At 43.1% G+C, this 72089-nt stretch overlaps 5 protein-coding genes and 1 pseudogene across 5 annotated transcripts; all 6 read left to right on the top strand.

Moving 5' to 3' along the window:
- The first annotated feature begins 8657 nt into the window (after positions 1-8657).
- On the top strand, positions 8658-9593 carry LOC140128633 (olfactory receptor 10A7-like). The gene has a single exon (XM_072150330.1). It carries the CDS (start codon positions 8658-8660, stop codon positions 9591-9593), a length of 936 nt encoding a protein of 311 aa, XP_072006431.1.
- A 3088-nt stretch (positions 9594-12681) lies between these two features.
- Positions 12682-13626, top strand: LOC140128634 (olfactory receptor 5P81-like). Its single transcript, XM_072150331.1, has one exon. It carries the CDS (start codon positions 12682-12684, stop codon positions 13624-13626), a length of 945 nt encoding a protein of 314 aa, XP_072006432.1.
- Positions 13627-35888: 22262 nt separating this feature from the next.
- Positions 35889-36833, top strand: LOC140128635 (olfactory receptor 5P81-like). The gene has a single exon (XM_072150334.1). It carries the CDS (start codon positions 35889-35891, stop codon positions 36831-36833), a length of 945 nt encoding a protein of 314 aa, XP_072006435.1.
- A 9867-nt stretch (positions 36834-46700) lies between these two features.
- LOC140128636 (olfactory receptor 5P64-like) lies at positions 46701-47636 on the top strand. The gene has a single exon (XM_072150335.1). It carries the CDS (start codon positions 46701-46703, stop codon positions 47634-47636), a length of 936 nt encoding a protein of 311 aa, XP_072006436.1.
- Positions 47637-56428: 8792 nt separating this feature from the next.
- Positions 56429-57379, top strand: LOC140128637 (olfactory receptor 10A7-like). The gene has a single exon (XM_072150336.1). The coding sequence runs from the start codon at positions 56429-56431 to the stop codon at positions 57377-57379; it is 951 nt and encodes a 316-aa protein (XP_072006437.1).
- A 5741-nt stretch (positions 57380-63120) lies between these two features.
- LOC140128638 (olfactory receptor 10A7-like) lies at positions 63121-64071 on the top strand (annotated as a pseudogene).
- Positions 64072-72089: the final 8018 nt, after the last annotated feature.

The raw sequence follows: 72089 nt of genomic DNA on the forward strand, positions 1-72089 counted from the left end.
CTTGTCCAGCACTGGCAAGGGTACGCTTTACAAGGCTTTTGCCAGCTTTATGTCACCCCAGCAAGACACTGTCACCTGTCCCCAGTCTCGGCAGAGTAGGGCTGATCTTTACAGAAAGATGGTGAGGGAGTACGTAGCTGACCATACCATCGTCCTAAATGATCACACAGCTCCCTACAACTACTGGGTTTCAAAGCTGGACATGTGGCACGAACTGGCGCTGTACGCCTTGGAGGTTCTTGCCTGCCCTGCCGCTAGCGTCTTGTCCGAGCGGGTTTTCAGTGCAGCTGGTGGCATCATCACCGATAAGCGTACACGCCTGTCGACTGACAGCGCTGACAGGCTGACGCTTATTAAAATGAATAAAGGCTGGATTTCTCAGAATTTCCAATCTCCACCAGGTGAAGGAAGCTCAACCTGAATAATTGATCCACTCCTCCTCCTCCTCCTCATTTTCCTCCTTCTCCTCCTCTTTGTACAGTAAAGCAGAGGAAAATGGCTATTTTTTGACAGGGCCCACTGGCTCTTGCTATAGTACTTCATGCATTTAATTTTTCTGGAGGGCCACCTACCCGGTCCTCTGTTTGAAACAATTTTTGTGAGTGCCACATACAGGCACTCAATCTATTCCATTTTTCTGGAGGGCCACCTACCCGGTCCTCTGTTTTAAAAAATTTTTGGGACTGCCACATACAGGCACTCAATCTATTCCATTTTACTGGAGGGCCACCTACCTGCTCCTCTGGTTTGAAACATTTTTGGGACTGCCACATACAGGCACTCAATCTATTCCATTTTACTGCAGGGCCACCTACCTGCTCCTCTGGTTTGAACAATTTTTGGGACTGCCACATACAGGCACTCAATCTATTCCATTTTACTGGAGGGCCACCTACCTGCTCCTCTGGTTTGAAACATTTTTGGGACTGCCACATACAGGCACTCAATCTATTCCATTTTACTGCAGGGCCACCTACCTGCTCCTCTGGTTTGAACAATTTTTGGGACTGCCACATACAGGCACTCAATCTATTCCATTTTACTGGAGGGCCACCTACCTGCTCCTCTGGTTTGAAACATTTTTGGGACTGCCACATACAGGCACTCAATCTATTCCATTTTACTGCAGGGCCACCTACCTGCTCCTCTGGTTTGAACAATTTTTGGGACTGCCACATACAGGCACTCAATCTATTCCATTTTACTGCAGGGCCACCTACCTGCTCCTCTGGTTTGAACAATTTTTGGGACTGCCACATACAGGCACTCAATCTATTCCATTTTACTGGAGGGCCACCTACCTGCTCCTCTGGTTTGAAGAATTTTTGGGACTGCCACATACAGGCACTCAATCTATTCCATTTTACTGGAGGGCCACCTACCTGCTCCTCTGGTTTGAAACATTTTTGGGACTGCCACATACAGGCACTCAATCTATCCCATTTTACTGGAGGGCCACCTACCTGCTCCTCTGGTTTGAAAAATGTTTGGGACTGCCACATACAGGCACTATCCAAATTAAATTGTCTCCATAGCAGCCTCCACACGTTGTCTCCATTGCTACCTCCAAAAGTCGTCCATATAGCTGCCTCCATACATCGTCCCTTTATCAAACGAGGTGTGTCAGGCAGAAATTTGGGTTGTTTTCATGGATTCCACATCAAAGTTGTTAACTTTGTCGCCACCCTGCTGTGTTATCCACAAAATATACTGGCAAACTTTTACCATTTAGGGATATTATTTCAGCGCTTCTTGCGCATCTGTTTACATTCCCCTCACCCGGCATATCCTAAACTTATAAGAACGCTACTACACTTGATCTTATACAAAAGGTTCTTAGAAGTGCTGTTTGGGGAGTAGCCTAGAGACAGGGGCTTGGATTGGCGAAAGCTCGCCTGGCAGCGGAACGCCAGCTCCATGCGCATCATGCGCTTCTTGCGCATCTGTTTACATTCCCCTCACCCGCCATATCCCAAACTTATAAGAACGCTACTACACTTAACTTGGTGCAGGCTGGGACCGAGTCTGACCCTGGGGCTGGTCATATACTGCCGACGCAGAGAATTGCGGGGCCTACCTCGGTCCAGGTCTCAAAGGCCTACTATACCTCCTCCCACCCCTCCTCCACCTCCTCCTCCTCCGAATTACCATCCGTGGGCATGGCGCCATCAGTCGGTAGCTCTAGGCACAGCAGCAGTGCCGTCGCTAAGCGACAGCAGGCGGTGCTGAAACTGCTGAGCCTAGGCGATAAAAGGCACACCGCCCAAGAGCTATTACAGGGCATTCCACATCAAAGTTGTTAACTTTGTCGCCACCCTGCTGTGTAATCCACAAAATATACTTGCAAACTTTTACCATTTAGGGATATTATTTCAGCGCTTCTTGCGCATCTGTTTACATTCCCCTCACCCGCCATATCCTAAACTTATAAGAACGCTACTACACTTGATCTTATACAAAAGGTTCTTAGAAGTGCTGTTTGGGGAGTAGCCTATAGACAGGGGCTTGGATTGGCGAAAGCTCGCCTGGCAGCGGAGCGCCAGCTCCATGCCAAGATCCAACTAACATAGTTTTAACTGCAGCACCTTTAATCTACTACTAGTTCACTGCCTCCATACATGGTCCCCTTATCAAACGAGCTGTGTCAGGCAGAATTTTGGGTTGTTTTCATGGCTTCCATGTTAACTTTGTCGCCACCCTGCTGTGTAATCCACAAAATATACTGGCAAACTTTTATCATGTACCGATATTATTTGAGCGCTTCTTGCTCACCTCCTTTGGTTCCTCTCTGCCACCCATTGGTTTGAAGCCTGAGTCCATTTAGGGTATGTCGCCATGACACTCTCTAGCCTGCCGCTGCTGCCGCTGCCTCTGCATGCCGTCCCCTATAGTGTCAGGGTCAATTATTGGATGTTTTAGATGCTATCTAGCCTCATTCTGTCACTCTGTCATGGCCATGCTGTTGCCCATAATTTTGGCATAATGGTGCGATTAAGCAGCCTCAGAGGCATCCATGCATGCTGCCCCTGCTGTTTCCTGTCCATTTCCGTGGTGTTTCCATCCTTTTCTGAGGTTCCCAGGTGTTTGGCCAAGCTTCCCTGTGCAGAGCCTTGGTCCCCTTGAAAAATGCTCGAGTCTCCCATTGACTTCAATGGGGTTCGTTATTCGAGACGAGCACTCGAGCATCGGGAAAAGTTTGTCTCGAATAACGAGTACCCGAGCATTTTAGTGTTCGCTCATCTCTAGTCATTACTCATAGATAAACAAAGATGAGATCAATCCACAAGTATCACAAGTTCACTGACTCACTGATCTATCATTTACATTACAGACACCTATTACTATATTTTAAAGGAATATTCCAGGATTCGCCATAATTCATATACAAATGGTGCATTAAAATATAAGATAATATGTAAATAGTTGTTATTTAAAATTTTGTTCCCCATAGCTGGAAAATGCTGCTGACATACAATGTAATGAAGAAATGAAATGCTACCGGCCCTTTAATCAGTCCGTTGATTTCCTCTTCATGGAGAAGACACAGGACAGAAGATGCCGCCGGTCACATGTCCACATCACATGTCCTGCACCTGCCTGGGCAGGTCATGTGATCACCACTATGATTAGCTGTAGTTTGTTGGTTGCAGCAGCAAGTATGGCTGGTGTTGTTGGGAGACTTCATCTCAGTGACGATATACACATCATTACTATGGTAACAGAGCAGGACAGTCTTTTACATCATCACTGGGAGCAGAGCATAAGAGGGAGGAGGAGTTACTGAGAACTAAAGGATCATGGGACTTGTAGTTTCCATCTTTTTTGGTAAAAAAAAAAAAATCTAAAATCTTGGCTTCGGTCAGTACAATGAAAGTATTGACTGGGAGAGATTTCATTTTATATCATATTACTCTCCAGACGCCATCTTGTTCACTGTTATCCATCTCATGATTCAGACACCATCTTGTGTCATCTGTTTAGAGATATTATTTGTTGCTGTTTTCCTTCTTTTCTGCAGTGCCTAAAGGTCATGTTTTGACTAAGTTTATAGAAGAAACGATACATAGGGGCACATGTATCATAGTTTCAGCTAGGCAAATTGTCGAATTTTTGCGACTTTTTTGCACCATTTTTGCGACTTTTAACTCTGTTCTGTTTCAATTACGCCTTCTGTATCATTGTTTTGCAGATGTTCTGCGCAACAATTTGCCGTTTTTGCACCATTTTTGGCGCAATTCTGCACCTGGTCCAGGGCAGGTGCAAAGGAAATTCTTCTTTTTTATTTTTTTTTGCACAAGGTGCAAAAACTAGCAGCCAAAAGTCTCTAAAATACACCTCAGAGAGACAAAACTATGACACATGTGCCCTATAGAATTTATCAACATTATTTTGGGAAAATTAGCCTAAGGGGAGATGCTCAAAGCATATTCAAGATAACCTATAGTATTTTATTATTCTATAAATTTTCCACGCCCTTTGCAAAGCATGTTTTCTATATATACCTCTACACACCTGGAATAAAGTGTGATTTGAGTGCAGCTAATGACCGGTGTGTGTCTTTCTGTTATCATCCCTGTACTGGTGGCCATCTTATCCTCTTACTGTAATAATTAATTTGGAGATCACCTTACAACTGAGAAGGGTTGTTGGAGCCCTGGATAAAAAAATCTCTAACATGAACAAGCAAATTGTAGCACCCAGAAATTATATGAAATTCTCCTGAACTATCCAGCAGACAACTATTATTGCTGTAATGCTAAGAGCTGATAATAATCTGGTAATGGTGATACTCAACAAACCCAATTGACCATTTTTCTCTGCTCTTCCCATCATCACATTGCTCCACCTCATGGCCAGTTACAGTTCATGACTACTTCCCATTTTATCCATATTTACTGCCTTGTTCTTCAGTTTTTATTGTAAATAAACCTATTCTGTTGTGCCCTCTGCCAATTGTACAGTTATGGTAGAACCCCGTCTGCTCTGAGCTCAGCTTATCCCGACCTAAAAAATTCAGGTTTATAATGAACTTTGTGGGTTCAGGTCCCCCAGACCTCATTAGAAGTTTTGGGTTGAGGGGCAGGTTTTGGCTCAAAGTGCCACCCCATGTGTCTTTCATGCACGTGATTATTTTGTTTGGTCTTTAAATGCTGCTGGCAAAATTGACAGTGGTTTTTAAAAAGCAGTGGCTTCATTAACTGTACATTGCAGTGTAACATCCATGCTCTGGTCCAGCTAGTCCACATTGACTGACAAAGCTCATAAATATTCTGCCCACTGCTAGTATTCTAACCCACTTCATTTCTTTTTAGATTATCTCTGTTTGCTACTTTTCCGCTTTTCCCTTCTTATCCTTTGTTCTGACTTATCCAACTCTTTTGCATATTGCTACCTAGTATTTTTCTCTGTTTTGACCTGGCCTGTTGACCATTCTCACCTTTTTTTTGTTGTCTGTCTTGTTTCATAGGAAGGGACTGTCTTCATGGTTGTCCTGTATTGCTTAGGATACGGTGAGGAAAATAAGTATGGCTATTCAGGGGTGGGAGCATAGGGCTCGCTGTATTGTTTGTTCTTCTAGAACCCAGTCTCTTTATTACAAGAAGTTAATGGGGCAGATTTACTTACCCGGTCCAGTCACAATCCAGTGGCGGGTTCTCGGTCGCTGATTCGGGTCCGGCTGGGATTCATTAAGGTCCGTGTGCCGATACCCACTAGGTGTTGCTGCTGCGCAGAGGTCCGCTGGAGTTCACCGGAGTTCACCTTCTATTTCTTGGTGCAGGTAAGTGCGTGTCAAGCGACACTTTTTTTTTTTTAAATACTGCAATTCTTCCAAATCTGTCAGGGTTTTCCGATGGCCACGGCCTCCGATTTCCATCGCATGCATGTCAGCGCCGAAGCGCCAAAATCCGATCGCGTGCGCCAAAAATTGGCAATTTGCCGCAAATCGGAAAAAATCGGGAAACCCGGCAAAAAAAAAGTTATTCGGGCCCTTAGTAAATGACCCCAAATGTGTCCACATCTTTAGATTTGTAGTTTTGAGATCTGCTGTTTTGAGATCTTTATAATTTCACATTATAAAGCAGTAAATGTTTTGTTCAGGTGTTATATAGAGGGAACCTGTCATCAGGGGCCCTTTTTCTGGCTCCCCCATGTCCCCAAAAATAATAGTGTGGACATTGTCAAAGTGTTTTTATAATAAAGCTGGCTTTTTCTGATATAAGGTAAAGTTAGATGAAAGTTTTACCTTTCTCTCTGCAGTGCAGTGTTCCATGGGAGTGCCAGTGAGAAGTGGTTTTCCAACCACCCTTAGGAAACCACTCCATCATGCGTCTATTTTAAATAAGAGGGATAAGGATGTTTTAGATATTAAGATTTTATAGATCATTGCAGCCTGGGACTAAAGTTAAGCACCTAGAGAGCTTCTCCTAAGCTTATATTGTCTGTAACTAGGGGTCATCTGTAAGGCTGTTGTCCTTTAGTAGGGGACCACCTGTACATAATTCATAACTGAAGATTTTAGAGTCCCTGTGAAGTCACAGATGATCAAGACGTCTGATGACTTTTCTTACTAATTGCAATTAGCTCCAGCACTAATGACATACAATATAATGACATATCTGTCAAATCCACAAGGATCTCAACCCTCTATAAAAGGGCAACTTCATCCGATGACTTTCATCATCACAAGAGTGAAGAAAACTGTGCATCACTGGACCTTCACAAATCATGATGTAAGAGCAATGTAAGAATTCAATAATTATTAACTTATTTTATACAAATCTTACCTACTTACCTAAAAATTCTAGTGCTGCAGACCATGTGTTTACATGGAGACAAGGTAGGAGGGATTTTTTTTGTATACAGGAAAGTTACAATGGATTTCTGTTTTAGTTTTTTGCATTACACTGTACATTACTTTCGCACTGTTCCTATCTTTCTATGTTTCTTTCCTTACTTTTATATTGAAACAATAACACATTTTTCACAATCTAGACCTTAGTCTTTATAGGGTGAGGCTCAGGGTAGCATTTATGGAGACTTTTTATCCTGTGTTGGGGGGGGGGGGGGCACACAATCTTTTCAAAAGTTTCATCCTTTCATATTTCTGACTTCATATTTCTGACTTCATAGTCTCAGTTCTCATCATTTTCTTCCCCTTTGCATTCACAATTGTTACCTACATTTGCATTTCTGTTGTCATTTTAAACATTTCATCCTCCAGTGGAAGGAGTAAGGCCTTCTCGACATGCAGTTCCCACCTGGCCACCGTATGTGCCTATTATGGGACCTTGATGACCGTTTCTTTGAACCCATTTAACAAGGGATCATCTAATCTAAATAAGTTCCTCTCTCTTTTGTACATTGTGGTAACTCCACTACTTAACCCTATTATTTATAGTCTGAGGAACGAAGAAATCAAGAAGGCATTGGAGAAAATGCTCAGTAATTTAAGAGAAAATATGTGAATGAGATGTTTCCTAATTGTACAATTTTTTATCAAAATAGATCCTGGGTATAAATTTTCCTAGTAGGTAAGAAAGGGGAGGCAGTGTAACAGTCTGAGAAGCTACAGTATGGTGGTGCTCTAGTAACATCTCCAGTGCCTTTTCGGCTCCATAGCATAATTGTAATTGTTGTTTTTAGAAGGGAGGAGACCATGGATAACAAATATAATAAGACTACCATGGTCCCGGTACCTGGATTGATGAGTAAGTGTCCCTGAATTATCATGATGGATTTGGATGGTAGATTTTCTTTAAGGAAATGGAAACTTTTTCTACTTTTCTTTTTTTTGTATACAGGAAAGTTACAATGGATTTCTGTTTTAGTTTTTTGCATTACACTGTACATTACTTTCGCACTGTTCCTATCTTTCTATGTTTCTTTCCTTACTTTTATATTGAAACAATAACACATTTTTCACAATCTAGACCTTAGTCTTTATAAGCGAGGCTCAGGGTAGCATTTATGGAGACTTTTTATCCCGTGTTGGGGGGGGGCACACAATCTTTTCAAAAGTTTCATCCTTTCATATTTCTGGTAAAAAGAAAGACTTGGTGGTAGAGCAATGGCCTGGTGGTAGAGCTGTCTACAATCCTTGCTTCCTACATGGGTATTTGATTTTAATATCTTCAGTCTGTTCTACATCTCCAATCAAAGACCAATTTGTAGCCTCCTTCCATGGTGTAGATGGTCTCCTAATATCACTTTTTAGGAAAACTTGACACTTCGGTCTGTTCTACATCTCCGAACAAAGACCAACTTGTAGCCTCCTTTCATGGTGTAGATGGTCTCCTAATATCACTTTTTAGGAAAACTTGACACTTCGGTCTGTTCTACGTCTCCAAACAAAAAACAACTTGCAGCCTCCTAACATGTTGTGGGTTGTTTCCTAATATCACCTTCTAGGAAAACTTGACACATAAATTTAGTAAAGACTTTTATAACCCATGAAAAAATGGTGGTAGTTATGCACGTGCTTGGAGAGGCTGCTCCACCGATTGACATCATCATTATCATCTGTTCCAAGTTTGCAATATCAGTATTTTAGTAGTATTTTAAAAAAAATAATTAGTGAACTGCTGTACAATACAGGCTGGTGCGTTATTGATTTATGTTCTCTTCTAGAGAAATTCTCGTGTTCTATGATTCTGAAAATGTGTGAAGTTAACCAGACTGCAGTCACAGAGTTCTTACTTCTTGGATTTCAAGGTCTTCAAAAAATAAAAATTCTCCTTTTTACAGTTTTTCTTCTCGTCTACATCGTCATTGTGATTGGGAACCTCCTCATTGTTATTCTGGTGTCCTCTATGGATCATCTCAAGATCCCCATGTTCCTCTTCCTCAAACACTTGGCCACGGCTGATGTTCTTCTCACCACCACAATTGTGCCTTTCATGTTAGACATCCTAATTGTCAATGAGAAGAAGATATTAGTTGGAATCTGCATTGCCCAGATGAACTTCACCTTTATATTTGGATTTGTGCAATGTTTCTTCATTGCTATCATGTCTTTTGATCGATGTCTGGCCATTTGCAATCCGATGCATTATACATCGATTATGAGCTCCAGAGTTTGTATAATGATGATTCGAGGATGTTGGTGTCTGATGTTGGTTATTTCAAATGAAATCATCCTAGTTTTCCAACTAGAGTTCTGCAATCTAAGCCAAGTTGACAGTTTCTTCTGTGACTTTGGTCCAGTGGTAGATCTTGCCACCTCAGACCCTTCTCTCCTTATATTAGTTGACTTCATAGTCTCAGTTCTCATCATTTTCTTCCCCTTTGCATTCACAATTGTAACCTACATATGCATTTCTGTTGTCATTTTAAACATTTCGTCCTCCAGTGGAAGGAGTAAGGCCTTCTCGACATGCAGTTCCCACCTGGCCACCGTATGTGCCTACTATGGGACCTTGATGACCGTTTCTTTGAACCCATTTAACAAGGGATCATCTAATCTAAATAAGTTCCTCTCTCTTTTGTACATTGTGGTAACTCCACTACTAAACCCTATTATTTATAGTCTGAGGAACGAAGAAATCAAGAAGGCATTGGAGAAAATGCTCAGTAATTTAAGAGAAAATATGTGAATGAGATGTTTCCTAATTGTACCATTTTTTATCAAAATAGATCCTGGGTATAAATTTTCCTAGTAGGTAAGAAAGGGGAGGCAGTGTAACAGTCTGAGAAGCTACAGTATGGTGGTGCTCTAGTAACATCTCCAGTGCCTTTTCGGCTCTATAGCATAATTGTAATTGTTGTTTTTAGAAGGGAGGAGACCATGGATAACAAATATAATAAGACTACCATGGTCCCGGTACCTGGATTGATGAGTAAGTGTCCCTGAATTATCATGATGGATTTGGATGGTAGATTTTCTTTAAGGAAATGGAAACTTTTTCTACTTTTCTTTTCTTACATCGAGTTCTAAAAACCATAGTGTCAAAAATATCGGGGACCAGAGAGCCGTCACCTGAGCTGTGAAGGACCCACAGCACGTCCTGAGGTTCCTGTAATTGAGTAGGGAAATAGTCAGGCGAAGAACACAATTCAATAAAAAGATTGGGACTGCAGAAAACAGGCTGTAGGACTTTTTTGTAGGTAGTAGTAATGGTCCGAAAAAAAGTGAAAGCAAACAATGTAGAGCCATACAAGGTAAGTTTGTGTGCGGCTCACCTTCTCCAAAGTCATCGGTTTCTGGAAGTTCTGGGAATACAATCTTCACGTGAATCTAGCAAGTTTGGAGTGCAATCGGGTTGCCTGCTAGGACCCCTTCATTTACAATTTTACCCCCTAGAGTATCTAAGCAGACATATTGGGGCACATTTACTTACCTGGTCCATTCGCGTTCCAGCGGCGGCTTCTCGGACGAGCATTCGGGTCTTCCCGCGATTCATGAAGGTCCTGCGCCCCATGTCCACCAGGTGTCGCTGCTGCGCCGAGGTCCACCGAGTTGCGTCGGAGTTCACTGATCTCTTCCTGGTGCATGTGAGTATGGCCCGTGCGACAGATTATTTGTTTTAAACGCGGCGTTTTTTCCGAATCCGTCAGGTTTTCGTTCGGCCACGTCCCCTGATTTCTGTCCTGTGCATGCCAGCGCCAATGCGTCACAATCCGATCGCGTGCGCCAAAAACCCGGGGCAATTCAGGGAAAATCGGCGCAAATCGGAAGTATTCGGGTAACACGTCGGGAAAATGCGAATCGGGCCCTTAGTAAATGACCCCCATTATGATACCTCTAGTGCTGTGAGATAGTGTGCTGACAATGTGGTTAGATTATCAGGGTACAGGTTTATATACACTTTCATTAAGCTTCTGAACACACTTCTAGTATCTGACACATAGAAAAGATGTCCATAGATGTGGTCATTGAGGGGAGAGCGTGGATGCCCCACTCATTTCACCGGCGATAGGCTCCCTCCAAGACCACATCTATGGTAATGTAATTGCACTTTTTCATCTGCATTTGCTACTTTGTTGCACTGTAATAGACTGGGCTGAACTATACAGTACTACCTCATTTTTTTTTGCTTGTTTGCACCAAATATTTATTTTATTGCTTCAGTCTTTATACTGGCGAGATAAGACTATCCTATATCATTTATTAAAGTGTATATAGTGGTGTATCTGGTGCTACCTGGAGGTCTGGTTTTGGGGATGTTTTTGAGTTGTACCCAGTATGGGTTTTAAATTGTTTTAAATATTTGTTTTTATACCAAATAAAGGATCTTATTTTCCCATTCTGCTTTTTCTTATATATTATGGATTAAAACTTATCTTAGATCTGATAATACTTATTATTTATCACAAGTTACCCCATTAATTGTGGTATGATTTTATTGTACATATGTAAATATGTTTATATAACTATTATTATACTTAGGCCTCTCTGTTACTCTGTTATTTCTAGATTCAGATCCACTTGGTTGTTCTAACCAAAACGTCGTTTTGATCTGTAAAGTACTGATCACGCGCTGTTAATGTTATTTTGGTGAAGGCCTAATGTCATATCATGTTTGAATAAATGAAAAAAAAAAAGATTGAAGCAAAAGTGAGTTGTGTTTTCCATACCACCAATCATCAATGAGTGTGCGGTACCTCCGTTATGATCAGATATCCCCAATTATTCCTATTGTGTCTAAGTAGGAGAATAGAAATACAATACACACCGGGCATGTAGAGTGCACATTCCCAAGGTATATATGACACCTATATAAAAATAACAAAGAATGATAAATAACACCAACGCGCAATATACCCTAAAGGTGATCCTTATGTGTGTAAAGCTTCAGTTGCACCACGTTTGTTCATTAGCATTTGGAACCTTGTCCCCTCCTGCTACACAATATAAGATCAGGTAGAAAACTCGAGGGCCACCAGGTGCCTATACAGAGGAGTCGGGATCACTGCTATCCATGCAATTTTTAATCAAATCAATAAATATTATTTTTAAAATAAAGAAATAAATTTTATATTTGACCTTGCCCACTTTTCCCTCTTCTAAACTCCCCCCTCATCTGAGTTCATTGCGAACAGTTGGTTAGAAAGACAATGGGACCACCAGTCAAAGGCCAGACATGGACGGTAAAATCAGGACACCAGTAGATCGTAAAATTCTGCTCCTTTTTTATGTTTTCAAATAAAAATTTTTGCCAGTGATTAATTTTATAACTTCTCATTTCCAACACAGAGATTTCCAGGGACATAGGAAGTGGAATAAGGTGAGGTCTCTGGATACATTTTATTATGCTACTCTGTAATCGGAATAACATGTAATTATATCTTCTCAAACTTCTATGTTATTCATTGTTCAGAAAACAAATACCTTATTTTTTCCAATATTGTGTCACAACAATCCTCCCGGGAGGCAACTTTCACATTAATTATAGTAAATCACCTGTCTCATTTATTTACATCATTAATGTGAGTTTCATTATCATGTCAGGATCCTGGGGGAATATTCTGTGTTTTTCTGATACTATTAAAGATGCCAACATCTGGGACAGTTTATCGCACACCGAGGAAAACCCAACAAGACTTATATGTCACACTTCATCTCACACAGAAGGGAACCGTTGGTAAGTGTAACATTATAGGTAATCATATTTTACATGATACAGTTCAGTTCTTTCTGCATACTTTTTTGCTTACTTCATTTAGTCTATAGAGGAATTAAAAATGACGTGTGAGGCGAATGAGACACAAGTCACTCAGATTCATCTTCTTGGATTCCGAGATATGTACAAATACAAGATTCTTCTATTCATTGTGTTTCTTCTGACTTATACATTAATAATTGGCGGAAATCTTCTAATTATCCTTCTCGAGTCATCTATGGAGCATCTCAAGACCCCAATGTTCTTCTTTCTGAAACACCTATCCAGCGCTGATGTCCTGCTAACCACCACCGCCATCCCCATGATGTTGGACACTGTACTAAAAGAGGAGAGTGTTATTTCCTTTTGGGGCTGTATAGTGCAGATGCATTGTTTTGGTATTTTTGGGTTTGTCCAATGTTTTATCATTGCCGTTATGTCATTTGATCGATATTTGGCCATTTGCCATCCATTACGTTACTCTTCACTGATGGTTCCCAATCTTTGCCTCCAGCTTGTCGTTGGGTCCTGGTCCTTAGTCACTGTTCTAGTATCAAGTGAGATGTTTGTTGTTATTCAGTTTGACTTTTGTGGCTTGAATTCCATTGACCACTTCTTCTGTGACTTTGGTCCCGTAGTGGTATTGGCCACTTCAGACATTTCTGAGTTGATCGTGCAAGACTTTATTATTGCTATGTTTATAATATTTTTTCCATTTACTTTTATAATTTTGACCTATTTTTGTATTTTCTTTACCATCATTAATATCCCCTCAACATTCGGAAAAAGAAAAGCCTTCTCCACCTGTAGCTCCCACCTGACCTCAGTGTGTGTGTATTACGGGACCCTGATCACAGTTTACATGACTCCGACTGATGAGAGCTCATTTGATATCAACAAATACCGATCTCTGCTGTACATTATAGTCACCCCATTGATGAATCCCATTATCTGCAGTCTGAGGAACAACGAGTTCAAGAAAGCAATGAGCAAAGTAAAGAACCATTTCTTTCCAAACCAATGGTAAAGTTTAAACATTTAATGCAAAAGTTCACCCTTATGTTAAAGATTAAAATTTATTGTGATTTGCTAAAAAAAAACCTAGAAAGGCTTCAATTTTCTACACCATAAATAGGTGTCCATACAGAGACAGATCTTTAATAGGTAACATAGCACATTGTGTTGTCAGAGGACTTTGTACTATTGGGTAAGGAAGGACAAGTCTACATTTTGTACTTGGTTGACTACTGGGGAGGATTGACTTACAATGTTGCTGGTTTGCAAGGACTGAGTGTTTACTGATGGGAATAATTATTTCAAGGCAGATCCACTTGTATAAAATTAGGATCTGACTCAACAAATGTGGTTGAAATGGTTTGAAGAACAATAGATTCAGTTTAACTGAAATAGTTAACTTTAAGTATATTCTGTTAGAAAGTAGTTAAGTCTTACATAAAATATTTATTCTATTAAAACTAAAAATTTTAAGTTAAAATAATTCAGGTATTTGAAGAACACCTGAGAGCATGTGGTAATAGGTTATCATAATTTGGTTGGTTATTTAGGGAAGAAACTGTTAGAAATATTTTTAATATAAGAATGAAAGATCCTTAGAACTTGGTCCATCGAAGACCAAAGGTAGATTCTTCCATTTACAAGCTATTGTACGTGTCTATTTCCTTGTTTCCAGTCTCTTACATGACCAAGTACTGTACTATAGAAAAAAATCATGAATGTAATGGCATAATATAAAATACTACTAGTAGGGGTTGGTATACTTTTGGCATGAATCATCGATTTAAACAGCTGACAATCAGTTCGTTTTGGAGTAGATACATTGGTTTGGTTATTGTACTACATAATGTCATGGGGCTTCCCAATATTTCAGTTTGATGTAAAGGGGGATTTCTCTCAAGGAAGCACAAAGTATTCTTTATTCCACCCTGAATTTGTTTTTGTACCAGAAAATTCTCAACCTAAAGCTTAGATGACAAATATTTATGCAAATTTAGATTCTAGTTTTAACAGGAAGTGACTAGAGATGAGCGAACATGCTCGTCCGAGCTTGATGCTCGGTCGAGCATTAGGGTACTCGAAACTGCTCGTTACTCGGACGAATACTTCGCCCGCTCGAGAAAATGGCAGCTCCCGCCGTTTTGCTTTTTGGCGGCCAGAAACAGAGCCAATCACAAGCCAGGAGACTCTGCACTCCACCCAGCATGACGTGGTACCCTTACACGTCGATAGCAGTGGTTGGCTGGCCAGATCAGGTGACCCTGGGATAGACTAGCCGCTGGCCGCGCTGCTCGGATCATTCTGTCTCTGGATGCCGCTAGGGAGAGAGCTGCTGCTGGTCAGGGAAAGCGTTAGGGTGTTCTATTAGCTTACTGTTAGGCAGGAGTGATTCTCAAAGAACCCAACAGCCCTTCTTAGGGCTACAATAACGTTCTACTTTTTTTATTTTAATTTGCATCTTTTACCATTTTGTGAGGAATTAGCAGGGGGACTTGCTACCGTTGTGTTTAGCTCTTAGTGGCACACATATCCATAGCAAAGACCGAAGTGGCAAAATTCAGTAGGGGTTGGATTTCTATTAGGCAATAACTCAGTGTCATCTCATCTGGCATAGTAGTGTGCTTCCTTTGATACTTGGCTAGAAAATAGCCATAGGAGAATACAAACAGCTTCTTGAAGCCTACAGTAGCGTTCTATATATTTGATTTCTGGTTGATCTGCTGGTGGCTGTAGTTTCTGCAGTGCATGTACTTGCCAATTCTGAGCAATTTGTAGTGAGACTTGCGACCGCTGTGTTCTGCGCTTAGTGGCGCACATATCCATAGCAAAGGCCGAAGTGGCAAAATTCAGTAGGGGTTGGATTTCTATTAGGCAATAACTCGGTGTCATCTCATCTGGCATAGTAGTGTGCTTCCTTCGATACTTGGCTAGAAAATAGCCATAGGAGAATACAAACAGCTTCTTGAAGCCTACAGTAGCGTTCTATATATTTGATTTCTGGTTGATCTGCTGGTGGCTGTAGTTTCTGCAGTGCATGTACTTGCCAATTCTGAGCAATTTGTAGTGAGACTTGCGACCGCTGTGTTCTGCGCTTAGTGGCGCACATATCCATAGCAAAGGCCGAAGTGGCAAAATTCAGTAGGGGTTGGATTTCTATTAGGCAATAACTCGGTGTCATCTCATCTGGCATAGTAGTGTGCTTCCTTTGATACTTGGCTAGAAAATAGCCATAGGAGAATACAAACAGCTTCTTGAAGCCTACAGTAGCGTTCTATATATTTGATTTCTGGTTGATCTGCTGGTGGCTGTAGTTTCTGCAGTGCATGTACTTGCCAATTCTGAGCAATTTGTAGTGAGACTTGCGACCGCTGTGTTCTGCGCTTAGTGGCGCACATATCCATAGCAAAGGCCGAAGTGGCAAAATTCAGTAGGGGTTGGATTTCTATTAGGCAATAACTCAGTGTCATCTCATCTGGCATAGTAGTGTGCTTCCTTTGATACTTGGCTAGAAAATAGCCATAGGAGAATACAAACAGCTTCTTGAAGCCTACAGTAGCGTTCTATATATTTGATTTCTGGTTGATCTGCTGGTGGCTGTAGTTTCTGCAGTGCATGTACTTGCCAATTCTGAGCAATTTGTAGTGAGACTTGCGACCGCTGTGTTCTGCGCTTAGTGGCGCACATATCCATAGCAAAGGCCGAAGTGGCAAAATTCAGTAGGGGTTGGATTTCTATTAGGCAATAACTCAGTGTCATCTCATCTGGCATAGTAGTGTGCTTCCTTTGATACTTGGCTAGAAAATAGCCATAGGAGAATACAAACAGCTTCTTGAAGCCTACAGTAGCGTTCTATATATTTGATTTCTGGTTGATCTGCTGGTGGCTGTAGTTTCTGCAGTGCATGTACTTGCCAATTCTGAGCAATTTGTAGTGAGACTTGCGACCGCTGTGTTCTGCGCTTAGTGGCGCACATATCCATAGCAAAGGCCGAAGTGGCAAAATTCAGTAGGGGTTGGATTTCTATTAGGCAATAACTCGGTGTCATCTCATCTGGCATAGTAGTGTGCTTCCTTTGATACTTGGCTAGAAAATAGCCATAGGAGAATACAAACAGCTTCTTGAAGCCTACAGTAGCGTTCTATATATTTGATTTCTGGTTGATCTGCTGGTGGCTGTAGTTTCTGCAGTGCATGTACTTGCCAATTCTGAGCAATTTGTAGTGAGACTTGCGACCGCTGTGTTCTGCGCTTAGTGGCGCACATATCCATAGCAAAGGCCGAAGTGGCAAAATTCAGTAGGGGTTGGATTTCTATTAGGCAATAACTCGGTGTCATCTCATCTGGCATAGTAGTGTGCTTCCTTTGATACTTGGCTAGAAAATAGCCATAGGAGAATACAAACAGCTTCTTGAAGCCTACAGTAGCGTTCTATATATTTGATTTCTGGTTGATCTGCTGGTGGCTGTAGTTTCTGCAGTGCATGTACTTGCCAATTCTGAGCAATTTGTAGTGAGACTTGCGACCGCTGTGTTCTGCGCTTAGTGGCGCACATATCCATAGCAAAGGCCGAAGTGGCAAAATTCAGTAGGGGTTGGATTTCTATTAGGCAATAACTCAGTGTCATCTCATCTGGCATAGTAGTGTGCTTCCTTTGATACTTGGCTAGAAAATAGCCATAGCAATAGGATAGGATTGTTTGGTTTTAAAAACTCAAAAAAAAACAAAAAACACAAAAAAACACAAAAAAAAACAAAAAGAAGTAAAAAAAAAAAAAAAGTTATAACTCTCATTTTAAAAATGTTTAACCCGAGGGCTAGGGGTAGAGGACGAGGGCGGGGACGTGGGCGTCCAACTACTGCAGGGGTCAGAGGCCGTGGTCCTGGGCGGGGTGAGACACCACCTGCTGATGAGGGAGCAGGGGAACGCCGCAGAGCTACACTCCCTAGGTTCATGTCTGAAGTTACTGGGACTCGTGGTAGAGCACTGTTGAGGCCAGAACAGTGCGAACAGGTGATGTCGTGGATTGCTGACAATGCTTCGAGCAATTTGTCCACCACCAGTCAGTCTTCCACGCAGTCCACCCATGTCACCGAAATCCCCACTCCTCCAGCTCCTGCACCTCAGCCTCCTCCCCCCCAGTCTGCCCCCTCCCAGGAAAATTTGGCATTTGAACCGGCATACTCTGAGGAACTGTTTTCTGGACCCTTCCCACAGTCACAAACCACTTGTCCGGTTGCTGCTGAGCAATTTTCCGATGCCCAGGTTTTCCACCAGTCACAGTCTGTGGGTGATGATGACCTTCTTGACGTAGTGGAAGTGTGTAAAGAGGTGTCCGACGATGAGGAGACACGGTTGTCAGACAGTGGGGAAGTTGTTGTCAGGGCAGGAAGTCCGAGGGGGGAGCAGACTGAGGGATCGGAGGATGATGAGGTGACAGACCCAAGCTGGGTTGAGAGGCCGGGTGAACACAGTGCTTCTGAGACGGAGGAGAGTCCTCGACCTGAACAGGTTGGAAGAGGCAGTGGTGGGGCCAGACGGAGAGGCAGGGCCAGAGCTGGTGCATCAGCGCCACTGTCAACTAGTGAAGCTCCCGTGGTGAGGGCTCTTGCGGCGAGGGCTAGATCTTCAGAAGTGTGGAGGTTCTTTAAGGAAACACCGGATGACCGACGGACTGTGGTGTGCAACATTTGCCAAACCAGGCTCAGCAGGGGTTCCACCACTACTAGCTTAACTACCACCAGTATGCGCAGGCATATGAATGCTAAGCACCCCACTCAGTGGCAACAAGCCCGTTCACCTCCGGCCGTGCACACCACTGCTCCTTCCCCTGTGTCAGCTGCTAGTCAGCCCCCTGCCCAGGACCCTGGCACAAAAACCCCATCGTCGCCTCCACGATCCTCCACAGCATCCACCAGCGTTCAGCTCTCCATACCCCAGACGCTGGAGCGGAAACGCAAATATAGTGCAACCCACCCGCACGCCCAAGCCCTTAATGTGCACATCTCCAGATTGCTTAGCCTGGAGATGCTGCCCTATAGGCTAGTAGAGACCGAGGCCTATCGCAACCTCATGGCGGCGGCCGCCCCTCGGTATTCGGTCCCCAGCCGCCACTACTTTTCCCGATGTGCCGTCCCAGCCCTGCACCAGCACGTGTCAGACAACATCATCCGTGCCCTGACCAACGCCGTTTCTGACAAGGTCCACCTGACCACGGACACGTGGACGAGTGCTGCCGGGCAGGGCCACTATATATCGCTGACGGCACATTGGGTTAACTTGGTGGAGGCTGGGACCGAGTCTGACCCTGGGGCTGCTCATATACTGCCGACGCCGAGGATTGCGGGGCCTACCTCGGTCCAGGTGTTTCAGGCCTACTATGCCTCCTCCTCCTCCCACCCCTCCTCCACCTCCTCCTCCGAACTACCATCCGTGGGCACGGCGCCATCAGTCGGTAGCTCTAGGCACAGCAGCAGTGCCGTCGCTAAGCGACAGCAGGCGGTGCTCAAACTGCTGAGCCTAGGCGACAAAAGGCACACCGCCCAAGAGCTATTACAGGGCATCACGGCGCAGACTGATCTGTGGCTGGCACCGCTGAACCTCAAGCCGGGAATGGTTGTGTGTGACAACGGCCGTAACCTGGTGGCGGCTCTGCAACTCGGCAGACTGACACATGTGCCATGCCTGGCCCATGTGTTAAATCTGATAGTGCAGCGTTTCCTCAAGACATACCCCAATCTGTCTGATTTGCTCACGAAGGTGCGCCGCATCTGTGCGCATTTCAGGAAGTCCAGCCCAGATGCTGCCACTCTCAGGGCAGCGCAGCGCCGCCTCCAACTGCCCGCTCACCGACTGTTGTGCGACGTGCCCACGAGGTGGAATTCAACACTGACCATGTTATCCAGAGTTTACCAGCAGCGCAGAGCGATTGTAGACTGCCAGATGTCAACTTCCACCAGAACTGGTAGTCAGGTCAGTCAGCTTCCTCAAGTCTACAATGAGGAGTGGACGTGGATGTCTGATATCTGTCAGGTGCTGAGTAACTTTGAGGAGTCAACACAGATGGTCAGTGGCGATGCCGCCATCATCAGCCTCACCATCCCGCTGCTTGGCCTGTTGAAAAACTCTCTGGTCAGCATGAAGTCGGAAGCTTTGCGCTCGTCACAAGAGACGGGGGAAGAATATTCCCTTGTTGATAGCCAAAGCACCCTGAGGTCTGTTTCTCAGCGCATATCGGAGGAGGTGGAGGTGGAGGAGGATGAGGAGGAAGAGGAGGAGAATGTTGGCGAGACACAAGAGGGGACCATTGTTGAGTCCTTCACTGTTCAGCGTGTATGGGCAGAAGAAGAGGAGTTGGAGGAGTTGGAGGAGGAGGAAATGGACAGTCAGGCCAGTGAGGGGAGTGAATTCTTACGCGTTGGTACTCTGGCGCATATGGCAGATTTCATGCTAGGCTGCCTATCCCGTGACCCTCGCGTTCAAAGAATTTATTCCAGCACCGATTACTGGGTGTTCACTCTCCTGGACCCACGGTACAAGCAAAATCTTTCCACTCTCATCCCTGCAGAGGAAAGGAGTGTGAGAATGCATGAATACCAGCAGGCCCTGGTGCACAAGCTGAAACAGTATTTCCCTTCTGACAGCGCTAGCGGCAGAGTGCGTAGTTCTGCGGGACAAGTAGCGAGGGAGAGTAGGCGAGCAGGCAGCTTGTCCAGCACTGGCAAGGGTACGCTTTACAAGGCTTTTGCCAGCTTTATGTCACCCCAGCAAGACACTGTCACCTGTCCCCAGTCTCGGCAGAGTAGGGCTGATCTTTACAGAAAGATGGTGAGGGAGTACGTAGCTGACCATACCATCGTCCTAAATGATCACACAGCTCCCTACAACTACTGGGTTTCAAAGCTGGACATGTGGCACGAACTGGCGCTGTACGCCTTGGAGGTTCTTGCCTGCCCTGCCGCTAGCGTCTTGTCCGAGCGGGTTTTCAGTGCAGCTGGTGGCATCATCACCGATAAGCGTACACGCCTGTCGACTGACAGCGCTGACAGGCTGACGCTTATTAAAATGAATAAAGGCTGGATTTCTCAGAATTTCCAATCTCCACCAGGTGAAGGAAGCTCAACCTGAATAATTGATCCACTCCTCCTCCTCCTCCTCATTTTCCTCCTTCTCCTCCTCTTTGTACAGTAAAGCAGAGGAAAATGGCTATTTTTTGACAGGGCCCACTGGCTCTTGCTATAGTACTTCATGCATTTAATTTTTCTGGAGGGCCACCTACCCGGTCCTCTGTTTGAAACAATTTTTGTGAGTGCCACATACAGGCACTCAATCTATTCCATTTTTCTGGAGGGCCACCTACCCGGTCCTCTGTTTTAAAAAATTTTTGGGACTGCCACATACAGGCACTCAATCTATTCCATTTTACTGCAGGGCCACCTACCTGCTCCTCTGGTTTGAACAATTTTTGGGACTGCCACATACAGGCACTCAATCTATTCCATTTTACTGGAGGGCCACCTACCTGCTCCTCTGGTTTGAAGAATTTTTGGGACTGCCACATACAGGCACTATCCAAATTAAATTGTCTCCATAGCAGCCTCCACACGTTGTCTCCATTGCTACCTCCAAAAGTCGTCCATATAGCTGCCTCCATACATCGTCCCTTTATCAAACGAGGTGTGTCAGGCAGAAATTTGGGTTGTTTTCATGGATTCCACATCAAAGTTGTTAACTTTGTCGCCACCCTGCTGTGTTATCCACAAAATATACTGGCAAACTTTTACCATTTAGGGATATTATTTCAGCGCTTCTTGCGCATCTGTTTACATTCCCCTCACCCGGCATATCCTAAACTTATAAGAACGCTACTACACTTGATCTTATACAAAAGGTTCTTAGAAGTGCTGTTTGGGGAGTAGCCTAGAGACAGGGGCTTGGATTGGCGAAAGCTCGCCTGGCAGCGGAACGCCAGCTCCATGCGCATCATGCGCTTCTTGCGCATCTGTTTACATTCCCCTCACCCGCCATATCCCAAACTTATAAGAACGCTACTACACTTAACTTGGTGCAGGCTGGGACCGAGTCTGACCCTGGGGCTGGTCATATACTGCCGACGCAGAGAATTGCGGGGCCTACCTCGGTCCAGGTCTCAAAGGCCTACTATACCTCCTCCCACCCCTCCTCCACCTCCTCCTCCTCCGAATTACCATCCGTGGGCATGGCGCCATCAGTCGGTAGCTCTAGGCACAGCAGCAGTGCCGTCGCTAAGCGACAGCAGGCGGTGCTGAAACTGCTGAGCCTAGGCGATAAAAGGCACACCGCCCAAGAGCTATTACAGGGCATTCCACATCAAAGTTGTTAACTTTGTCGCCACCCTGCTGTGTAATCCACAAAATATACTTGCAAACTTTTACCATTTAGGGATATTATTTCAGCGCTTCTTGCGCATCTGTTTACATTCCCCTCACCCGCCATATCCTAAACTTATAAGAACGCTACTACACTTGATCTTATACAAAAGGTTCTTAGAAGTGCTGTTTGGGGAGTAGCCTATAGACAGGGGCTTGGATTGGCGAAAGCTCGCCTGGCAGCGGAGCGCCAGCTCCATGCCAAGATCCAACTAACATAGTTTTAACTGCAGCACCTTTAATCTACTACTAGTTCACTGCCTCCATACATGGTCCCCTTATCAAACGAGCTGTGTCAGGCAGAATTTTGGGTTGTTTTCATGGCTTCCATGTTAACTTTGTCGCCACCCTGCTGTGTAATCCACAAAATATACTGGCAAACTTTTATCATGTACCGATATTATTTGAGCGCTTCTTGCTCACCTCCTTTGGTTCCTCTCTGCCACCCATTGGTTTGAAGCCTGAGTCCATTTAGGGTATGTCGCCATGCCACTCTCTAGCCTTCCGCTGCTGCCGCTGCCTCTGCATGCCGTCCCCTATAGTGTCAGGGTCAATTATTGGATGTTTTAGATGGTATCTAGCTTCATTCTGTCACTCTGTCATGGCCATGCTGTTGCCCATAATTTTGGCATAATGGTGCGATTAGGCAGCCTCAGAGGCATCCATGCATGCTGCCCCTGCTGTTTCCTGTCCATTTCCGTGGTGTTTCCATCCTTTTCTGAGGTTCCCAGGTGTTTGGCCAAGCTTCCCTGTGCAGAGCCTTGGTCCCCTTGAAAAATGCTCGAGTCTCCCATTGACTTCAATGGGGTTCGTTATTCGAGACGAGCACTCGAGCATCGGGAAAAGTTCGTCTCGAATAACGAGTACCCGAGCATTTTAGTGTTCGCTCATCTCTAGAAGTGACATGATTGAAATTGTTTTATGGTTAAAAATGAAAAAGTTTGCATAATATATACGCAAAAATGCTAATATCTAGGGACAATGATCACCCTTTTCAAATTTTAGAAAAAAAAAATCACAGTGAGACTGTTGTACATTTGCAAATATCACATTGTTTAAAGGTCTGAGTTTTATTGTGTTGTCCACGTTCTATCCACGTCTTATTTTTTCCACATAATGGTGAGTTATTTGTCATCTACATTTTGTAGCATTTTACTGTGTGTAGCTTATTCTCTGTAGTGTAAACATAGATTTACCTTCTCTGCTGCTTTGATTGTTTCCTCACTGCACCTGTTTCTGCCCGGCAGCCCAGCTTGCTCTAGTAGTAGTTGTCCCTTGGACAGCTGCATACTTCTCTGTGCTCTCGGATCTTTGAGCTGTGGCCGAAATACCTTAGAGTCTGAGGTTTCGAGATCACATTAGGACCACCCACATTTGTCTCTGGTTAAAAAGGTTTTCTTATCGGCTCTTCATTTTGGTTGCTATTTGTATCTTGCTATTTGATATCTTGACTTTAGCTTTTTCCACTTGTCTAATTGATTCTGTACTGCACTTCCTTTATTGCTTGTCCTTTTCTAACTTTGTTGTAGGGAGGGTCTTTCTTCAGGTCACTCTGTATCACCTAGGATACAAAAAGTAAAAAAAGCAGGTAGGGCTATTGTAGGTTAGTGTCAGGGTACGATCTCTCAGTGTTCCTGTTTCTGCTACATGCTTTATAGCCATATGCTGTTTTTCACATTGGCAAAAAAAGCTTCTGTAAAATGTAAAAAGATGAAAATCTGTGAAATAATGAAAATTAGAATTACAAAAAACTGCATGGCGTGAACAAGGAAAGTTCTCAAAGGAGGCAAACACACAGGTATATACAGGTAGTTCCCTACTTAAGGAAATCTAACTTAATGAAGACACCTAGTTAAAGACGGTCCCCTCTGCCCCCTGTGACCTCTGGTGACCATTCTGGATGTTACTCTAGTCCCAGACTGCAATGATCGGCTGTAAAGTGTCTGTAATTAATCTTTACAGATAATTCTTGGTCCAATTACAGCAAAAAAATTGTTACTGGGGCAATTTTTTTTTTCTGTATCTACAATTATAAAGTATAGAGTTTTGACTTACATACAAATTCAACTTAAGAACAAACCTATGGAACCTATCTTGTACGTTACTTGGGGCAAAACGCCGGCTTCTCGGACGAGGGCACGCAGCTACGAGGAGCTGCGCGCCCCAAATGTCAGGGTAGGAGGAGAAAAGAGGCTACTGTAGTGTGGAGTAGCCGCAACGTGTAGCCTCAGCTCTGGCTACTCCACGCCCCAGTAGCCTCTTTAGAAAATTTACAAAATAGGGTATTAAAGATTTTAAAAAGATAGCGGGATGTGAGGATTAGCTCTAAAAAGGGCTATCCTCACGTCCAATACATCCACCTACCACCACCTTTAAAGGGAACCTACCACTGCTATTTGCAAAAATGTTGTCTGAGGCAGGTTCCCATAGAGCACTTATAGCATAAGGGCACCCTTTGTTCACCCAAAATAATCTATGCTCACAAAAGGATAAAATTAACTTTGATTCTCTGCCTGGTATCCAGGCAGAAAATCCAGCCAGTCGCAGTGGGTGTATTCCATAGGCTGGAGTCTGGCGGCTTGTTCTCACATCCGTATGAATTCCCCACCTTTCCCAAGGTCATCACGCCTAGGCATTAGCCGCCTGCAGCTGCTATGCACAGTGAGCGTCAGAGCATGCACGGCTTCCTGCTTAGTGTTAAGCAAGAAGCCATGCATGTGCAGTGAGCTTATTCTTTTAGGTGAACAATGGTTGCCCTTATGCTATAAGCACTCTATGAGAACCTGCCTAAGACAAAATTATTGCAAACAGCAGTGACAGGTTCCCTTTAATTAGGATGGACAGGATAAAGAACTTGGCTGAGGCTTTCCAGATGTTGGCTACATGATATTCACTTGAAAATCACTAGCTGGCCATGCACTGTCCATGCACTATTGTATCCTATGGGGTAAAGTTTAAGGTTAACCAATCCATTTAGGATTGGACATGTATGTATAGCCCTGATTATACATGTATGTAAGGTATGTGGGGCCCTCCATCTTTGAACATTCTCTTTAAGGGGTTTTGTGCAAATGCTCCCGGTCGACATTGAATAAACCTTACTCTTCCTAAAGACTATGTCTCTGTGAGTGGTATTCTACAACACTTGGATCTATGAATAAGTGCCTCTGAGAACCTGTCACTACAATTTTGATAGATACAGCTAGTGGCAGGTTCTTACAGAGCCTTTATAATTTTATGATGTATACAAGGATATCTATAGATATCTTCATGCAGCAGTAATGTCATGTGACCAGGGTGACATCATCACAGATTTAACCTTATAACATTATAAAACTGTACACCAAGCATATATCTCATGAAATCACAGAAGTCTGCATGGAGTGTAGTAGAAGTGCATGCAGGCTGCTGTGATTTTTTATTTGATCAGATATGTGCAGCTTGCTAATGTTAAGAGTCCAAATAACCTGTTATGATGACACCCTGGTCACATGACATTAGGCCACGCCTCTTGATCTGCTCTATAGATCCCTAGATACCAGGCAAGTATATAATTCTGTTTTTATGTGGATGGGATGTGAGGGAAACAATTTTTAGCTAAAAGAAGGGGGGGGGGAAGTTAAACAGGAAGGGTGAACAGAAGGCACTAAAAAACTTAACTTTTAATAAATAATAGCTATAAAATTGTTTACAAAGAAGGACCACACTCCATCTCAAAAGAGCACATAGATGGAGAAAATAACCTCATAACAATGCACAGTATACAATATGGAGGATCACATCAATAGTAATACAAATGAAAAAGGAATGATCTCACCCATATAGAAGAGCAGTAGCCCGTATGGTAGACTGGTAGACAGGGTGTAACTGCCACAGGAGGTCCCAGACCAGGAGTAGATGGAAGCACTGCATCTAAGATCTCCCTGTAGCTATTCTTTCCCTGTTCCCCAGAAAAAACTCCCGTCCTGACAAGGACAGTACCGTGAAGTCCCTATAAACTGAGACAACCCTATGACTGCCTACAAAAGTCTTCCCAATAGTTTGGCTGGTGAATTGTGTTCATCTTCTCTTGATGTTGTGAACTGGTTTTGGTCGTTTGTTTGGCCTTCCAGATCGACGTCTCAGGTCAGATAGTTACTAACCACTATGGATAGTTACTGTAGGGACCTGCCACTAGTTGTATTTGTGAAAAATGTGGTAACACAGTCACTTTAAGGACATGGCACCTTTTTTACATTGGATTCTATAAACCATAGGTATTTCTTCATTTCTCTGTGTATGTCTCTGGTTGAGGGCTTGTTTTGTGAAAGATTAGTTACATATTTTGCTGGTGCCTACTTTCGTTTTATTAATGGACTGAACTTTATTAACTCTTTTTTGAGAGGATAACATAAAACACTAGTTGAAGCATTTTACTTTGAATTTTGTGCTATGTCAGAAGATATCCAGAGTTCTGAGCACGGAGAGAAAGGAAGCTGTTCTTTATCTGTAAAATAACCTGTAGGAAAAAGAGAGCAGATCTAACCCTCCAGAGGTCAATCTTCAGCAGCTTGTGCCTCCATTCTCTTGCCATGCACATGGTGTATGGGTAGGCTAGGCCACAACCTAGCCTATGCATTTATGTGCCATATACCTGAATGCCGAATACAGGGATTGGCTCAAACATCAGGTGCAGACTGTATGTGACACCCTACAGGACCAGAAATATCGGAGACTGGAGAGCTGCCAGTGGAGCTGTGAAGGACCCACAGGGAGATGAATAAAATAAGTGAAACTATGGAAGCAGTTTAGGCTTGAGAGATCATAACAAAGTTTCAAAGTAAATAATGAAAGTATAGAAAACCTCACTGCATGTCCTGGGATTTTGGTCATTGAGTAGGAATTAGGCAGGTGAGGAACACAATTTAATAAAAAGATTGGGATAACAAAAAACTGTAGAGCTTTTATGTAGCTATTAGTAATGGTCCTAAAAAAAGGATATGGCGAAGAGCCCCTCATTAACTGCACATAGTAATGTAATTATCATTGCATTATTGCGAATTAAGGTTGATCCGACACAAACTGCTTAGGTTGGGAATTTTATTCATATGGTTAATGGACTACACATTTCGAGGGTGGTCCACCCCATTCACCACGTCCGTAAAAGGTACTAAACAAAACAATAAAATATACATATATATACACTTATATCTGTGAGGATATACAGATACAAATATACACATACATTAGAGTAGAACTGTATAGATTAATAAATAGCATATGAGTCACATTATTGTCTATGTCAGTGATTTTCAACCTTTTTTGAGCCGCGGCACACTTTTTATACTTAGAAAATCCTGGGGCACGCCACCAACCAAAATAGCACAAAATGACACTAAAACAGTCATATTATACATATAGTTAGTAATATAGATTCTAAATTTATTTTACTTACTCAGTGTGAAACCTGGGCCTGTTTCGATAAACACAAAAGGGATATCCTGGCAGGAATGGTGGAAAGACACACACAAAGCTCTTCCTCAACAGTTCTCAGTTTCTCCCTGTTTTTAGTATATGGTGCTGATTATTATGTGGCTCATATACTGCAAAATAAAGGGGTACAATGAGAAGTACTATGGCCATGAGGCCAGGGTACAAGTGCCAGCTCGTATACTCAGCATATGAGCTGGTACTTGTAGTACTTGTAGCCTCATGACTATAGTATTTCTCATGTTACATTTCTCATTGTTATATGCAGTATACTGCTGGAGTACTATAAGTACCAGCTCATATGCTGAGTATTCTGCCAACAGTTCATATACTCAGGCAAAAGCTCATATAGTCAGCATTATTGGTGGGCATTACCTTGGCGGTGGGCAAATGAGAGAGTCTCTCCGCTCTCAGGATGATGCGCCTCGTTGACGTCATTTTGTTGCGAGAGGTTCAAAGTTTGTGTTATTGTACATGTCTCCTACATTGTAAGAGGCCGTGACTGCGCATCGCTGTGCATTGCCGGGAAACAAAACACAGGGGGCACAATAGTTTGGGGAACTTTCCCTGCGGCACACCCGACCATGTGCCACAGCACACTGGTTGAAAATCACTGGTCTATGTCATATCAAAATATAGTTGTATAGAAAAAATTCATTTGGTATAGTGATAAGCAAGTACATATGGATAGAATAAATTATATGTATATATACATATAAATATATATAACATAACTAGATGGGCATATAGATACAAAGGTGGATGTACGTACATACATGAAGATATAAATGGTAGATATATATATATATATACATGTGGATATGATATAAATGGAAAGACATACATAAGAATATGGATGATGTATATAGTAGGGTGAATGGGTGTGTGTATGAGGATGAGTGGATTGATAATTGGGCATACAGTAGGGTGAATGGGTGTGTGTATGAGGATGAGTGGATTGATAATTGGGCATATAGTAGGGTGAATAGGTGTGTGTATGAGGATGAGTGGATTGATAATTGGGCATATAGTAGGGTGAATGGGTGTATGTATGAGGATGAGTGGATCGATAATTGGGCATATAGTAGAGTGAATGGGTGTATGTATGAGGATGAGTGGATCGATAATTGGGCATATAGTAGGGTGAATAGGTGTATGTATGAGGATGAGTGGATCGATAATTGGGCATATAGTAGGGTGAATAGGTGTATGTATGAGGATGAGTGGATTGATAATTGGGCATATAGTAGGGTGAATGGGTGTATGTATGAGGATGAGTGGATTGATAATTGGGCATATAGTAGGGTGAATGGGTGTATGTATGAGGATGAGTAGATTGATAATTGGGCATATAGTAGGGTGAATGGGCGTGTGTATGAGGATGAGTGGATTGATAATTGGGCATATAGTAGGGTGAATGGGTGTATGTATGAGGATGAGTGGATCGATAATTGGGCATATAGTAGGGTGAATAGGTGTGTGTATGAGGATGAGTGGATTGATAATTGGGCATATAGTAGGGTGAATGGGTGTATGTATGAGGATGAGTGGATTGATAATCGGGCATATAGTAGGGTGAATAGGTGTGTGTATGAGGATGAGTGGATTGATAATTGGGCATATAGTAGGGTGAATGGGTGTATGTATGAGGATGAGTGGATTGATAATTGGGCATATAGTAGGGTGAATAGGTGTATGTATGAGGATGAGTGGATTGATAATTGGGCATATAGTAGGGTGAATGGGTGTATGTATGAGGATGAGTGGATTGATAATTTGGCAAACAGTAGGGTGAATGAGTGTCTGTATGAGGATGAGTGAATTGATAATTGGGCATACAGTAGGGTGAATGGGTGTATGTATGAGGATGAGTGGATCGATAATTGGGCATATAGTAAGGTTAATGGGTGTGTGTATGGAAGTGGATTGTTAGCAGGTGAAGAATGTTGTTATTAATTGTATATGGATAGGTGGATGAATAGATAATTATGTAACCTCTGGAGAAGAGATGTTAGGGATCAGCAGGATGCCGTATCTAGATCAACAGGAGAATAGCTAATGGAGAATAGACAAAGGTCCAAATGAGTGAAATTGAGGTCTGGAATGTGATAAAATATGGGAGAGGTAGATAGGAACTTACTTGATCCGAATTTAGATGGCTGCCTGGCGTGCTGTGCGTGGTATGAGCCTCCTATGTGATCGGGAATGCTATTAATTGCGTGGGGAGGATAGTGAAACTAGGCGCATGCTGAGTAGGTGTATAGATCGCTCGTAGGAGGATGCATTGGGACTAGAGATGAGCGAGTATACTCGTCCAAGCTTGATGCTTGTTCGAGTATTAGCGTACTCGAAACGGCTTGTTGCTTGGACGAGTATCTCGCCGGTTTGAGATCGAGCATCGAACACAGTGAAGAACACATTGCAGATGTTCCGTACATCTGCTAACTTATCCGAAGACACGTGCGCCGAATGGTGTTCTTCACAATAGTATATGAAGAACAATATGTGTGAAGAACACATTGCAGATGTATGGAAACATCTGCAATGTGTTCTTCTTCACTGTGTTCTATCAATGTGTTCTTTCAGTGAAAAATGCTCGAGTCTCCCATTGACTTCAATGGGCTTTGTTATTCGATACGAGCACTCGAGCATCGGCAAAAATTTTAACCGCAGTAACGAGGACTCGAGCATTTTAGTGCTCGCTCATCTCTATTTGGGACGCAGGCGCAGTGATGGCACTAATAGCTGGAAACGATGACACTGGGGAGTTAAGTGATAATGTCGGGATGTGTGTGTATCAGGGGAAGATATAGGAAATGTATGGTGAGGAGAAATGAATGGAGAGTGTGATAGGAGTATAGATAATTAGATATAGATGGAGGGTATCTGATGGGCGATGTGGGGTTATGGGAATATATGTAAATATATATGGAAATATGAATATACAAGAAATATGAATGTATATGGGTATATGGATATATATGAATAGACACTTGATGTGTATATGAGTAGGTTATGATTAGGTATGAGTGGATGGGGAAGAGGGGGTATAACATGATAACAGAATGAACATACAGAGGTATGAATGAATATGCAGCGGTTAGGGAGATGACAGAAATGCAGGAGATGTTGGCGAGGTAAATGTATGGGTGCATGGCTGAATAGTAATACTATTGTGTATAAATAATTGGTCAAATGAAAACATAATGTAAAGGAATACTAAATGTATCTTGATATATAGACCTGAAAATCAAGGCCTTGTCGAGAAATTACAGACAAAACCAAATTCCAATACTGTGGGTGCATGGTGGAAAATGAAATATCTTGTGAGCATTACAGAGAGGATACACATACCCAGTATAATAGAATACAATATATTAGCCTTTGATTATTGAAGCGATATTAATTATTTTTCTTTATCAATCAACACCATGAATCAATACATTTTACAACTCACTCCCTACATGAAAACTTTGTGCACATATTACCAATACCAACAAGTATTTCTGCACTGACATTAACAATTTACACATCTTACACAGGTCTTCTTGATGGACTTATTTGGATACTTGAAAAATCTCTTGTTTCGCCTCACAGGTTTTTAGTCTGTTTATTCCCATCCTGTCGTAAATAAGATGTCCCCTTATTTATCAATCTTTTGTTTTAAAGTTTTTTTTTTAATATCCTTTGATGATCACTGCCGGGTGTGTATTAAATGCTGTGAATGTTCTATTTCATGCATTACATCATGTCTGACAAAGAGAACTAGTATTCTGGAAAGCTCCACCATCCAATATGCCCAGTTATCCTGTAAAAGGTATCGCCTGATTTCTTCACTCTTCGTTTGAAAAATTCAATGGCATTTACATACTGCACAGTCCCCTCAGATTGTGTTTCAAACATTTTATATAAACCCACGTAATATTGTAGGTTATTTTCTATTTTTCATTATAAAACTGCCACAATACAGGCAGTCCCTGGGTTACATACAAGATAGGTTCTTTAGGTTTGTTCTTAAGTTGAATATTTTACGTCTGATCTGGTATATTTTATAATTGTAACTCCAGACCAATTTTTTTTGTCCCAATGAGAATTGGATTTTTCCAAATTTTGTGTTGTCATTGGAACGAGGATCAATAAAGTTTCATTACAGACAACTTACAGCTGGTCATTGCAGCCTGGGACTAAAGTAACAACCAGAGAGCTTTATTTTACTGTTTTATTTTATAATATTGAAACATTATGTCATAATTCTATTATCAGATCTAATAATTCCCATGTGTATGGAAAGGTTACATTACATTACATTACATTATTACATTACATTACATTATTGGAATGGTTGCACTCAGGAAGGGGCACACTGTGTACTGAGTTTTTGCAGGAAATAGACACGGCTGCTTATTTACTAAGGGTTCCACGGCCGCATTTCTGTTTTCCGACTTTTTGTGGATCGCACGGCCAGGACAGGGATTTAAAAGGGTATTGTGCTTCACGCAATCAGATGTTGTCGTAATCGCGTCTGCTTTCGTGCAACACCAGTTGGGGGGGGGGCGGAGGTGGCGGGCCGTCGGACGATTGGACTGAGCGCAGTAATAAACTTTTAAATTTGTGTTGTAAGACAATGCACTTACACACACCGGGAGGAAAATGGCGAACTCCGGCGGACCTGATTGGGGAAGCGACACATGCAGGATATCGGGTGCACAATCTGCTTGAATCGCGGCAGATCTGCATTCCGGCGGACATTTTGGATTAGGGATCGCGCATGGACGGGTAAGTAAATGTGCCCCATGGTTCTTGTTCATGATCACAATCATTTCATCCTTGCTGCCTTTGAATTGTGTTTCACAAATGTAGTGTGGGAATGTGGCCGTAGGGAATATCCTAACGGAACATCTACACATAGCATCATGGGTGGCCCCCCTGACTTATATAGGTCTCCACTAAACCCTGCATTCAAAAAATGTTAATTTTTTACCAAACCATAAAAATGTAATAAAATGTTATCAGAAAGTCCTATTTTGCACAAATTGGGATATTTGAAAATGTCAGCTTGCCGTGTAATAAAATTTCCCCCAAAATTACAGGTGATAGAACACGGTAATAATCATAGAATGTTTAAATAAAAATACATATGACAAACTCTAAGTAGTTGTTTTTTTCTGTGATTGTAGTGATCCAAAATATAATGGGGATGTGTCATATGGTTCACACTGTGAATGCAGTAAAAATAAAAAAAAGTAGTTTAACTGCAATGTTTTGTAAAGCAAACACAACAAAAATTTAAAAAATATAAAATGTGTTTTGGAACCTGATGTGAGGGTTGATGAAATCCATTATAGGGCTGCACGTGGGAGTCAGAGGAGAAGGGGAGTTTGTGTGTCCACAGAGTACAAGGAGGAAAAAACACATAATTGATGATATTCACTGAGAAAAGCACTTTTATGATCCATATTCTACTGATGCTGAATCAGTTATTATACAGCAGGTGGCTTTATAGCTCCAGGAACCTCTGAAGTTTGTTGCTGTAGTTTATGCCCAGTTAGTGCACTCAGGATCTATTCAGTCCAGTCCATAGGATAGCAGTGCCTCAGATGTTTGGTCTGAATGGTAATCCAGTTGGCGTTACTCTGGACTTCCAGACCTACTGGTTTGTGGCTCGCCTTGGTGGTGTATATAGCAATTAGATTCAGATACAAATACATACAACGTACAATATACAAATGTGTATTTCTGTGTGTATAATTGTCAGTATCTAATATGCACTCTCTCCATAACCCAATAAATATCAGAGTCACCGGGTACTGGGGTGTACCAGGAGGATAGTCTCTTAGGGAAGAGTCTGTGGACCCTCTGGACCACCACGGAAGGTGATGGTACTAGCCGACACCCGGGACTGGAGTCTAAGTGGCATCTGGCCTTCACCAGAGCCCGCCGCATAGCTGGATGGTCTTGCAGCGATGGGGTGCCACCAGGTTGTTCCATGGGTGTGAAAAGGCCCGCAGTGGCAGCCAAGGTAGGGGTAGCAGGAGATTAAGGAGACAGTCCAAGCCTCGAGTGACAGCAGGAGAACAGCTTGGGATACCTGGAACTCACGGCAGCAGGAGCTGGCACACTGCACAGGCAGACAGGAACGGACTGGCACTTGGAGGAATGCTGGAGACACAGTAGCGTAGGAACGCTGGAGATAAAGGAGCGTAGGAACGCTGGAGACTGTCTTTCTCTTCTTCAGTAACAGCTTTGGATAGCTTGGTTAGGAAACCATGGAAGCTATGAAGAAGATAGGTAAGAAGATACGGCCCGGAATGGAAGGAACAGCCAGAATATATAGTCACCCGGAAATGACCAGCGCCAATCAGGAGGACGCTGGCCCTTTAAGTCCTGAAGAGCCAGGGCATGCGCCCTAGGAGCGGGGATGCGTGCAGCCTAGTCGGATGGGAAGCAGGTTCGTGGAAGAGTAAGTCTGGGCCTGACCACACAGGGAGGCACGGGTGTACCCATGATCCACGACAAGGATTGCGGGTGCAATCAAGTACAGATATGGACTGGAATGATTCTGAATCTAAGTTTTTACATCAATTGATGCCTCTATAGCAAAATGTCACAGTAGCGTTCAGATAACACATTTCATGAATATATAGGCAAAGTAAGAAACAAATATCAATAGGGGAATTGCTATTTGAAGGCTACTGTGACACTTTGCTATAGAGGCATCAATTAATGTAGAAACTTAGATTCGGAATCATTCCAGTCCATATCTGTACTTTAATGCACCAAGGTAGTTTATATTGGATATTTATTGGGTTATAGAGAGTGCAGATTAGGTATTGACAATTATGCACACAGCCATCTTTTTTCTGGATTTTTCTTTTCCATCTCCTTAACAACCAATCTCCACCTCCACATCACATCATTTACACCACTAAGCATGTCATCGCCACCTCCTCAACATATCATCATCATCTCTTCAACACGTCATCTCCACCTCTGAGCACATCATCTCCACCTCCTCAGCACTTCATCTCCACCTCCTCAGCATGTTAACTCCACCTCTTAGGACATCAACTCCAACTCCTCAGCACTTCCTCTCCACCTCCTCAGTACTTCATCTCCACCTTCTCAGCACAGAATCTCCACCTCCTCAGTACTTCATCTCCCCTTCCTCAGCACATCATCTCCACCTTCTCAGCACGGCATCTCCACCTCCTCAGCATGTCATCTTCACCTCCTCAGCACATCAGCTCTACCTCCTCAGCACTTCTTCTCCACCTCCTCAGCACATCATCTCCACCACCTCAGCACATCAGCTCTACCTCCTCAGCACATCAGCTCTACCTCCTCAGCACTTCTTCTCCACCTCCTCAGCACGGCATCTCCACCTCCTCAGCATGTCATCTTCACCTCCTCAGCACATCAGCTCTACCTCCTCAGCACTTCTTCTCCACCTCCTCAGCACGTCATCTCCACCCTCTCAGCACGTCATCTCAAAAGCTTTTGGAAGTTAAAAAATTTCAGAGACTGAATTATGAAACCTGTCATTCTTTGTGTGTAGATCTCCTAGGCCAAAACCACACTTCTGCATTTATGTGCAACCTATTTGAGTTCTGAAGCCAGGGATTGGCTCAGACATTAAGTACACACTGCATGTGACATTCCAAAGATGTCCAGAACCAGAACCCTCAGATACTGGAGAACTGCAAGTGGTTAGTGTGGGTGCACTTCGGCTATTGGCAAATTCCTGACCAGCAGACACAGCACTACGAGACCCTGATGATCGTCATTTGAAACTGGAGGGAATGAAGAAATAACTAGAGGGCCAATGGTAGCATCAGTGCGAGGCCAGGCATAGGTGGTAAAAGCAGGACGCCAACAGAAAACTACACATAAATATACATTTTTATGCATATAAGATACAAAATTTTCTTCTAATTAATTTCAATGAATCAAGTTTTTACTTTACAAGCCTTGTGCCACTTATCTTGTATTGGATATCCGAGGCTACCTAAATATCTGAGGAAGAAATCCTGTGTATTATTCATCAGGCAGTTAATTGCTTGTTTTTTTTTTTACAATATTGCACAATAACAATCGTCTCTGAGCGACAATTAACATCAGTTATTATAAAATCAATCGTCCCATTTATTTACTTCATTAACGAGAGTGCGATTGTCATGTCAGGATCCCGGGGGAATGTTTTATGTTTTTCTGACACCATAAAAGAGGCCAACATCTGGAACAGTTTATCGCTCACAAATGAAGATCCAACAACATTCATCTGTCACATTTTGGCTTTCTCTTTGGTGAGAATTTCTAAGGGGAACTTATTTTAAGGACAAAATTATACCTATTATTATTATTTTACATGAAATATTTCACACATATCTGTATATCCCATAAAAATGGGGTGTGAGGAAAATCAAACGCAAATCGCACAGATCCGTCTTCTTGGATTCCGAGGTCTGTACAAATACAAAACTCTGTTATTTGTTGTGTTTCTCCTGACTTACACATTAATACTGGGAGGAAATCTTATTATAATCCTTCTGGTGTCCACTATGGACCATCTCAAGACCCCAATGTTCTTCTTTCTTAGACATTTATCCACCGCTGATGTCCTACTAACCACCAGTGTTGTCCCCATGATGTTGGACGTGATATTAGTAGATGAGGGTGTGTTATCCTTTTGGGGCTGTATAGTACAACTACACTGTTTTGGTATTTTTGGGTTTGTTCAATGTTTTATCATTGCTGTCATGTCATATGATCGATATTTGGCCATTTGCCATCCATTACGCTATTCCTCACTGATGGGTCCTAACCTTTGTCTCCAGCTTGTTATTGGGTCCTGGTCTTTAGTCATTGTTCTAATATCAAGTGAGGTGATTGTTGTTATTCAGTTTGACTTTTGCGGCTTGAATTACATTGACCATTTCTTCTGTGACTTTGGTCCCATAGTGGAATTGGCCACTTCAGACATTTCTGTTTTGATGTTGCAAGACTTTGTCATTTCTATCTTTATGATATTTTCTCCATTTGCTTTTATAATTTTGACCTATTTTTGCATTTTCTTCACCATCTTTAAAATTTCTTCGACATTTGGAAAAAGAAAAGCCTTCTCCACTTGTAGCTCCCACCTGACCACAGTCTGTGTGTATTATGGGACCCTCATCACAGTTTACATGGCTCCGACTGATGAGAGCTCATCACATATCAACAAATACCGATCTCTCCTGTACATAGTAGTCACACCATTGATGAATCCTATTATCTACAGTCTGAGGAACAGTGAGATCAAGAGAGCGATGAGGAAAGTGATGTCCCAAGACTTTAAAAACAAATGGTAAAGATAAACATTGAATTCTCAGTACGTTTCATCCTTGACCCATTTGTAATATTGTTAAACACTTTACTTTATAGTGACCCTCTAATACAACAGTTCAAATTCTGAAAATTCCATCACCATGACCAGGTGGCCAGTCAGATATTGTATGTATATATCATAGCACTAGTGTTGTCAGAAGACATTATAATATCTGGAAGTATCTAAGAGAAAAAAATTAAGGAAGGACACCTCTTCATCTCAATCAATGTTGTTCACACCGGTGCCCACTAGGACTTGCAGTACATTGCTCACAAAGATTTTATATACATTTTTACTTGCAATTTGGTGACAACAATGTGGAGATTGTTACCTGTGCTGTTCCGGCTTACTGCACCCAGGACCCTGTGGGAGCTCCATAAAGACACACATAGTGATGAGTTTCATGTGGGGATATTTAAGTGTCTTCTCATAGCCCCGACCTCAAGCCACATCTTCTTGTTTAGAGATTAGAATCTGACTCCACAAATGTGGCAACAATGCATCGAAAAAGACTTGAATAATTCAATAGATTCAGCTCAGTCTATATTGAAGATTCTGGAAGAAAGAGTATGAGTCTGACAGAGTGATCAGATATTTGGTGATTGACTTACCTAAGATCTGTAGGATCAGGGTTTTGTGATGTTTGCACCTTAGATAAAGCATAAGTAGATTTTTCAATTTACTATTTAGTGTTTCTATCTCTTTTATTTTTTCTGATTCCATTCTTCTCTTTGTGAATAGTGGCACGATTTACTTTGTCATCTCTGGGAGTTTCTGGTGGAGAAGCACTTAAATCTCCTCTTCCCCATCAGTTCATAAAGCCAGTCCTAATAAATTTTTCCCTGAGTAGAGATGAGCGGACCCAATGGTTGGGTTCTGGTTTGGCCGGGTGACCCAGACATTTTGCCGGATTGGCAGCTGCCTCCTGGCCAATCATCGCCATGGCTATGATTGCTAAGGGCACATATTTGCTGCATAGGCTGTTCAGCTGCGAATCGAGCAATATTTCCGTGTCAGCCGACCAAACCTGATTTCCGGACCTGACCATAAAGTCCACTCATCTCTACCCCTGAGTGTAGTGGCATAAAATACTACTAATCACTAGCAGCACAAGAACATTCAGATACAGGCAACATGCCTTGTTCCAATTAAATTTTATTCATTATGTGTTGCATAAGGCAAACTGTTAAGTTTTAGAAACTGAGATCTATCACTAATTGTCTACAACAGGAACTAAATACAAGTTTAATCAACACCTAGTACCTGTTCTGAAGAGAGAGGCCTTTCTGTTCTACAACATTATTTTATTTTCAAATTTGGGGATCAGAATTTAATTTCAGTGGAAATGAACATTTTTGGAAAATATTAACCCCTAGATCCTTTAAAATCTAAGTACATAATAGTCCTAGACCTAGTAATCCCAAATCTGTAGACCTCTCCTCTGACATGCGAAAAGTATGAGGATCAAGTTATAATAATTGGCCACCACAAAGGTGCTGGGAGTATCATGGTCACAAATAGGGGGAATTCCACCTGACCACCTGATCATAGCCGGGGCTAGTTGCTAGAGGCATTCATTTGCCGGATTAGCTTTTACCGGCCACTAATATGTCCGGGTCAGGCGACCGAACCCGAACTTAGACATCAAGTCCGCTTATCTCTAGTCACAGATAGAAAAGTACCTCCTATAATAACACATTGAGCTAAAATGACATATTTAGAATTTAATGATCTTCTTCATTTTTAGAAAGAGAGAAAAATATCTGTAAAGCCACAAATAAATGTTTGGCTTTTCAGCAATGGTTTTATACTCTAGGCCTCATGTCAAGACCTACATTTTTCGGAAAGCTCTGATTATTGTCTCTGTAATTGAGCAAATAAAAGATAAAAAGGACCAAGACATTTTTATGCAACTCCCAAGAGCAACTACTAAGATAAATGTATACAGTTGCTGTCGACATTTAATAACTTTTTCACACTTCAGTGTACAGATCTGAGTAACAAGTCATTATTTGTGGGACAAGGTGATGTTTTCATTACTAAGATTTTCGGGAAAGTTCCATCTTTTGATCACTTTTAATTCAAATTTATGTGTTTTGCATAATGGTAAAAAAAGTGTTGATTATGACATTTGGGAGCTATTTCCCTTTTGAGGGTTCACTGTCGGAGTAACCATTTTTATATTTAACAGAGTGGGCATTTACTGTATTTTAACCCTAGGGGATCTGATCAATTAAACAATATTGCAGTATATTATCAATTCACTGGATCTGTAAAAGAGACTGCTGACAGCCATGGAATCCCCCATTATGGTCCTGGCTGTCACACCAACCATCTGATATCACCAATGACTTAAAAATAATCCTTTAAGTGCCTCTGTTGCATTTGATGGCAACACTTAAGGGGTTAACTCCTGCTTGTTCCATACATCCTTAACAGATATGTGATATACAAATATATCAAATGTTGTTATTGTGTTAAGATATACAATGTTTCACAGATATAATTCTAACCTGTTTCCATTAGACTTTCTGTTGTGCTTTGTGGTTTCCATGGATCCAACCATAAACTAGGTCCCATCTATGGTCCCATAGTTCCTCACATGAACGTGCATCTCTAGCAGTACTGGGGTGTTCTTGTCCCCTCTCTATCTTTTTGGCTGTGAGCTGCACCATGCATCTGATGAACCAACAAATCAGTGACAGTGCCCCACAGAAGCAGTGTACTCAGAAGCTAGAAAGTGGCACAGAGGTGAGGGACAAGGTGACTGGCATTGACTCGCTGGCCATCAGCTTTATGCCGCTTCACTACTGTGCCGGTCTCCTACTCTTGAACTGGTTTGGTTTATTTAAATAGTGTACTCAGGTTGAGGAGAGCATACATAAAAGGGGATATAAACTAATATTACTGAGATCTTGACATCAAAAAGTCTCCTACTCTTCCTGTGAAATTTGTTACTATGTTAAAGGATGTCAAAATTATGTCAAATTAAGGATTTAAGTGTTCATTGACGGATAAAATAAATACAAAAAGGTAACAATAAAATATAAATAGTACCAACCATGTAGAGTATATGGATATAGTAAATGCAAGGTTAAAAAGGGATCCAACTTTTGGAAGCAGATGCTGATCACCATGCTTCCAAAATGATGTAGTCCCATCCAGAGCTTCAATGGATGGGAAGGTAAGACCTTTTGAGCTTCTGTGGTAACTTCTTTGACAAGCCACTTTCTCCTTGCATCTCAGGCTTAGAAACATCAACAAAGTTCATGGCCTGCACAAACTACAGCACAGTGGGTACTAACTGCCTCCGTCATGGCAATGTATGTCTCCTCCTTTGGGTCTCAAGTACTTCATTCTTTATCCTCCTTATGGGGATCCTTGCTTTTTACAGACAACCTCCTGGTCCCCACTTCATAAAAATGATGCCTTACAGAAAAAAAAGCTTATATCGGTGTTGATCATAAACAGTTATCCAATCAGCTGTGGGAAGGTGCAACATGTCTATATTTGGTAAAACAATGTGTTCTCCATCCATTTTTCTCCATTAGGTGGATATGGGTGGAGGGTAGAGGCTTTGGCTGAGGAAGAGAAGCAGCAGGACTTGCTGGAACCTCTAAAGAGACTGCATAAGGAACAAGAGGGAATTGCCCATTGAATATGTAACAACCACTTGTCAGCCTACTATGGCCATTTGGCTAATCCCAAGGGCTTTACCCAATGTCCCCATTGGGCTTCACCCATTGACCCCTATAAAATGATCTGAACTTTGCTGTGATGAGGACAAAAGACTGGTACTGCTGGGAGTAGTCTCACTATTGGTGGCAGCTAGTAGCGGATCATAATACAGCCAAAGACCCAAACCTTCTAGGAGGCCCATGACCTCCAAAACCACCCACAAATTGCAATGCTAAGAAGGAACTTTAGCCATCCTCATACATCTACATTCCTACTCTCAATACACATGTAGAAAAGAGCCCTTTCAGTATGTTTGAAGTTCCAAAGGTCCAGAAACCGTAGATTGAGAACAGACAGAAGGAACACATCCTGCATTCCCCAAGAAGCTGATTCTAGTACCATACGTGGGGATGCAGCACTGTTTAACATGGCTGACTTAACATAACCGGTTAACCAGACATGATGACTCGTTTTCTGTGATATCAGTAAGAGATATCTCCTGTAATTCATGTTACCCAGTGCTGCATCTGTAGGAAATGAATTCCAGACTTGTAAGGAGTATAATATTCATACAGCCCAGGGCCCATGGCCATCTAACTCCGCCCCTGATGGCAAAAGTCCAAGTGTGTTTGCAGAGGAAGGCGGAAAATTGGTCAACCAGCTAAAGGTCCCAAAAAAGCTAATGTTCAGAGCAGGCAGCAAACACATGTAATCCAAGAAACTGAGCACAATATGATTACAGAATCATAAAGCAGAATCAAAGTCAAGGTCTAGGTTATTGCACAGGACACTCGAGAACCTTAACACTCAGACACTTCCCTTAGGGCAATTGTGTCTCTTATAACCAGTGGTATGCACTGATCGCTAGGGGACACATTAGGAGTGAGCACACCGGCCCTTTAAATAACAGAACTTAACTTTTTTAGACCTGAAAATGGCACCAATTTGTCATGGAAGTGGCAACATGACAGATCCCTGATCGATCCAACAGATTGTTATGTACAGACACAGTGATCCATTCCTGTGCACTTGTATAGAGAGGGTTGAGGGAAAATGGCTGCTGTATCTGACAGCAGACCATCTCACATTGTGGAACCTGGGGGGTACCGGCACTTTTCCCCCCACATGATTGGTGTATGGTGGCTGATGTTTAACATCATTCATCTTTCCTTTGTGGTCCAGAGGGTCTCCCTGGACATGATTGGTGCAATTGATTAGTCTACAGGTAATTACATGGGGGGAAACCTAGTGGTAGTTGAAGGGTTTAGGACAGCATCAATTACCACTAGATTTTTAGTGACCTCACACCATCATGCCACCCGCCACCCACGTCTGTAGTGTTCAATTTAATCCCTGGAAAAAGGGGAGTCTTCTACATTGATCTTATCGATCTTGTAGCTAGCTTGTAGCTGTCTGTTTTTTTTTTTTCTTTATTCAGCATTTGCAGTGTCTTCATCTCAAATCCCTGTCGTCATCCCAGTTCCGGATCCTTCCCTCACCTTCCCATGACCACTCAGCAGTTGTCTACAGATCTTCTAATTCTTTGGTGAAGAAGGATTATTTTCTATGATTTTGGTCATTTTTATACGCCTGTCCCCTGGCAGTGTGCACCCTGTCTGCGCCAGATGCTGATCAGCTACATACTGCACAGTTCAGCATCTGTGTCCTTCTTTGATGCAGGAGTTTTTTTTACACTTTTGTTCACTTGAACTAGAACATATCTACACCCCCTTCCCCCCAAAAAATGCCCCAATCATCCCCAAAAAATTATTCAACAGAGAAGTTATATCCCATCTTTGATGACACTGATTCAGAAGGTGGGTAAGGCCCTTCCTCTATTTCACCTCTTACACCTCTTTATGTGTAATGAGGGGCCCTCAAGAAGGTGACCCTAGACAATATTTGTCTGGCCAGTGTCTGTCAAACAAGATAGTGGGGCTCATTTACTAAGGGTCTGAACTATTGGGAAACCTGATCAAATCAAGTAATACCCCTGAATTTAAGGCAGCAACACCAAGTTTGGTGAGAGGTGAAAGGTAACGAGATACCTAAATGATTGGAGGCAATGTTACAATCAAAAGTTATCTAAATCATCTAGAATAGTGTACCCCACTGAAGGAAGGGGGTATTGTGAACCTCCCTGTCTCAGTGACATCACAGTCAGGGGGTGGGAGCAAAAACCTACTGGATATAAATTAATGAGTTTAGGGGTCCATCTTTTGGGGAATTCATTGCACATGGATAGATGGCCGGAACTTCTATTGAGCCCCAAGAGCGGCTATAACTTGAGCTATTCCATTAGTAAGGCTTTGCATTATTACACCCTTTTTTTATAACCGTTTGTATGCAATGTTTGTATATTGTTTTGTAATCTTTTTATAAGTTTTTATAAAGTTTTTTTTTAAAGTTTATATTTTGTGCGTGCATTGTGCTTCTTTGTATATTTATGTTTAACCTTAATAAGTCTCTGCTTGTAGCCTAAGAAAATCTTAGTTTCTGAAAAGATTTACGTTACCAGGTTCTTATAGCATGTTTGATGATTGCATGTTCTGCGTGACTTACCAGCATACGTTGTCTGTGTGAGTGAGGTGTCTTCTTAGTTTAAGTAAAATCGTGGGTGGTGGCAGTTAGAGTGCTGGGGATTAGTCTAAATTCGCCATTTTGGATAATTGGGTGGGATTTATGTAGTGAACTGGGAGGCTCCTTAGTGGAAGTGTATTCTGTGATTGAACTCGAGAGTGGGGGTTCATCGAAAGATACTTTGGATAAATCTACCCCAATATCTTCTGTTTTTTTCTTGAATGTCAGAAATGGGACCTTCCTTTCTTAGGTGGATTCCCTGGAAACACAAACCGACAATTATTTAGGTCCTGAAAGAATCCAGTCGGCAGTACAATGACTCCAGGTAATGTTCTCTCCTTCAATGCATTGGATGACAAATCAGATTTGGCTCATTTCTTCCTACCTCCTCATCTGCTTTCCAGTCCTCTTCTGAGTTCTGTGGACTAGGGATGATTCAGTATGATTCCGGCAGAGTTCTTCCTACTCCATAGAGTACTGCTGGACTCAAACTGGATAAGTCTTACTCCACAGACCAGAATGCACTGCTGGGAAGTGACCCCCCCCCCTGACAAAAAGAAGTAATTCAGAAGAGGGTTTGGACTGGAAAGCAGATAAGGAGGGAGGATGAAGTGAGCCAAACCTGGAGTCATCACTAGGCATCTGACTAGCGGTCCCTTTCTGCTAGGCTTGTGTCTCCAAGGATGCACACAGGATACACCAAGAAAGCAATGTCCTGTATCTGGCATTCTGATGTTCAAGAAAACAACTTTAGATTACAAATATGCCTTATACTTTTGTAAATGTTTTATCATTTTGATTTTGGAACCAACATTTGTTACAGAAGTAACTTTTTATGTTCTGGAATATTTATAGACTTCCACTCTGGATAAATTCCATCATTCCAACCAATGGCTGACCTCAACACTGTAACATAGGGGCTCATTTACTTACCCGGCCCTGTCGCGATCCAGCATCGCGTTCTCCAGGCCCCCCAATTTCAATGCAGCCCAGCGCTGATGCGACACAATCTGATCGCGTGCACCAAAAACCTGGGGCATTTCGGCGCAAACCAATAATTTTTGAGAAACCCGACGGAAAAGAGCGATTCTGGCCCTTAGTAAATTGTAGACACTTTAAGTGGTAGGTTACACTTCAGATGCAATACATAAATAACCATTAGGCGGTAGCATAGGATAACGGATGGATGCGTTGGCAATATATTTATATATAGTTTACAGAGCTTTGCTTAAAAGAGGTGGCCAGACTCCTGTAGTTTGCCAGTAGGTCAATTGGAGCAAATTAATTAATTCCTTTATTTAGATGGCGCACACAGATTCCGCAGTACTACACAGAGCTTGTCATATCAGTGCCTGTCCCCGTGGGGCTCACAATCTAATCAACCTACCAGTAAGTTTTTTGGAGTGTGAAAGGAAACCAGAGGACCTGGAGCAAACCCATTCAAACATAGAGATAAATTATAAACTCTTTGCAAATGTTAACCTGAATGTGACTGGAACCAATGACCCCAGCGCTGCAAGGCTGTAGGCTGCTGCCCTCATAATACGCTGTCCATTACATGGCAATGGGAAAATTTTAAAATCTGCTGCCATCTGTACCTCCTGCTATTGTCATGGCCTCAATCATAGTAAAACTATCCCACATAACAAATGTTGCTGTTGACTCCACCACCACCATTGCAGTTACTGCTTTATGCTGCCGATTCCCTACTGTTCCCATTATTAACATTTTGAATCCGCTTCCAACTGCTAATACTTATACTTCTATCACCATTAGCCCATCTAATGCCATGACAGGTTTCTACTACTCCTACTAGAGCCAGCGTTGTTGTTGTAGCCATTCCTAGTGCACTCAACTTTTTTCTGCTTTAGTGGGAGAGTTATTTAGGTTTGGTGGATTCAATAGACGCCACCCTGTCTCTGTTCTGACACTTTTCACTGTGGGATTCTGGGGTTATGGCAAAATTTTTATATCCTTTCATGGAAAGACTCAGAGGGTCAGATGTATTATGGTATCTGCGCCATAAAAGTGTCGGGAACTCACATTTATTTTGCACATAATTGTAGCGGATCATTTATAATGAGTTGGCGCCAGAAAGAATAGTTTTTTTCGACTATCCCGACTTGTCCGTCTTGTCTGTCTTTATTTGGCACAAGCTGGCGTGGCCTATATTTTCCACATCATCCATTTCATTAATGTGGAGTTTGTCGGCATTTTTAGGCACAAATTTTGGCACACAACAGACCAGGAAAAAAATGGTGTGAAATAAAAATAATTTTAAAACAGGCGCAGCCCATGTAACATTTTGGCGCACATCTCATTTGTGTCGGCATTTTTATGGCACCCGACTAGAGATGAGCGAGTATACTGCTTGGTGGAGTATTAGCATACTCGGACCGGCTCGTTACTCGGACGAGTATTTCCCCTGCTCGCGATCGAGCATTAAATTAATAAAATAAATTGAATAAAAGTATTTTTATTGTAAAAAAAAAATATTACACATGTTTACTGATGTTTTACTTGTAAGAACACATTGAAATAACACTATTCTTCACTTTGCAGATGTGCGCGCGTTTCTCCGAACCTATCGGGAGACACGCGCGCACACCTGCAATGTGAAGAATAGAATTAAAACATTAAAAACAGTGAACACAGGAGCATTTAAGTGCAGAACACATTGAAAGAACAATATTCTTCACATTCCAGATGTTCCGAACATCTCCGAACCTAGCGGGAGACACGCGCGCACACCTGCAAAGTGAGGAATAGTGTTATTTCAATGTGTTCTTACAAGTAAAACATCTGCAAACATCTGGAAAAATTTTTTTTTGCAGTGTTCATTTACTATTCAGTTTTATTAAAAAAATGCTCGGGTCTCCCATTGACATCAATGGGGCTCGTTATTCGAGACGAGCACTCGAGCATCTGGAAAAGTTCGTCTCGAATAACGAGCACCCGAGCATTTTAGTGCTCGCTCATCTCTACACCCGACTGATTAGTCCCGTCTGCTCATTAATTACTACTAGCCATGTGCTACTTCAATACATCGGGCTGTGCTTTCCGTAGTCTGGTCTCAGATGCCGACTGTCGAGGTTGTGACAGAATGAATAAATCCCCCCCAGAGTCTGATCAGTACAATCCTACAATAATTTATATTTCTGACTGATAAATAACTGCATCAATCTGACTTTTCTATCTGTATATTTTTTATCAGTGAATGTTTTTTAGATATTGGCCTTAACAATCCAACTCTGCTATCAATTATTATAAATCACCTCCTCATCTGTTTCCTTCATTAGCGTTACTATGATCATTATGTCCGGATCTTGGGGGAATTTTCAGTGTTTGTCTAACACTCTAAAAGACGTCAACATCGGGAACGTTTTAGCATTTGTCTACGTAGACCTCGTAACACGTATATGTCTTCTCTAAGCTCTAAGGTCTGGTGACCTCCTCCAATGGGAGCCATAAGTGAGGAACTTATAAAAGCTAATAATATTTTTATATATGATAACATTCAAATCTCTGATGTTACAGATCTGACTTATTTTACAGAAGGAGAAAATTCTTGGGTTTTAACAATTTATAAATAATGTGTGAGGAGAACCAAACACAAATCACACAGATTCATCTTCTCGGATTCCGAGGTCTGTACAAATACAAAACTCCTCTATTCATTGTGTTTCTCCTGACTTACACATTAATACTGGGTGGAAATCTTATTATTATCCTTCTGGTGTCCACTATGGACCATCTCAAGACCCCAATGTTCTTCTTCCTGAAACATTTATCGACAGCAGATGTCCTACTAACCACCAGTGTTGTCCCCATGATGTTGCACGTAATACTCTATGAGGAAGGTATCTTACCCCTTTGGGGTTGTATCTTCCAGCTTTATTGTTTTGGTATTTTTGGGTTTGTTCAATGTTTTATCATTGCTATCATGTCATATGATCGATATTTGGCCATTTGCCATCCATTACGTTACTCCTCAGTGATGGTTCCAGATCTTTGCTTCCAGCTTGTTATTGGTTCATGGCTTGTACTCAGTGTATTAACATCAAGTGAGTTCCTTATTGTTATACAGTTTAACTTCTGTGGCTTGAATTACATCGACCACTTCTTCTGTGACCTTGGCCCGACTATGGAATTGGTTGCTTCAGACATTTCTATTTTGATGTTTGAAGACTTAATTATTTCCATTTTGGGGATGCTTTTTCCATTTGTTTTTATCATTATAACCTATTTCTGTATTTCCTTCACCATTGTTAAAATGTCTTCCACGGATGGTAGAAGAAAAGCCTTCTCCACTTGTAGCTCCCACCTGACCACAGTCTGTGTGTATTATGGGACCCTGATCACAGTTTACATGGCTCCAAGTGATGAGAGCTCATCCATTACCCACAAATACACATCTCTACTGTACATTATAGTCACACCGTTGATGAATCCCTTTATCTACAGCCTGAGAAACAATGAGTTCAAGAGAGCCATGTGGAAAATTCTGAACCGTGTCTTTCCAAATTGATGGAAAATATGAAACAATAAAACCAAAAGTTAGGATCCTGATCATCCATGGTTAGCTATTTCAATTTCAATTAAAATAGAAATTTCAACTCCAGACTGTTTTAGACAAATTAATCCAGAGCCCCTGGTATCTCCCAGTTCTTGGTAAATGCTCAGTTCTCTTAGCCTTATATATCCACATGAATACAGATAGTTCTGTTATAATACAACTTATTTCCTATTCTGCTCTTTAAATGTTGCCTGGGAGAGACCTTGCTGATGCAGTGATTGTTGCCTTTGTGGACAGTGCGACCTATAAAATGAAACTGTCTTCCACAACTTCCCTTTTAGCAGCAGAGTATGGTTTGCTCCTCGCTTTAGTTTATAGGAAATCAACCAGTTGAAAAAACAAATATAGAACACTACAGATACTCACCTTGGTTTGCTCGATCAGCCCCACATATCAGAAATTGCTTTGTGAACACAGTGTGGAACAAGGAGCAGCAGCTTGTGGGAGATGCCCCTGTGGAACCTGATTGAAATTGGATCAGGAATGATACCCCGTTTCCCCGAAAATAAGACAGTGGGGCAGATTTACTTACCGGCCCATTCGCGATTCAGCGCGCGTTCTCTGCAGTGGATTCGGGTCTTCCGGCAATTCACTAAGGTAATTCCCCGGAACGCACTGATCTTCACCAAGCCGGACCAAGTGAAGGTAAGCGCGAGTACCGCGACACTTTTTTTTTAAATGCAGCGGTTTTTCCGAATCCGTTGGGTTTTCGCTCGGCCACGCCCCCGATTTCCGTCGCGTGCATGCCGGTGCCGATGCGCCAAAATCTGATCGTGTGCGCCAAAATCCCGGGGCAATACAGGGAAAATCGGAAATATTTGGGTAACACGTCGGGAAAACGCGAATCGGGCCCTTAGTAAATGACCCCCAATGTCTTATATTCATTTTTGCTTTTAAAGAGGCACTAGGTCTTATTTTGAGGGGATGTCTTATTTGCCCAGGAACAAAAATTGACATTTATCGATGAACAAAAAATCTACTTCTCTAACATCCTTATGACTCTCCAAACTCTCCGAGGTCTGTACAGATACAAAACTCTTCTATTCATTGTGTTTCTCCTGACTTACACATTAATACTTATGACTCTCCAAACTCTGCATTTCATACCATCTTTCTTGTGACTCAATTTCTATTAGAATCATTGGCCCCAGTCTCTCATGTTTAGTAAAATCACTTTCCATAAATGACCCTTCTTATCCTGGAAGCTGCTGGGATCACATTTGCAGCACAACAGTCAGTGATTTACTTCCATAAATTCTTCCCCATGTCACAACATTTTGCAGCATCTAAAAGATTTACTAATACTAATGTTTGGCGCGGGGGGAGCTGCTGCAATGGCGGCTGCTAGGTCTTATTTTCAGGGGAGGCCTTATGTTTCTAAGCCTGAACAAAATTGTACTAGGTCTTACTTTCGGGTGATGTCTTATTTTAGGGGAAACAGGGTAGTAGTGATAACCTAGCACATAAATTATAACATCTTATAATACACCAGGATGAGCTGGGGTGGGGAGACGTAACCTGCGGGGATGAGATGATGAGCAAGTGCCATGAGTCTTTGGTTTTATGTTAATTATATTATGTGCTTTCCTTCCCCCACGCGATCCTTCCCAAACCCCCTCCTACCCTCTGTTCCTTTCCCCCATAATTGGGTAAAACTACTCTGCAAGGCCATCCTTTTACCAGCCAATACTTGATGGATTTCAAACTTTACGTTGGAAAAGGTTTTACATAAACGTTCTGCCATTCCAAAGTGGCTGAAACCCACCAGCAGAAGATTGTCAAGATAAAGACCAAAAGGGTGACCCTTTCAGCCATAGCAAGAGAAGTTGGTTGCTCCAATTTTATGATTTCTATTATATTGCATCTTTATAGCATCATAAACTCATTCAAGTCGTTCAAGACGGTTGGTCACCCCGAATGAAAAAGGCAAGAGAACAGAATTAATGCAGAGTAACAACTGGGCAACCATTTCAACACTGCAGCTGGAATTGCTTGCCAGTTCAGCACTGAACAAGTTTAGGATATTTCAGATTTACTTACCAGGTCCAGTAGCGATCCAGTGGCGCGTTCTCCGACGCTGATTCGGGATTTACTAAGGTTGTGCACCCGATGTCCACTAGGTGTCGCTGCTGTGCTGAAGTCCACTGGAATTCACCTTCTCCGTCTCTGTGTATGTGAGTGCTATTTTTACGACACAAACTTTTTTTGCGGTTTTTCCGAATCCGTTGGGTTTTCCACCGGCCACACCCCCCAATGTCGTGTGAAAACCGGTGCCGATGCGCCACAATCCGATCATGTGAACCAAAATCCCGGGGCAATTCGGCGCAAACCGGAAAAATTCGGGAAACCTGGCGGAAAAACGTTATTTGGACCCTTTGTAAATGTGCCCTAGTTAGAGATGAGCGAGTATACTCGTCCGAGCTTGATGCTCGTTCGAGTATTAAGGTACTCGAAACGGCTCGTTGCTCGGACGAGTATTTCCCCTGCACAGTGAAGAACAGTGAAGAATAGAATAAAAACAGTGAACACAGTGAACACAGGATTATTTAAGTGAAAAACACAGTGAAGAACACAGTGAAGAATAGATTGCAAATGTTCGGCACATCTGCTTACTTGTCGGGAGATACGCGCGGAACGGTGCAAACAAAATACTATGTGAAGAACAATATATATGTGTGAAGAACACATTGAAGAACACGGTGAGGACGGAGACACCGGGGAGCAGCACAGAGACACTGGGGAGCAGCAGCACGGAGACACTGGGGCAGCACGGAGACACTGGGGCAGCACGGAGACATCGTGCAGCATGGAGACATCGGGGCAGAACGGAGACACTGGGGCAGCACGGAGACACTGGGGCAGCACGGAGACATCGTGCAGCACGGAGACATCGGGGCAGGGGCAGAACGGAGACACTGGGGCAGCACGGAGACACTGGGGTAGCACGGACACATCGGGCAGCACGGACACATCGGGCAGCACGGAGACATCAGGGCAGCGGCAGAACGGAGACACCGGGGCAGCATGGAGACACTGGGGAGCAGCAGCACGGAGACACCGGGGAGCAGCAGCACGGATCCCGGAACAGCGTATATCCCGACAAGTAAGCAGATGTGCCGAACATCTGCAATCTATTCTTCACTGTTTTTTTCACTGCGTTTTTCACTTAAATGATCCTGTGTTTACTGTTTTTATTCTATTCTTCACTGTTCTTCACCTCTGCTAACTTGTCTGGAGATAATATACGCGCGGAACAGTGAAGAATAGATTGCAGATGTTTGCATACATCTGCTAACTTATCAGAAGACATTCTTTTTCAATTAAATAACACATTTTATTCCCGAACCATGGTCCCTTTGAAAAATGTTTGGGTCTCCCATTGACTTCAATGGGGCTCGTTATTCGAGACGAGCACTCGAGCATCAGGAAAAGTTCGTCTCGAATATTGAGCACTCGAGTATTTTAGTGCTCGCTCATCTCTAGCCCTAGTGTCTCAATGTTTGAAAGCATTTGGACTAAAAGCCCAGTCACCAAACCTCTTATTAGCAGAAAGAATCAATGGTGTAGACTCACCTGTGCAGTCATGCATGCTGCATTGACAGAGGAGAAGTGGTCCACAGTTCATTAAAGCAAGTTTAATTTATTTGAGACTCATTGGAGACATTGGGGAACATTTACTAAGATTTGTGCAAACTACAGTAAGTGTAGCTTGCCTGTGTGTAATGCAGGGGGCGCCAGACATCATGAAGCTGGCGCTGCCAGAACTGGCCCGGCAGAATGCACCATTTATTTTCTGGTCTATCTTTTACATGGGGCATGTGAAACACTTCTTTTGGACTTGCATGTTAAATCTGGCGCACGGTCCGACTTAGCACCGGAATTCCCCCTAATTTGTGGTGCAGACTTTTAAAGCAGTTTAAACTAAAAAGAACGAATAAATTCCGACAGAAAACCGGCGCAAAATGCTGAGTAAATCTTCCTCATTAAATTCATCCACAAACTGGGAACGACTAAATCTAAAGTGTGTAAAGAAGTGATTGAAAGGTGTGGAGGAAGTGTCATGATTTGGGAAACGTTTTATGCAGCAGGAGCTGGACCTCTACAGAGCTACATGGCAGAGTGAATGCAAGTATCAGAACCTTCTTCAAGAACACATGGTTCTTCTCTTTTTTTTTTTCATTCAAAGGGAGCAATTATCCTGCAGCACAACGCCCCCGACACACAACAAAATAGATAAAGTGTTTCCTTGATGCAGAAAATATTAAAACAATGAAATGAAATGAGTCCACCCACAGTCCTGATTTAATTTGGATATTGATTCCAATTTCAATTGAGACAGATTAAAAAAATAAATAAAATTTATGGTGAGAAGGGGTAATTGTTTATATTTATTAGCTAACATAATTCAAAGGGAATTTTTCAGCTTTAGGGAAGCAATTTAACCTGACCAACATCATTAGCTAAAATACAGCCACCAAACCACCTACCTGCTCCCTTTCCATACATTATTAAATAGCTCTAAACTGCAGACTGGTTAAGACAAATGATTTCAGAGCAGCCGGTGCCGCCCAGTCCTTGATAAAGATTTAAATCTCTTAGGCTAATATCCACATGAGTACAGATAGTTCTGAGCTGGTAGAAGAGCTTGTCAGAATCGGAGGTAGTGGATCCTCTGGACCACTGTGGATGATGAAATAACCCAACATCTGGGACCTGAGTCTACGTGGTACTGGGTTTTCACCAGAGCCCGCCGCAAAGCAGGTTGGACTTGTTACGGCATGGTACCACCAGGCCGTTCCACATGAGCGACTTTGTCAGCGGTGGCGGCCAAGGCTTAGTAAAGAAACGTAAGACAAACTAGTGGTCGGGGACAGGCAGGAGGTTAAGACAGGCAGCACAGGATCAGAGTCGGTAATGTAGTGGTAAGTCGGGACAGGCAGCACAGTTGGAGTCAGGAATGGAATCGATTATGGGGATTGCCACTGGAGCGAGGACAGGTGAGTTCCGAAGCTGGGTCACACGGAGGTACACGGGTGCACCTGCGACCTGGGATATGGGTCGCAGGGGCACCCGTGACAGAGCTTACATGTTATATCTTGATAACCAATTGAAAACTCAGTCTTCTCTCTAAGCATTGCCTGGGAGAGACCTTGCTGATGCAGTGATTGTTGCTATTGTGAACAGTGCGACCTGTGAAATGAAACAGTCTTCCACAGCTTCACCTTTGTAGCAGGGTACTGGTTGCTCCTGCCTAAGTGTAAGACATTTTCTGTTTTAGTTATCCCCTCAATGCACCATGATATACCTGCACCTTGTGAATCTATTAGGGTGTATGGTGATGGCTCTCAGGCAAAATATATGTGATCGCCAGCTTTATTATAAAACCTCCATGGATTGGTGACCTACATATAAACATACAATATATACGCAACATCCCCCACTGGGGCCTAGCCTTTTCTTGGTGCCTAGAGGAAGCCGGGGCCCAGAATACCGGAGTGGATAGCGGTTGCGGCTTAGGGCACGCTGTGGTCACTGTGCTGGGTATGGGAACCGGAGGGCTGTCCTACAGCCTGGCAGGTCTCCAGCAGGTGGTGTGTGCAAGAAATTAAATGAGGGAGAGGCTGAGGTACTGGTTCTCCCTGGGGCAACCCCTTAGTGTCTGTACTATATGTCCCTTGTTAGTGGATGGGGAAGCCCTTGATGGTATACAGCCGTATACAGGTACCAGACGGAGGCAACATTGTGCAAAAGTAACTCACAGTTCTTTATTGGAACAACTGCAGGCAATGGGCCAAACGATTTTAGAACAGATGCCGGTTTATTGGAGAATTCCATATTACTGGAGTGGTCATGGAGAGTGATCCTCAGGAGTATATTCACCAGCCTGGTTGTAGGTGCAGGCTGGGAGGCTGTGTCCAGATATGGAAGCTGCTAAAGTATTTAACCCTTGTCAGACCAGGCAGAACCTACCACTGCTAATGGACTCTGATACACTGTATTACCCTAAAATCAGACCCCTCTAGAGGGATACTACAGATGGAGGGCCTCATTTTCAAGCACTCTCTTGGCTACACATTGGCAGTGGTGGTATATATACGATTAGAAATATATATAACAACCTTTGAAACATTGGAGGACATGTATCTTTATTTCTGCTTATTTTTTCTCTCTGCTTATTTTTTGCAATTTTTCATTGTGATTTTTGCTGCCATTACTCAGGTGCACCATTGTCGCCACCTTGTGCCTGCTGTATCTTAATTTTCCATATATGCAGTGGGAATTTCCATTTATGTATCATGTTTTCCCTATTTTTGTGACTTTTGAAGCGCAAATCTTCACCTGGCAAAGGATGTGGATGGATTGTGTCCACTACTGAAGTCCAGCCGCACGGCTCCCTGCCACACAAGGCCATTATACTGTGTATTGCAGGATATGGAAGGGATTTTTTTCTTGAACCCTGTTTTTACTTGCAAATTGGAATTACTGTCACTTTAATGCTTTTAATGTTTAACATTTTGCACAGAAACCTGCTGGGCATTAAAATTTTGGTTACTTCTAAAAGTGCGTTCACACACGGAGTTTGAGACGCATTTTTAAACACATTGTAGAGACGCATGAATTTTACATTTTACCATGTTGTGGGCTGGTTCGAAAGTGGTAAAGCACTATAGATTATGATAAATTATTATTATTTTCCTCAACCATTTCCAGGACATCTCCCTTGCATATTCCATACTCTGGAACCCTCTACCAACATGTGTCAGACTCTCCCCCACTTTCCAAATCTTCAAATAAAACCTGAAACCCGACCTTATCAGGAACCTCTAGAAGACACAATGGGACTCATTTAAGGGTCCGAACACCGCACTTACCTCGTGTTTCTCGAATATTTTTGTTTTGCGCCAAATTGCCCCGGGATTTTGGCGCACGCAATCGGATTGTGGTGCAACGGCGCCGGCTTTCACGCCACAGAAATCGGTGGTCGTTGGAAAACCCGACGGATTAGGAAAAACGCAGAAAAAAAAAAAAATAGCACTCACATACACCGGAAAGAAGGAGGAGAATTCCAGCAAACTCCGGCGGACTACAGCGCAGCAGCGACACCTAGTGGACATCGGGCTCACGACCTTGGTGAATCCGAGCAGAACCCGAATCAGCGTCAGAGAACCCACCACTGGATCGTGAATGGACTGGGTAAGTAAATCTGCCCCACTAACTGCTCTGCTCCCTCACATCGTGTCTCCATCCACCCTCTGATATGCCCTCACCATGGGTTCTACTCCCAGTTGTTAATTATCAATGAATTGTTAAATGCCTGATCAAAATTTACACATGCACACCCACACCCATCCAGGACACATGCACACCCAAGCCCGTCCAGTACACATGCACACCCATGCCCATCCAGTACACATGTGCACCATGCCTGCCCAGTACACATGCACACCAACACCCATCCAGGACACATACACACCGACACCTGTACAGTACACATGCACACCCACACCCATCCAGTACACATGCAAACCCATGCACATCCGGTACACATGCACACCGACACCCATCCAGGACACATGCACACCCAAGCCAGTCCAGTACACATGCACACCAACACCCATCCAGTACACATGCACACCCATGCACATCCGGTACACATGCACACCGACACCCATCCAGGACACATGCACACCCAAGCCAGTCCAGTACACATGCACACCAACACCCATCCAGTACACATGCACACCCATGCCCGTCCAGTACACATTCACACTCCTGCCAATCCAGTACACATGCACACACAAGCCCATCCAGTACACATGCACACCCATGCACATTTGGTACACATGCACACCGACACCCATCCAGGACACATGCACACCCATGCCCATCCAGGACACATGCACACTGACACCTGTCCAGTACTCATGCCCACCCACACCCATCCAGTACACATGCAAACCCAAGCCTGTGCAGTACACATGCACACCCATGCCCATCCAGTACACATGCACACACAAGCCAGTCCAGTACACATGCACAACGATGCCCATCCAGGACACATGCACACCCACGCCCATCCAGTACACATGCACACACAAGCCAGTCCAGTACACATGCACACCGATGCCCATCCAGGACACATGCACACTGGCACCTGTCCAGTACTCATGCACACCCATGCCCATCCAGGACACATGCACACTGACACCTGTCCAGTACTCATGCACACCCATGCACACATGCACACCCATGCCCATCCAGTACACATGCACACCCACGCCCATCCAGTACACATGCACACCCATGCCCATCCAGTACACATGCACACCCACGCCCATCCAGTACACATGCACACCCATGCCCATCCAGTACACATGCACACCCATGCCCATCCACACCATAGCATTGTTGTTTTGGAGTGTACAAAGTTGTTAGGAATAGACTTACTGCAGGCTAAAAATCACTTATTATTTAGAATATTGTACCATAAAAATCCTCTGTGGACCATCATATTAATCACCAGTAACATCAATTACCATCATTAGCTTCAGTTTCATTAAACCCTGGATCCAGATCCTGGGGGAGATTTCCATGTTCATATACTCTATAAAAGATGTGAACATTTGCAAAATAATCACAACCATAATAAATGATCTTTAAGGGCTTTGTTCTTGTATATTTGTTAAGATGATTTCTTCTATAGATCAGTAAAGATTTCTTGGAATTTCAGCCAAATAAAAATAATGTGTGAGGAGAACCAGACACAAATCACTGAGATTCATCTTCTCGGATTCCGAGGTCTCTACAAATACAAAATTCCTCTATTCATTGTGTTTCTCCTGACTTACACATTAATACTGGGTGGAAATCTTATTATTATCCTTCTGGTGTCCACTACTGACCACCTCAAGACCCCGATGTTCATCTTTTTGAAACACCTATCCATAGCTGATGTCCTACTAACCACCAGCGTTGTCCCCATGATGTTGCACATAATACTCTTTGAGGGGGGCACTTTGTCCCTTTGGGTTTGTATTTTGCAGCTTTATTCTTTTGGTATTTTTGGGTTTGTTCAATGTTATATCATTGTTATCATGTCATATGATCGATATTTGGCCATTTGCCATCCATTACACTATTCTTCACTGATTGGTCCAGATCTTTGCCTCCAGCTTGTTATTGGGTCCTGGTCTTTAGTCACTGTGTTAACATCAGCAGAGTTCTTTGTTTCTATCCAGTTTAACTTCTGTGGCATGAATTACGTTGACCACTTCTTCTGTGACTTTGGCCCCACAACAGAATTGGTCACTTCCGACATTTCTAGTTTTTTGCTGCAAGACTTTGTCTATTCCATCCTCATGATGTTATTTCCTTTCGCTTTAATAATTTTATCATACTTTTGCATTTTCTTAGCTATTCTCAAAATGTCTTCAGCTACTAGTAAAAGAAAAGCCTTCTCCACTTGTAGCTCCCACCTGACCACAGTCTGTGTGTATTATGGGACCCTGATCGCAGTTTACATGACCTCAAGTGAAGAACGCACATCCGATATCAACAAGTACCGATCCCTGCTGTACATAGTCGTCACACCATTGATAAATCCCTTTATCTACAGTCTGAGGAATCATGAGATCAAGAGGGCATTGATGAAAGTGCAAATGTGCCGTGTATTTGAAAATGGATGGAAAACATGAAACATTTGACCTATAGAGATCAATGTGTTCTGCAATAAACAAAACTAGATGACCTCGCATAGACACATATAGAATAGTAAGTATTTTTTTTTTCAAATCAAAAAATTCAGCTCATTCATAAGACGCTTCTCTGGACTTGTCCAAACAAGAGCAAAAGGTAAGGAAGGAAGGTTTGTGCTAATTACATAATGATAAACTATTGAATTATGAATTTTGAACTAAATATCACATATTATAGTTGACAGCAAAACCTGATTCACACTATTTGTCTCAATTAATAAGGAATCCCATTATTATTATTGAGTGAAAATGTGCAGTACAGATAAAGTTATATGTTTGAGTGTAGAGATGGGCAAATGTTTAAAAAATTTGATTCGCCGAATTCAGCGACAAAATTTTATTCAACCTGAATCGAATCATAACGAATCACGTTAAAAAACAGGTATTTCCTGGCTGCAGAGAGCCTATGGGTTGTTGTAGAACGCTGTACCATGCTCAAATATGCATAGGGAGCGTGGTTTGGTCTTCGTGGTTTGGCGACTTGCCGCCGCTCTTAGAATCGCTTCACTCTTCCCTTCCATGGGCACAAGGACAAATTCTGAAGGTGGAAGCAGAATGGTAGGCCACAGAGTGGCACAATGACAAAGTGTGGAGGTGAGAGCAGCAGCAGGAGGTCAGAGAGTGTGTGTAGGTGAGCGGCAGCAGTAGCAGCAGCATGAGGCAACAGAGTGGCACAATGACAAATTCAGGTGGTGGCAGAAACATGGAAGGCCACAGTGTGGCACAATGACAGAGTGCGGAGGTGGTGGCAGCAGCAGTAGAAGGAGTTCAGAGAGTGGCACAATGACAAATTCTAGAGGTGGAAGCAACATGGTAGGCCACAGAGTGGCACAAAGACAGAGTGTGGAGGTGGGTGACAATTGCAGTCCGTGGTAAAGATGGTGGGAGGCAGAGGGAGCAACTGGTGGTGCATCAGGCGGCTGGCAGCATCTGAAGAGTGGCTGAGACAGGTAGTTAAAATCCAGGCTCATTTCTCAATGTCTGCGGGAGGCGTCATGGCAGATCTGATCTGATGCACAAGGCATTGGTGTGTTGAAATCCTGGCCTGATTCATCTTGACAAAGGTCAGTCTCTCCACATTAACTGTGGATAAGTGTGTTCTCCTTGAGGTAACAATGGCCCCTGCCGCACTGAAAACCCACACTCAGTGACTACTAATGCTGCTGCATCGCATAGCCCTGTGCCACTGATTACTTTTCCTGCAAAGCGGATTTTGTACCCCGCGCCCGTTTGGCTCCCATCCTTGCACTGCTGCCACCATGCTGACTCACACCCACAGTAGCTACTAGCTGCCTGCTTCACTGCCTGATGTGCAAGCTGGCACCCTCTTCTACCCGACAATAATGATGAAGCCCTTGCTTCATCCGGCTCCAAAGTGCGATCGGCTATATCATCATCAATTTGTGTTCCCCTGTCAATGCTATTCTCCTCAACGGTCTCAATATACACAGACTGACAACTTGCAAGTGCAACATAACCTCCCGTGCCACTCTCCAAAATCTCTACTTTCCTGCCTACTGCGCGAAGCAGCGGATGTCTGCTCCACCTCTTCACTGCCAAGCAGCTGCTGACTTCCCTCAAAGAGTTTGTCCTTGCTGTATAGCAGTGCTGAGCCCAGACCACCTAGTACCTTTCTGGCTAAAGGAAATGAACAGGACAGAAGCTGGTTGAGGACAGGTGAGGGCCTCTGACCTGCTCTTGGGCCATGCCAAGGTTTGTATCTGACGAACCCACGGACTCTTGACTGAGGTTGTCAGATATCATTTGGGGGGAAGTGGATGACCTAGTCAACCAATCAAGAACCTTTGGGTTGTTCATCAACACACTGCAGCTAGATGACACCAACAACCCTGCTGCAACATCCCCTTATTGTTCTGCGACCTGTGCCTGATCCACCTGCCACCTCTATGTTTCACTTATTTGTTAATCAAATATGTTGATTTGATTCTTGCTATCTACTTTAGCAACAAAAAAGAATTGAAGTTTGGGGTATACAGATAGCCTAAAATGAACAATCTGCACTTTGAGCAAAAATCACTCCAGCTACAGTGTACAAGCAGCTGCATGCTAGATGCAGTGTGAAAATTTCACATGCATTGTGAAATGATGGGATTGCAAATGCCTGTCTGTTTTTATAGGGCTGTCACATCACAGAAGCCTGCCGGGCTCTGATTGGCTTTCATGTCTGCACATGTGATCGAGGGTGTTCCTTTCTTCTTCCCAGAGTTCTTTGTCCCATGTAACACATTGTGCTCACGTCCATTTTACTGATAAAGTGGGAAAAAAATGTTCCCACGAATTACTGTAAATCTCAGATTGGTGCCAAACCGAAGTTTTCCTGAAATTCTAAACAAATTCCACTTCGTTAGAATCAATCCCATCTCTTCTCGTGACGTCAGCCAGAGGCTGACATTGTAGTGTGTGTGCCAGTAGCAGCACACACTATGATGTCAGCAAGCGGCTAAAGTCACAATGCCTGCAACGGACTGCGCGGGAACACAAAGCCAATGCCGGAACATTGATGTATAGAATTGAACCTGCTGGGGGGACGTTGGAAGGTGAGTACACTTTTAGTTTTTTTTTACTACTTGCTTTATTTTGGAGGCAGTGGCTGCAGGCTATTTACTGGATGAACAGGGCTGCAGGCTATACTCTGGGTGGGCAGGACTGCAGGCTGTATGCTTGGGGGGGTAGAGGCTGCAAGCTACATACTGGTTGGGCAGGGCTGCAGGTTATATACTGGGAGGTAGGGCTGCAGGCTTTACACTGGGTGGGCAGGGGTTGCAGCCTATATAATTGGGGGTGGCAGGGGCTGTAGGCTATAAACTGGGCGGCAGGGACTAGCGGCTATATACACAGGGGGGGGGCAGGGGCTGCAGCCTTTAGACTATTGGCTAGATACATGGGGACAGGGGCTACAACCTTTATACCGAGGGGGGGGGCAGGCTATATATCAAAGGGATTGCCAGGCTATATACTACAGGGGGCTTGCTGGCTATATTCTGGGGAGCTGTAACCAATGCATTTCCCACCCTTGGCTTATAATCGGGTTAATAGATTTTCCCAGTTTTTTTGTGTAAAAATAGGTGTCTGAGCTTATGCTAGGGTATATATACTCGAGTATATACACAAGCTTTTAATGCTTAAAATAGCGTACAGAAACCTGGTGGGCATTACGTTTTATGGATTGGTTACTTCCAAGAGTGCGTTTGAGATGCAATTTTAAAAGCATTGCAGAGATTTTTTGGGCTGGTTATTTTGGAACCATTACTACAAATTATGATGGTGTTGTATAAATAAAGATTATTATTAAGATTATTATTGTCACAACCATCTCCTGGACTTTTCCCTTGCATCCCCCATACTCTGGAACTCTCTACCAAAATGTGAAAGACTTTCCCTCACCTTTCAAACCTTCAAACCAAATCTGAAAACCCACTTTTTCAGGATCCTCTACAAGACACAATGGGGCACATTTACTTACCTGGTGCGGAGGAGATCCCGAAAGTGCATTGTCCGATGAGAATGCACTGTGACACAATTCACTTACATCGTGCGCCAGATTTGCGAAATGTGTCGCTTCCCCTCTCAGGTCCGCCGGAGTTCACCATCCTCCTCCCGGTCTATGTAAGTGCTTGGCTTGTGACACCCCCCCCCCCCATCCTGATTTGTGTCGCATGAAAGCCGGCGCGATTGCGTCAATATCCGATCGTGTGTGACACAATACTATTTTAAATGCAACGCAAATCCGAAATTGTCGTGAATATGTTGATAATCAATGAATCATTAAATGACTAATTGATCAAAATGTGCAAAAAGTTATTCAAGGTGTCAAGCCCCTAAACATAATGGGGCAAATTTACTTACCTGGTCCATTTGCAATCCAGCGGCACGTTCTCTGCAGAGGATACGGGTCCGGCCGGGATTCACTAAGGCAGTTCCTCCAACGTCCACCAGGTGGCGCTGCTGCGCTGAAGTTCCCCGGAATGGACTGATCTTCACCAAGCCGGGCCGAGTGAAGGTAAGCGCGAGACAAGTGACACTTTTTTTTTAAATGCGGCGGTTTTTCCGAATCCGTCGGGTTTTTTTTATGGCCACCCCCCCCCCAGGTTCGGTTGCGTGCATGCCGGCGCCGATGCGCCACAGTCCGATCGCGTGCGGCAATATAGGGAAAATCGGCGCAAAACGGAAATATTCGGGTAACACGTCGGGAAAAACGCGAATCGGGCCCTTAGTAAATGACCCCCCATTATCTTCCACTGCTGCTGGCACATTGGGACTCATTTACTAAAGGTTGCGTGCTCCACTTGTGTCAGACTGTGCACATTTTTCGGGGTTAAACCAGCTTGCACGGGTATTTAAGAGGAGTGTGTGCTGGAATTTTGGTGCACACAATCCTATTGTGGTGCAGCTACGCTGGTCTCCATGCGACACAAAGTAGGGGGCGTGCTGCCCCACAGTCCAACTAATTCGGGCTAAGCACAGTGTTTAACTTTCAAATTGTGCTGCAAGCCCTAGCACTAAGATGCACCAGGAAGAAGGTGAACTCTGTCAGACCTGAGCGGGGAAGCGACACATGAAGGATATCGGCTGAAAAATCTTAGTGACTCCCCGCACAACGCATTATACTATACACTGACAATGCAATAACATGCACCGGGAAGAAGAAGGAAAACTCTGGGGACCTGAGCGGGGAAGTGAAACATGCAAGATATCGGGTGCACAATCTTAGTGAATAGCCGCACGGTGCATTATACACGGACAATGCACTTTCTGTGAACTGCAGTGACCGGGTAGGTAAATGTGCCCCATTATGTTTTTTTTTAAATTATGGATTATATTACACATGCATGGGCCTGTCAAGTATATATGCACATCCACACCTATCCAGTATAAATACACAACCAGGCCCATCCAGTACACATGCACACCCATGCCCATCCATTACACATGCACACCCATGCCCGTCCAGTACACATGCCCACCCATGCCCATCCATTACACATGCACACCCATGCCCGTCCAGTACACATACAGACCCTTTCCCATCCAGCACACATGCCCACCCATGCCCGTCCAGTACACATGCACACCCTTGCCCATCCAGCACACATGCACACCCATGCCCGTCCAGTACACATGCCCACCCATGCCCATCCAGTACACATGCACACCCATGCCCATCCAGTACACATGCACACCCAGGCCCATCCAGTACACATGCACACCCATGCCCGTCCAGTACACATGCCCACCCATGCCCATCCAGTACACATGCACACCCAGGCCCATCCAGTACACATGCAAACCCATGCCCGTCCAGTACACATGCCCACCCATGCCCATCCAGTACACATGCACAACAAAGTTTTAGGGAATAGACATACTGCAGTCTCACAATCAATTATTATTTAAAATATTGTACATTAAAAATTCTCTCTGGACCATCATATTAATCACCAGTAACATCAATTACCATCATTAGCTTTAGGTTCATTAAACCCTGGATCCAGTTCCTGGGAGAGATTTCCATGTTCATATGTTATAAAAGATGTGAACATTTGCAAAATAATCACAACAATAATAAATGATCTTTAAGGGATTTGTTATTGTAAATTTGTTAAGATGATTTCTTCTATAGATCAGTAAAGATTTCTTGAATTTTCAGCCAAATAAAAATAATGTGCGAGGAGAACCAGACACAAGTCACTGAGATTCATCTTCTCGGATTCCGAGGTCTCTACAAATACAAAATCCCTCTATTCATTGTGTTTCTCCTGACTTACACATTAATACTGGGTGGAAATCTTCTTCTTATTTTTCTGGTGTCCACTAATGACCATCTCAAGACCCCGATGTTCTTCTTCTTGAAACACTTATCCATAGCTGATGTCCTGCTAACCACCTGTGTTGTCCCCATGATGTTGCACATAATACTCTTTGAGGGGGGCACTTTGCCCCTTTGGGGTTGTATTTTGCAGCTTTATTCTTTTGGTATTTTTGGGTTTGTTCAATGTTATATCATTGTTATCATGTCATATGATTGATATTTGGCCATTTGCCATCCATTACACTATTCTTCACTGATTGGTCCAGATCTTTGCCTCCAGCTTGTTCTAGGGTCATGGTCTTTAGTCACTGTGTTAACATCAGCAGAGTTCTTTGTTTTTATACAGTTTCACTTCTGTGGCATGAATTACGTTGACCACTTCTTCTGTGACTTTGGCCCCACAACTGAATTAGCCACTGCAGACATTTCTAGTTTGTTGCTGCAAGACTTTGTCTATTCCATCCTTATGATGTTATTTCCTTTCGCTTTAATAATTTTATCTTACTTTTGCATTTTCTTAGCTATTCTCAAAATGTCTTCAGCTACTAGTAAAAGAAAAGCCTTCTCCACTTGTAGCTCCCACCTGACCACAGTCTGTGTGTATTATGGGACCCTGATCTCAGTTTACATGACCTCAAGTGAAGAACGCACATCCGATATCAACAAGTACCGATCCCTGCTGTACATAGTAGTCACACCATTGATAAATCCCTTCATCTACAGTCTGAGGAATCATGAGATCAAGAGGGCATTGATGAAAGTGCAAATGCGTCGTGTATTTGAAAATGGATGGAAAACATGAACTATTGACCCAAAGAGATCAAAGTGTTCTGCGAGAAACAAAACTAGATGACCTCGCATAGACACATATAGAATAGTAAGTAGAGATGGGTGAAACGATTCTAATGAATCGGAATTTGTTTAGAATTTTCAGGAAAACTTTGATTCATCACAAATCCAAAGTTTACAGTGAATCATGGGAACAAAGTTTTTTTTTTCACTTTATTAGCTAAATGTTCGTGAGCCCAACATGTTACAAGGGGCAAAGAAATCTGGGAAAAAGAAAGGAACACCCTTGATCACATGTGCAGACATGAAAGCCAATCAGGCAAACCGGCAGGCTTATGTGATGTCACAGTCCTATAGAAACAGTTGCCCATTTCCAATCTCGTCATTTCACACAGCATGTTCTATTTGTAGCATCCAGCTGCTTGTACACAGTAGTTGCTGCAGTGATTTTTGCTCCAATTCCAGGGTATCCATTTTCCATTTTGGTTGATCTATATACCCCAAATTACTGGTCTTTTTTGTTGCTGAAATTTATGGCAAGAAATCTGTGTAAAATCCACATAGTTGCCACAATGAATTTTGCTCCAATTCCAGGGTGTCAGTTCTGGTGCTTCTGTATACCGCAAATTTCAAAGTTATTTTGGCAGATAAAGTAGATCCCTGTCAAATCAACATAGTTGATTAACCAATATGTCAGACAAAGAGGTGGCAGGTGGAGCAGGCACAGGTCGCAGCACAGTAAGGGGACGCCATGGCAGAGGTGACTCTGTGAAGCCAGAACTGCCGGTTTCATCTAGTGGCAGTGTGTTGAAAAACAAACCAAAGGTTCTCGATTGGTTACTAGGTCATCCACTTCCTCGCAAATGACATCAGACAACCCCAGCCAAGAGTCCGTGGGTTCGTCAGATACAACCCTTAGTTGGCATGGCCCAGGAGCAGGTCAGCTGCACTCACCAGTCCTCAAACATCCTCACTCCTGTTCTTTTCCATCAGCCAGTGAGCTACTAGGTTGTCTATGCTCATCAATAGGCGGGAAAGCAAAGATATGGAGAGGAACATGGGAGGTTATGTTGCACATGCAACTAGTCGGGCTGTGCATACCAAGACCATTGAGGAGAATAGCAGTAACAGCGAAAGACATGATGATGTAGCCAATTGCTCTTGGGAGTCAGGTGAAGCCAGGGCTTCATCATCGTCCAGAGAAGAGGGTGTCAGCTTGCGAGTCAGGCTGCTACTGTTGCTGAGCAGAGTGGCAGCAGTGCAAATACAGGACCCAAATGGCCACAGGGAACAAAACCCACGTTGCAGGTCCAAGTAAGCAAAGACACAGGGGCTTAGTGAGGCAGCAGCATTAGTAGTCATGCAGTGCAGAGTGTTGGCGGTAAAATCACCTTCTAGGCGGTGTGACAGTTTTTTGTTAAGACACCAGAGGAGCCGAGTGTGTGTTTATGTAGAATCTGCAGGCAGAAAGTGAAGCGTGGCCAGGGTGCTAATGTTGGCACCATGGCCCTGCGTCAACACATGCAGCGTCACCATCCATTGGCCTGGGATAAATGTGTATCAGATGTGGAGGTCCATCCTGCCTCTGCAGCAACAGCAGCAGCTCCTAGTGGCACACATGCCAATTCAGCCAGTCAAGGCTCCAGCACCTCTGCCGAAGAAAGGTGTTTGTCTATGACATCATCTCCCAGTCCAGATGCTCCTGCTCCTTGCTATGCATGATTCCAGCAGTCGTTTAAAGAGGTGATTACAAAGAGACAACTGTCCAGCCAACCTATGGTGCAGAAGCTGATCATGCTCCTGTCAAGTTGTTGGTACTGCAGTCGTTACCTTTCCAAGTCATGGACTCTGCACCTTTAGAGAACTAATGGCTTGTGCCGAACCGAGGTAGAGAGTTCCAAGCCGAAATTTCTTTTCCACGAAACTGTGCATGCACTTCAGCCATTCTTACAAAGCCAAGCACACCCTCCTCGTGTTGCAGTGGCAGAATGGCCTCCCCCAGCATAATCTGATATGCGATGTTTCCACCCGTTGGAATTCCAGCCTCCATATGTTAGACCGCCTGTATGAACAGAGAAAAGCCATTAATGATTTTTTGATGATGCAAGCGGACTGTAGCACTCCCCTGTGTAACTTTGATGTCAGCCACTGGCAGCTCATGAATGACACCTGCCTTTGCTCAGGCCCTTTGGAGAGGCCATGTTATTTGTCAGTTGCCAGGACTGAGGGATGAATAAAATATTTTCACTGCTTCATATCCTGGAACAGATGCTGGAAAATCTGTCTGGTCAGGGCACAGGAGAAGTGGCGACTACATCACATGGCTACATGAGTCCGGTGGGGGCTGAAGTGGAGGAGGAGGAGGCCATTGGAGCACAAGCAGAGTCTGGTGCAATTAGTGGTTTTTCTAGGTTATGGGAGAGGACGAGCAGGAGCACCCTGAGGAGGTAGACGGTGAGGCAGTTGACCCACAAGCACTGTGACCGTATACTGTGGAGATGGAGGCCAGGAGTCCCTCAGAGTTACTTGCGCAGATGCTGCTTTGCCTAACTAGTGACAGCCGGATAGTCAATATCCAGCATACGGATGACTTTTGGCTCACCACCCTCTTGGACCCTCACTACCGGTCCAAAATGGTTGCATTTTTTTCAGCTGCCGAGAGTGAGCAAAAAGTAGCGTACTATAGAGAAATACTGTGCAGACAGTTGGCCGCTGCCTTTGTGCTTCATTGTGCATCCTCTGTCAGGTCTGTCATGGCTCACCTACTACTGCCATGGCTGCTGCAGGGAGATGGGGGTTAGGTGCAGTAGTATCTCCATCAGACGCAGCTTAAGTCTGGAGTCTTTAATGAGCATCTTCCTTCAGCCTTCTAGTGAGAAGGGTAGCCGCCACCAGCAGCAGCAGCAGGACATGGAGCAATCCCTGCACCAGCAGGTGGTGGCCTACTTGGACAGCACTGTACCACCCCCTTAGGTAGAGGATCCCCTGGACTACTGGGCAGCCAAACTTGTTGTGTGGCCGCAACTTGCGGAGTTTGCAGTAGAGAAGCTGTCCTGCCATGCCAGTAGTGTGGCATCAGAGCTGGTGTTCAGTGCAGTGGGGGCCAACATTACCCCAAGGAGAACCCGCTTGTCCACCTGTGGAGAGACTGACCTTTGTCAAGATGAATCAGGCTCGGATCGGCCAGGATTTTAACACACAAATGCCGTATGCATCAGATTAGATCAGCATTCTTAAATTTCTTCAATAACAGTAAAAGAAAAATCTTCTCCCCTTGTAGCTCCCACTTGACCACAGTCTGTGTGTATTATGGGAATCTGATTACATCAGTTTACATTACCTGAAGTTATCGACAAATACCGATCCCTCCTGTACATAGTAATCATTTTATGTACAGCCTTAGGGTACATTTACAAGCTTGTCAATGGGGACGTATATACGGCCGCAAATTTGCGTCCGCATATTACGTCCCCATAGACGGCAAAGGAGGCCAGGCAGCGGTACAATGCCACACATGCGCCACTGTTGTGCGCTGTACTCCGGGAATAGATAGAGTGTGCGGTCATGCGCCACTATTTCCTATGGAGGGGGAAGGGGTCACTTCCTCTCCAGCACACGGCGATATGCCCGCCTGTCGCCTATAATCCTCCCAGTCACTGAGAAATCTGTTTCTGGCAAGGTCTTTATGAATTTGAATGCCACAGCAAAATTAGATTTTTGTGATGGCTCTTGGTTTAGATTAATCGGGATGCTCCATTCCAGGAGTCATCTCTTTTAAACATGTTGATATTTGTTTTTTGTGTTAACCCCTACGGGACACAGCATCTTTTGGCCTAAAGGACGCTGCCCCATTTTTCAAATCTGGCCTGTGTCACTATAAGTGGTTATAGCTTTGGAACGCTATGAGATATCCAGGGGATTTTGAGACTGTTTTCTCGTGACACATTGTACTTCAAATTAGTTTAAAAATTTGGATGAAATCTTTTGCGTTTAGTTATGAAAAAAAACAAAATTTGGCAAAAATTTAGAAAAATTCTTTATTTTCAACGTTCTAAATTCTCTACTTTTGATTCAGAAAGTCATAGCTCCCAAATAAATTCATAACTTACATTTCCCAAATGTCTGCTTTATGTTGGCATGGGTTTTTCAGATTCCACATATTTTACTAGAATGTTATGAGGCTCAGAATTTGGGTGCCATTTTTCAAATTTTTTGTAAAATCGCCAAAACCTGTATTTAGATGGACCTGATCAACTTGTAACTGACACTGAGAGGCCTAAATAATAGCTAGACTCATAAATTACCCCATTGTGGAAACTACACCCCTCAACGTATGAAAAACCACTTTTAAGAAGTTTGTTAACCCTTTACGTGTTTTATAGGGGTTAAAACAAAATGGAGGTGGAGTCTGCAAATTGTAATATTTTTTCACAATACACTCATTTTGGGTGGAAAATTAAACATTTGTAATGGATAAAATGAATAAAGGCTCCACAAAGTTTGATACGCAATTTCTCCCGAGTACACCGATACCCCATATGTGGTGGTAACCTGCTGTATGGGCGCACGGCCGGGCAGAGAAGGGAAGGAGGCGCCATTCAAATCAGATTTGCTATGTCACATTGTACAGGCTATAATTTTTTTCTTTTTTTTTATTGAGGACCTATAGGGGCTTATTTCTTTTGCCACATGAGATGCACTTTTCTAATACATAATTTTGGGGCATCTATAGCTAATTGGTGAGATTTAATTAACTCTTTGTTGGTGGAGGAAATGAAAATCATCAATTTTTAGGAAAATTTTTATGTGTTTTTTTTTTTGGCCGTTAACCATACCATGAAAATAGTATATTATTTTTATTCTATGGGTCGCCACGTTTATGAAAATACTTCATTTATAAATATTTTTTTATTTTTTCCCATTTTTACTGAATAAAAAGTAATTTGGCAAAATTGTTGTTAATTTTAGCATCACCGTCTTTCATATGCATAACTTTTTTATTTTTCACCTCACAAATCTGTTTAAGGGCTTATTTTTTGCAAGAATGATAGCTCTTTTTAGTGGTCTTATTTTAGATTGCGTAACTTTTTAAAATCACTTTTTTTGAGCATTTTTAAAGGGCATTAATAAAAAATCATCTTTATCAGAGAGAGTTTTTTTAGGTTGTTTTTTACGGGGTTCACTTTGCGGATCTAATAACGATTCTGTTTTATTATACAGATTGTTACGGACGCAGGGATACCAAATATGGGGGGGGGTTTGTGTATTTTATTCAATTGTACTGAATAAAAACTAATTTGGAGAAAATCTTATTCATTTTAGCATCACCATCTTTTTATATGCATAACTTTTTTATTTTTTGGCAGATAAATCTTGTTAGGGGCTTATTTTTTGCGAGAACAGTTGTTCTTTTTAGTGGGCTTATTTTGGAGTGCATAACATTTTTTAAATCACTTTTTAGAGCATTTTTTATAGGGTATTAATTAAAAATTAGCTTTTTTCGGAATGTTTTTTGCGTTTTTTTCCTCCGGCGTTTACCGTGTGGGTCCAGTAACAATTCTGTTTTATTATGCAGATTGTTACGGACGCGGCAATACCAAATATGCAGGGTTTTTTTGTGTTTTTATGTTTTTTATACTTTATTAAGTTTTTTTATGGGAAAGTGACATTTTAGGGGCTTATATTTTTATGTATTTATTTTTTATTTATTATAATGTGTAGTGTTAACTGTTTTTGCATATTTTTACTTATACATACTTTAACTTAAACCAGTGATGCTCTGATCACTGGTTTAAGTTCAATACACTGCTCTACAATACTATTTTATTGTAGAGCAGTGTAAACTGTCTGAGCAAGCTTGCGCATGCTCAGACAGTTTACAGCCAGACCCGGAAGGGGTCTGACTGCCAGGGAGACCGGGCAGCTCCGGGGCACATGCCAGTCCTCGGAGCTGCCCGGAAGAGGATCGGATCCCCCGGTAAGCGGCACGGGGGATCCGATCCACAGCGCAAACACCCTTACACGCCGCGGTCATGTTTGACCGCGGCGTGTAAGGGGTTAACACCCGCGATCGGAGCCGGCTCCGATCGCGGGTGTTAGCGCAGGCTGTCAGCTGTACTAGACAGCTGACAGCCGCTGCTTCTGGTACCGGCTCCGTTCGTGAGCCGGTGCCAGAAGCAGGACGTTATAGAACGTCCCCGTGCGCTAAGCATCTAGCCCCGGGGACGTACTATAACGTCCTGGTGCGCCTAGGGGTTAATCCACCTGCTGATGTTATTTTGGGTCCCTCTTGGCTAGCTCTGCACAACCCAGTCTTGGACTGGACCTCTGGTGAATTGACTAAGTGGGGTGAAAAATGTTCCTCTCATTGTTCTTCCCTACTTGTTACTGAAATACAGTCTGGAAATGTCGTTCTGCTAGATAATATTTTTCATTTTGCTGATGTTTTTGATAAATTGTGGAATTAAAACCCTGTCTGGGTCTAAAACTATTGAGGCAGGATTTTCAATTTGTCTCCCCCAGAACGTGAAGCTATGTGGGTGAGTTTACAAAAGGGTCATCTATCCAACTCTCCTGTGGGGCAGTATTCTTTTTTGTCAGGAAGAAAGAGGGTGGTTTCAGAACTCGTATAGACTACTACAAACTAATTAATGTTACTGTAAAGAATAATTCTCTCTTCCTTTGATCCCAGACGTGTTCATTCAGATAGTGGGGGTCCATTGGTTCTCTAAACCCTGTAATTTGATTCATATCAGTGAAGGAGAAGGATGAAAGACTGTGTTTGATACTCTATTATTATGTTTTTTTTGTATTTTGGAATACATTACATATGTACAGGCCTGTCCAATGTACATGAATAACCACTCCAATCCAGTATAAATTGCACACCAATGCCCATCCAGTTTACATGTAAACCCGCATATATCTGATTAACATGCACCCCCATGCCTGTCTGGTATAAATGCATGCCCATGACCTCCCTGTACTATTGCACACCCACAACCCTCTAGTGTACATGCACACCCATGTACATCCAGTACACATGCACACCCATGTACGTTCAGTGCACATGTACAGTCATGTCCATCCAGTACACATGCATTTCAGGGTCCTGATCACTTCCAAAATGCACAATACAACTCAAGGAGAGTCAGGGGAATGGAGGAGCTGTAGCTTGTCCTGTGAGCTCCCCTTCACCAACCTGGAAACTCCTGCACAGCATCAATCTAAAGATGTAGCACTGGTTAACATGACTTAAAGGAAACCTACCACCATGGACCTACCTATTTAGGTAGATCCGGTGGCAGGTTCCTCTAATGTACAGTAGTATATACCCTAATATGCAAATTTTCGAAAGAGGCTACTGGGGCGTGGAGTATCCGGAGCTGAGGCTACATGGCACGGCTACTCCACACCTCAGTAGCCTCTTGAATTCCGCCTACCAATGCATCTTCAGAACAGAGCTCCTGGTAGCTTTGCTTACTCCTCTGCGAAGATGGTTCTGTGCATGAGGAGTAGCTGCATCTTCTGAGCCGAGACCGCACAGCTGGCGGCCTGCTCCCTGTGTATGCACAGAACCCGGCTTACAGACAATTGTGCGCAGCTCGTAGCTGCGCACTGAAGATGCATCGCCTACTCCACACCACAGTAGTCATTTGCGTATTGGGGGAATTAAAATGTATTAAAGTTCTGGGCCAAGAATTCGCCCTAAAAATAGCTATACTACTATTCATTAGAGGAACCTGCCACCAGATCTACCTTAATAGGTAGATCCGTTGTGGTAGGTTTCCTTTAAAGTGAGTTAACTCATTTTGTAATTTGTAATTACAGAAAATGGGCGGTTCCCTTTATGCACTAGAGACACTACGCATGTCTGGTTAATGAGTTCAGTCAGTCATGTGTTCGGTGCTACTTCTGTTTGTCTGTGGGTCCTCAGACTAACCCTACCAACATACCCACTTTCCCGTGAATATAATTTTCCTACTTACTGAGTTATGCCCCCATGGACTGGCTGCCCCCAGCACTGCCTCC

The sequence above is a fragment of the Engystomops pustulosus genome, chromosome 4 (assembly GCF_040894005.1).
Source record: "Engystomops pustulosus chromosome 4, aEngPut4.maternal, whole genome shotgun sequence".
Classification (NCBI taxonomy): domain Eukaryota; kingdom Metazoa; phylum Chordata; class Amphibia; order Anura; family Leptodactylidae; genus Engystomops; species Engystomops pustulosus.

What these genes read in the sequence shown, in the direction of transcription:
- LOC140128633 (XM_072150330.1), top strand. Translation starts at nt 8,658, where the DNA reads ATGTGTGAAGTTAACCAGACTGCAGTCACAGAGTTCTTACTTCTTGGA.
- LOC140128634 (XM_072150331.1), top strand. Translation starts at nt 12,682, where the DNA reads ATGACGTGTGAGGCGAATGAGACACAAGTCACTCAGATTCATCTTCTT.
- LOC140128635 (XM_072150334.1), top strand. Translation starts at nt 35,889, where the DNA reads ATGGGGTGTGAGGAAAATCAAACGCAAATCGCACAGATCCGTCTTCTT.
- LOC140128636 (XM_072150335.1), top strand. Translation starts at nt 46,701, where the DNA reads ATGTGTGAGGAGAACCAAACACAAATCACACAGATTCATCTTCTCGGA.
- LOC140128637 (XM_072150336.1), top strand. Translation starts at nt 56,429, where the DNA reads ATGTGTGAGGAGAACCAGACACAAATCACTGAGATTCATCTTCTCGGA.